General features: G+C 38.7%; 1 long non-coding RNA gene across 3 annotated transcripts; it reads left to right on the top strand.

Moving 5' to 3' along the window:
* The first annotated feature begins 18,891 nt into the window (after nt 1-18,891).
* Nucleotides 18,892-49,955, top strand: LOC122751569. Of its 3 annotated transcripts, none has more exons than XR_006355797.1 (3): nt 18,892-18,997; nt 48,740-48,842; nt 49,474-49,955. It is a non-coding gene; the product is annotated as an uncharacterized LOC122751569 (long non-coding RNA). The 3 variants fall into 3 exon arrangements; XR_006355795.1 differs by lacking the exon at nt 18,892-18,997 and adding an exon at nt 19,564-19,704; XR_006355796.1 differs by lacking the exon at nt 18,892-18,997 and adding an exon at nt 19,718-19,881.
* The last annotated feature ends 22,134 nt before the right edge of the window (nt 49,956-72,089 follow it).

Genomic DNA, 72,089 nt, shown 5'->3' with positions numbered 1-72,089 from the left:
TTATTCATCCCATGGGGATGGTTCCAACAACAGCTTTTAAATTGCTAACTCAGTACTTTGGTCATGACACAGCACATTCTCATTTTTCATTATAAAAGGGAAGATGGAAAAGTCCTGTTACATGAGATTGAAGTGTGGAAGAAATGTTATCATCATCTTCATAATTATTATTCTTGCCCACTTGAATTTCTCAATCTCTGGATGTTTCTTCATGCCAAAATCTCAGTTCTTGAAAAATGACCAAAACAAATGTCTACATGGTTTTTTGTTTTTTTTTTTTTTTGCAGGCAACGGGGGTAAAGTGACTTGCCCACGGTCACACAGCTAGTAAGTGTCAAGTGTCTGAGGCCGGATTTGAACTCAGGTACTCCTGAATCCAGGGCCGGTGCTTAACCACTGCGCCATCTAGCTGCCCCCTGTCTACATGGTTTTATGGGAAATTTGGAGACTAACCCATGAGGGGAATTGAAGTAAATATGCCAAGAAATACACACCCTGTCATTTGCAATAATTCTTGGAGTTCACTTCTGGGGGCTCCATTTTCTGTCCAAAAAGTAGCTCGTAGTATAGATTAAATTTGGGTTTCACCATGTCTAGGAGGTGATAACACCTATGTGGAATCCAGGGTCCAGACTAGATGCATCAGCAAACTGATAAACAGCAAATTCTTTGTGGCATTTATAATGAGTCTGATTGTGTGCTACAGTGATATGATGACTTTATGTTCATGGAACCCAGCTGCTCTCCTACCACTATAGAATGGAGCTGAGAGAGAAGAAAAGAGAGATGATACTCAATGAATAACTTAAATTTACTGATGGGTCATACTCACCAGGTTTTGATTGAAGAAAAGAAATAACAACTCACATTCTCTACCACCACTTAGACCTATCTTCTTGCCAATTTCTGCATAGATTTCAGGGAAGTTTAGGGTATTCAGATATTCAAACCCAGGTCACTGTCTCTAGTCCCCTACTAATGCCTCAAATAGATTGGAAATGAGTTCCAATCAAGGCTGAAACTCTAAAGACAGTTGTAACCCAGTGGATACAGCACAGGAGTCACAAAAAATGTAGGTGTTTTCTAGCTTGATGACCACAAGGCAAGTCACTAAAACTTTCTCTGCCTGAATTTCTTTCTCTATAAAATGGACATCTTAGCACCCACTTTGTGATGAAATGAAGCAACATGTATAATTTGCTCTGCAGAGCTCAAAGTGGCACATAAATGTTAATTTATTATTTCTCCAGGACTTTTAAAGTTAAAAAACTGTTTTTTAAAATAACAATATGGGGAGGCAGGGAGGATAGGTATTCCCATCTTCATTTTATGAGGAGAAAATTAAGAATCAGAAAGGTGTGTCATTCAGGCAGCCCACAACACCCCACAGTGGCCCAAACAGATTAAAATGTAATTGCGAAATAGTCAATCAAATCAATAAAAATACAATAAAACACAGATAACATTACATTTTAAAACTAAATCGATATGTACCCTAGAGGGATCCTCATATATGGGTTTACTGTTGTTCAGTCCTTTCATTCATTTCATTCAGTCATACTCAACCCTTCATTTAGGATTTTCTTGACAAAGATACTGGAGTGGTTTGCCATTTCTTTTGCCAGCTCATTGTACAGATGAGGAAACTGAGGTAAACAGGATTAAGGAATTTGCCCAGAGTCACACAGCTAAATGTCTGAGGCCAGATTTGAACTCAGGTTTTCCTAATGCCAGACCCTGCACTCTATCCACCATATCACCTAGTTGTCCCTATATATGATGTAGGGGGTTTCTATTTGAGTTTGACACCACTAGTTTAGATGACTTAGCTATGAACCCATGGCTTGTCCGTATCATAGACAGGACTTGAATCCAAGTTTGATACTCCTACTACAGTGGGTTTTCAACTATGCCTCTGCAATTTCCCTTAGAATTACAAACAATTAAAACCAACACGTAACAAAATCAAGAGGCTCCTACCTGGCTCTTGAGAGCAGATTGTTAAATTTTCTACCTCAGAAATGAACAAATGCTACAAATTAGGGCTTGATTTATTGCTTTTTTTGATTGTCTAGACTTAAGAAGATGATGAAAAAAATATTAGTAATGTGAATTGAGGGGCAGCTAGGTGGTGCAGTGGATAAAGCACCGGCACTGGATTCAGGAGTACCTGAGTTGAAATCCAACTTCAGACACTTGATACTTACTATCTGTGTGACCCTGGGCAAGTCACTTAACCCCCATTGCCCCGCCAAAAAAAAAAAAAAAACAGTAATGTGAATTGAATTTATAATTGTTTTGGCATACATGGTCACCTCCTTTCCTTGCTCCCACTCCCAGACACTTGTTAAACATTTACCAGCACACCACTGATCGGTGCTTTGCTCAGAAAATATTACACAGCAGGTCAAACACCGGAGGTTCATAGGACCATTGTATGTGGAACCAGTGCTTGACTTGCTGAGAAAAGCTAGAGACAGCTAATACTAAATATTTCACATTTATATGGCATTTAAAGGTTTAAAAATGACTTATACACATTATCTTGCATGATCCTCACATCCTATGAGGAATGTGTTATTATTATTCCCATTTTACAGTTGGGAAAACCAAGGTTCAGGGACTTGCCCAGGGTCCCAGGGATAATAAATGACTGAGACAGGATTGGAACCCAGATATTTTGGACTTCAAGTCCAAGACACTACAGCCTACACCAAACTGACTCCCACTGTATCCTTAGGAGCAGAGAAGTAGGGGTAGGAGAGTTCTAAAGAGCAAAGCTAAAGCCTAGAAAGGTAAGCTAAATGGCTCATCTAGGCCAAGAGGTCATCTAGTCCAGGGCTCCTTAAACTTTTTCCACTCATGACCCCTTTTTGCTGAATAAATTTTTATGTAACCCTGCATATGTGGGTATAAAAAATAGGTATACGGGGGCACCTAGGTGGCGCAGTGGATAATTCACCAGCCCTGGATTCAGGAGTACCTGAGTTCAAATGCGGCCTCAGACACTTGACACTTACTAGCTGCGTGACCCTGGGCAAGTCACTTAACCCCCATTGCCTCAGAAAAAAAAATAGGTATACATAACCTTTTATTGTTGCCAAATTTTTCACAACTCCCACACTGACCCAACCTACAGTTTCAGAAGCTTTTATCTAGTCAAACACTCATTTTCCGAAGAGGAAACTGTAGCCCAAAGTGAGTTGTCCCATATTATATACCTGGAGTCAGAATTTGAACCAGGTCCTTATGGACACCCTTATATTATCCTTAGTCAATCCAGATAGAAAAACAAAAGCCAAAACCAAAAATAAAATAAAAACCTGGAAGGAAACCCCATATCTAAGCAAAAGAACTCATTCTGAATGGGCTAGATTGATTTCAGTATAGATTTAAAATATGACAATTAGTCTGTATCCAGATGCCCATATTCATCATTCTGGGACAAATGATGAGTAGCTAAAGACCATGGATTTTAGGATTTACTGCTAGGAAGGACTGCAGGGATAATCTACTGAAAGAGATGGAGAAATTTAAATTTAAATTTAATTTAAATCTTCATTTAAAGAGATGGGGAAAGTTCCTAAATTGTATATAATTTGGGGGGGGGAGGAGGGAGCAGAGCAATGAGGGTTACCCAGGGTCACACAGCTAGTTAAGTGTCAAGCGTCTGAGGCTGGATTTGAACTCAGGTCTTCCTGAATCCAGGGATGGTGCTTTATCCATTGTGCCACCTAGCGGCCCCTAGTTGTATATACTTTTTGACCCAGTGATACCACTACTAGGAAAATACTCCAAAGAGATAGAAGGAAGAATAAAAGAACTCATATGCACAAAAATATTTCTAATTACTTTTTGTAGTGGAAAGAACTAAAACTAATGAAGTGTCCCATCAACTGGGGAATGGTTGAAAGTATATGAAAGTAATGGCATACTAACATACCACAAAAAATGACAAAAGGTATAGTTTCAGAGAAACATGTGAAGACTTGAATGAGGAGATGCAGAGTGAAGTGAGAAGAACTGAAACAGCTATTGTAAAGAAAAACAACTTTATAAATACTTCAGAGTTCAAATCCAGCTTCAGATACTTGACATTTACTAGATGTGTGACCCTGGGCAAGTCACTTAACCCTTATTGCCTGGCAAAAAACAAACGAATGAATGAATGAACGAATAAACAAAAAATAGATAGGCAAATAAATAAATAAACAGATAAATTAATTAATTAAAATACTTCAGAAATCTGATCAATGAATGACCCTGCACAATTCTAGAGGACCAATGAAGAAACATGCTACTCACCTCCTGACAGAGAGGGAATGGACCCAAGATACAAAATAAGAGATCCATTTTGCAATGTGGTCAAACAGGGGGATTTATTTTACTTGCCTATGTATAGTTATTATGAGGGTTTTGTTTTTGTTTTCTCTCCCTTCCCCCCTCCCCCCAATGTGGAGGATGAGAGAGCAGGAGAGAGAGAAAATAAATGCTTATTAATTGGGAAAAAATAGATAGGGAAATGGAAGCCAGAGAAAGGAAATGATTTCTCCGAGGCTAAATACAAGTAGAAGAGGAAGGGTGAGGAAAACTGGAGTAGAGTTGGAGAGATAAGGAAGGTATCAGGATAAGGGCAAAGATCTGAGTTGAGACATAAATGAAGGGGGGAGATAAGCAGGGCAAGAATTAGATCAAAAGTCAGGTAGGCAAATAGGAGTCAGGACACAGATACCAATTAGTAAGAGAGCCAAAGTAAAGTGGTAGAAGCAGGCGCATTGGATTCAAATATTAGAGCATTGAGTCTAAAATGAGAAAGACTTGAGTTCAAATCTGGCCTCAGATTGTTACTAGCTCTATGACCCAGTGCTTAGCACAGTGCCTGACATTAATAAATGTTTATTTAATTTACCCTGGGTAAGTCACTTAACTTCCATTTGCCTCAGTTTCCTCATCTGTAAAATGAGGATAACAATAGCACTTACCTCCCAGGGTTGTTGTGAGTACCAAAAGATCTTATATTTAAAAAGCACTTAGCACAGTACCTGGCACATAGTAGGTGTTATATAGATATTGTTGTTGTTGTTGTTGTTGTTATAGTCTAGCCCCGGTTTTAAATTCAAATCCTTTCAAATTTGGCAAGAACACAATCCTTTTCACACCTCATGAAGTTTTGAAGTTGGACTTTAGTGCAGAATCAACCAAAGGATGGTTATTAAATTGTTAAAACCTTACACAGTCTACATGTAGATACTTGAGACTTTGTTTTATTCATTGAGAAATGCTGCTGATGGGGAGCCTTGCTTCTTTACTTGCTTCTGGCAACAGTTGCCTCCCAATGATTTAGGAAATATCTGCATGGGTCAGAAAAAATATAGCCCTATGGAGATAGTAGGAGATTTAAAACTGTGTCCTAATTCCAGTTATGTCAGTACCAATCTATCAACTGACAAGCATTTATTAAGTTCCTCATGTGCCAAGCACTGTGCTAGACCCTGGGGACACAAGTACAAAGAATAAAATAATCCCTACTCAAAAAAGCTTACATTCAAATAGGAGTCACAACAGGGTCAAATACAAATATATACAACATTAATGTATGACTAGAATATAACTGGAATGTAGCTTTATACATTTGAAGCTCTGTTCAACCCTCACTCCCATTCCTTGAGCCAAGAGGAATTCCTCCCTCCTTAAATCTCTCATCTCCCTCTTTCACTTCCTCTGTATAATTAATCATGTAGTAGTTTGTTTTATGATTATTTGGCTACATCTTATTCCCCAGACCAGATTGTAAATTCCTTGATCTTCATCTTCATTTCCTAATGACCATTTTAGTGTTTTGATCATAGTAAGTGCTTAATAAATATTTGCTGAATTAAATTGGATCCTAAACATTACATTAGATTATTGACAACCTGTTGGGTGGCTGGGTAGTAGACTGGGAACATAGTCAAGATCAACCAGGTCACTCGCATGACTACTGACCTGACCTTGCTCTAGAGATCTGGTCAGATGCATCGAATTTTTCCACTTTCTTCTTTAAATTTCTATTGCAATATTTTCAGGTAAGAAAAGCAATTGGCATTTAATGTGAATGCATTTTAACTCTGTTGTATCCTTAAAATTCAAATGTTTTCTTTGAGTCTAAAAGGAGATAGGGGAAAATGACAGGAAAAACACATCAATTATGTTGTCAGGTCCATCAGTCATTTAACTGGAGTATCACCTTGCTGATGTGTTATTGTGGAAAACATATGGAGAGATAAACTGAATTGCTTCTCTAAGAAATAGTGTGTGAATTTTTAAAAAGTGTCCTCCTCCCCCAGCAGGCAGGGTCTAATAACCATTTGGAACTTCCACAAGGTGGGTCTAAACAGCATGAACTATAATGGCCTGGTCAGGCTTAAATGGACCATTCATATGGGGGAGGCTGGAGTGGGTTTGTCAAGAAGGGCAATTATGATTTTCATAATTAATTAGAAAATTGTCAAAGCAAGCTGCTGCTCCAGTTAAACAATTTTCCAGATCCTCAGATTGGTCACTGCTGAGGTTGGGTCCAGAGAACCCCTTGATATAATTATGTTTTCTTGAATGGTAGAAAGATCTCCGGCCTGGAAGTCAGGAGACTTGAGCTTGGGTCTTGGCTCTGCTTCTATCTTTCTGACACCTTGGACAATTCCCTTATCCTGTCTGGGCCACAGTTCCCTCACATGTATGTATCCTGTAATTTATATCACCATTAAAAAGCAATAGCTTTGGGCTTGCATAGATCTGAGTTCAATTATGAAGGCTCTTCATAATTAATGCTCTCTTCAGCTTATTTTTGTCTCCACCTGGAAGTCATTCGGGGAATAGTGAAATCCAGCTCACTTTGAGCTTTCTCATAGGTATCCAAGTTTTTTGCAAACAACTGAGATTACAAAGATATTAACATAGTAAAAATTTATCATACACAATGAAGAATATGGAAAAGACATGGCCCCAAGGCCATAGATAATCAAGAAAATCTTTTTCTTCTAGTGGCCCCTATGTTTTCCAGGGGCCACTATCACTTGAATTCTCAGTGTTACAGTGCTTCATGTGAACTCCCATGTAGGAAAAAGGAGTTTAGGTTGTGAAGGAGCCAAGAAATCTCCTCCTCTGGCAAGCCCTTCTTTCCCCAGGGACCCTTACAGTCACTCCAGACCAATGTCCCCCTAGGATTGAGGTTTTACTAAAGAGGGAAAGAACTCAGATTTGTTAGGGAGTCAATGCATCCTCTTTCCTCATCCTTGCATAGTCCACATGACTCACAGTACCAACAAGAGATATGACCCAGGTTTATTTGTCTACATTGTCCCTCTCTGTCTCATTGCTTTTTGGTTCTGGCCCCTCCTCTGGTTTTTGGATCTGTGATTTACTGCTGTGCTGACCTCTTTTCTACCTTTGTCACTCTGCTTCTACTTCTTCCAGGTCTGAGAAATACTGATCTCCTTTTGTGGACCATTGGGCAGTTGGCAAAGACTTCCTTACCTCAATCAATCAATATTTATTAAGTTCCCACTATGTGCCAAGCCTTGTGCTAATCACTAGAGATACAAAAAGAGGCAAAAGACAGTCCCTGCCCTTAAGGAACTAAGCTGGTGGCAGCTACTGGCCACTGCACTGCATTGCCAAAGGCTCGTGTTCCTGTTACATATAAAATGACAGAGTTGGTTTGGATGATTTCTCTTGCGCTTTTGATGTCTGAACACTGATCCCAAATCCAGGGGAATTGGAAGGCTGCATAGGCAGAGGAATTTGATTACCCGGGGAAAGCCACCCCCTACTAGTGGGATTTGGCTGCCCTTGAAGGAAGTTCAGACCCAGCTATGAGTAAGAGTTAAAGTTATATACCAACTCCTGGAGTAAGTGGTCCTGAGAGGAAGACCCTGAGAAGTCAGATTGGAGATAAGGCATAGTAGATAGGACACAGGTCTTGAGGTCAGGAAGGTTTGAATAATAGACTCATTCCACCTCAGACAATTACTAGCTGAGTCAACTTGATCAAGTCATTTAAATCTCTCTATGCTTCAGTTTCCTCACCTGTAATATGAGGGGGATTGTATTCTATGTCTTTCTAAATTCTCTTCTAGCTTTGAACCTATGATTCTATTATCCTTTTAAGCCCATGTTGATTTTATTTTAGGGGTGGAGTTGATGAGATGGATGTATACTAATGATCCTAAAAAGAACACTAAGACTTAGATTCAGAAGGCATAGGTTTGAAAGCTTTGAAAGTTTCTCCTGGGAACAGTGTCCATTCAACAAGCATCTATTAAGTGACTACTACATGCCAGACCATACAGTTGTTATACACTGAAGAAACAAAATTAAAAAAACAAAGCAATCCCTGGCCTGTTCTCTTTTGTGTGCGTGTACATGTGTGTGTGTGTGTGTGTGTGTGTGTGTGTGTGTGTGTGTGTGAGAGAGAGAGAGAGAGAGAGAGAGAGAGAGAGAGAGAGAGAGAGAGAAATGATACACAAAGAAAAATAAAGATGTGGAGTAATAAATAACTCAAGGAGAAAACACTAGCAACTAGAGTTCAGGAAAAGCTTCATGTAGGATGTGGCACTTGAGCTGAGTCTTGAAGGAAGCTACAGATTCTATAAGTTAGAGGTGAGGAATGAGTATATTGCAGGCATGGGACAGAGCCTGCATGAAGAGAAATGGAATATTGTGTACAGTAAGCAGGTCAGTTGTTTGTAATGTAGACTGGAGGAAAGAGAGTAATGGGCAGTTATCCTGGAAAATGTAGGCTGGAGTCAGATTATAAAGGATTTAAAGTGCTAGATTGTGGAGTTTATATATACACCTAGGGGCAAGAAGAAGACAATGGAACCTCTTGAACAGTTACATGATCAATCCTATGGTTTAGAAATATCCATCTGGCACTTGTGTGGACATAGATTAGAAAGATGAAGAGACTGGAGACAGGAAGAGATGACTGTAGTAGTGCAGGTGATAGATAATGAAGACCTATATTAGGGTGGTGGCTTTGCGATTGGAGGGAAGGGGCTAGCCAAGTGAATGAAAGATGCTATGCAGTTAGCTGAAGCAAGACTTGGGAAGCCATTGAATATCTAGGGTGAGGGTAAGATTTTGGAAAAGTCACTCAATATCCCTGGGTCTCAATTTACTATTCTTAGGAAGGATATTTATAAAAGATTAAGGCATTGGCCTTTTAGTAGTTTGAAAAATCTCTGGGAGCTTCACAACAATGGTCTAAGATGCTCATGCTAAAAATACTTTAATGCACCTTAAACCATAAATAATTGCCCAATTCTATTAGAAATATATTTTCCCACTGTGATAACAAACATATACACATTTGAAGCATTATAGGTTTCTTTGCGTAGCAATTCAAAATTATCATAATCATGGATGTTATTTTGTTGTTTGTGTATCACTTGGATCAAACTCTAGCCGGTTTGGATTAAGTGTAATGTGTTATTACTCTTTTTCAAATGTCATCAAATTGTTTCCAAGTATCCATAAATATTTGACATTTTAGTGGAAACTGATTCCCAAAGGATGATCAGATTCATGCATATACCTTTATTTGTGTTTTGTACACTGTACCTAAGGATTTCCCTTGTTTCCCTGTTACACTAAAATTGGACCACATCAGATTGTAATCACAAGATTAAGATGTTAGCACTATTTGCATTCTTGCAGTTCAAATATTAGGCTGTTTGTAAACCATGATAGCTGGGCCTGAACAATACAAGCCATCTTGAAACCATCATGGACCACCACAAACTTTCTGCAGAAACAAATATCACATTCCCTCTCCTTGCAGTTTAAAGACTGTTTTCTGATTTATATTTATCCTTCACTTATGTTGCCTTTCTTTTATTTGGTGGATTTTAAATGAAGTGGTTGGTAACACTGGTTAGTTGTTAGTAGAGTTTCTGTGAGTTTCTGTTGCTGATATGTCAGTAATAGAAGAGAAGAAAATTATGTCTGAAGGGATTCTTTCCTTACAAAGGCTAGATTTTAAGTAATCATTGTTTTAAAAATGAAGCAATATATAATTGCACTTAAGTGTATTTATTATTTAATAGAGCATTACTAGCTAGTAGAAAACTAAATATTTTATATCATAACTGGCTATTTATTTTCACTGATTGCTAAGGTGGTTTACCAGCTTCTTAAAATGGGCTAAAAGGGTGAGACAGTTAATGAGTTGTCTGGCTAATAGGGTATCTGGAAAATTCAGATAATATCACTTCCCTAGCAGGAGAATTATTGATGAATGGTGCTTCATCAAAAAGATACCACCATCAACAGTTTCCTCCCTCTTCAATTATAAAATTTGGGGGTTATTTTTTTAAAATGGGAACATAGTTATATGTTGGGAAATTATTATTCCCCCCCTCCCAGAAGAGGCGGAATCAGTATTGTAGTAGATAGTTAACCTTCTACTTAGGAAGAACTGGGTTCAAATTATATCTCTGACAGATTCTAGCTATATGACCCAAGGCAAATCATTTAACCTCTCAGAGTTCTAGGCATCTGTCTATGATAAGACAATACATTACAGAGAAGGGGTATTGGCAGAGGTAGTTTTAATATCTTGAAATTCTTTATTTGAGTGAAATTACAAGTCTAGTTCCTATCATTTCCCCGGCCCCCCCCCCTCCCCAGATGCACTTTTCTTTTAGAGTTGAAGCAGATGATGAATCACTAGGCTGCACAGTGAAATGGAAACATCATAGAACTGAGAGGCAGAAGACCTGATCTTTAATCCTTATTTTGCCATTGACTAGCTGGCTGGCTATGGACAAATCATCATACTTCTCTTTGCCTTAGTAGAATGACTTACCTAGCTCCCCATAGACTCAATTCCCCCAGCTATTATAAGTTAACATTTTTGACATCTTTGGGCCCACCCTAGACTGTGGAGCAACCTGACTGCTAGGCAATAGAAATATAATGACCCCTGTATTCATAACTCAGCTTATTGTTATATCAGCCTTGGTGCCAATCCTTAATTCCAGCACCTGGACATTTGACTTTGCTCTTTGTAGTTGAACAATATCCTTTCCTCAATATTTGGATTATCATCTCCCTAATTCTTCTACCTTAAATCTATCATGATTATCCAACAATTGCCCCCAGTTTCTTTGAGACTAGTGTCCTGACTTGTTTCTTGAAGACTCTCTTGAGAACCATAGTCCTGCTCTGCTCAGATCCAGTCATTGTGGTTTATTGTCACTTCTTTCTAGATCATCTCTGATGATCCACTTGTCTTCCTAGCTGTCCACCTATTGCCCAATATTGGCCTCCTCTGATGCCAACTATGTATGTCCTATCTTGGTGCTAGACTCCTTTGACACAATGTTCTACCCTTTGCTAGATCCCCAAACTGCCAAATACCCAACTGTCTGCACTGTCTTTTATTGTCTGTGGCTGGGACCTGCTTCCAGTAGCTGGTTAACTCTGGTAGGTCTCCAGGTCTTACTTGTTCTTGGTCTGGTCTGTCCTACCATTTCCCAGATTTCAGTTCATATGGACTTAGACCTGAAAGGGACCTTAGAGGACACTTAGTTCAACCCCCTTAATTATACTCATGAGGAAACTAAAACCCAAAGAGTTTGTCCAAGGTCATGCAGGTTATAAGTGGAAGAAGTTGGATTTGAACCCAAGTTCTGTGTCTCCAAACCCAGTCTTCCTTTTGTTTTTTTTTTTTAAATGAGAGAATTGGGTTAAAGGATCCTCTCTTTTTTCCAGCTCCAAAATTCTATTCTAAATACATTGAAGAATTAAACCTTCCTGAGACAAACTACATTCTATTATAGTAAACCTATTTTATTTGCCACTCAGGGATGCTATTCACCTCTTCTTCTATGCACTAACCATGTTAGAAATGGCATATATATAGTAAACTTAAATTAATCAAATTTGATTAGTTGAACAAAATCTCAAATCACCCAAATTTGTGTGTTTCATGGAAACTTCCATTTAGCCTTGCTTAAGGAGGATGGTAACAGTGAGATGTGATAAATGATTTACTATCCTGGAAAGTGACATTTTAGAATCTTTTTTTCATAAGTTTTGAAGAGTAGAAATTATTCATTTTTTGAAGTACAGTTCATGTCCTGCCTTCATTTTTAAATTAAATTCCCAATTTTACTTTGGGAAAAAATTAGTTTTAGTAAAGTAGTTAGGGGAAGGGATGCGGGATTTGGTGATTTTTTTTTTTTAATTTCAGAGATTCAGAATTTCTCGCCCTGTCTCGATTTTGTTCTACGTTTTACCACATTACTGCTAGCCAACCACAAAGGCAGAGTCTCTCGTCTGGAAGTGTCTGATGCACCCATCTGTCTGTCTACTCCTTCATAGATACAATTACTCTTTCACTTGCTTTCATAATTTATTCCACCTCAATCCACCTTTCCTTCATGGCTAATTTTATAGTTGCCTTGAACTCTATGTAAATGAATCCCTTTTTAAGTTTGTAAAAGATTCCACTGAGATCACTATGATCCTGGAGCTCTGTGACCCTGGACAAGTCATATAACTATTCTCAGTGCCCCCGGCAACTCTCTAAGATGATAAGTTATAGAGAAATTGCATATCTGCACCAGTGGAAGGACATTCCATACCAGGAGTTCTCCAAACATTAGAAATCACAAGTCTGGAACAACAATAAAAACAAATGTAAGAGATGGGAATTTCTGATTACCCCCATGACTGGTGAATAACTCTAGTGAGACATTTCCACCACTAATGCTGACAACAGACTTTTTTATTTCCATAGAACACTAGAGTAGAGATTATCCAACTACTCTGCATTAAGGATAAGGAAACTGAATCTCAGAAAAGTGAAGTAAGTTGGCCAAGACTGCACAGTGGCAGGGTAGGGACTAGAACTCAGTTCCCAGTTCAAGTGCTTCTTCTATTTGGCCATAATGTTGATTTTTTTTTTCAGGCAATGGGGGTTAAGTGAGTTGCCCAGGGTTACACAGCTAGTAAGTGTCAAGTGTCTGAGGCTGGATTTGAACTCAGGTACTCCTGAATCCAGGGCTGGTGCTCTATCTACTGTGCCACCTAGCCGCCCCCGGCCATAATGTTTTGAGGCAGATTTCCTAGGTAGGTACCCAGCATGATAAAGGGGAAGCTAAATAGCACAGCAGATAGAGTGCTGGGCCTGGATTCAGAAAGACTCATCTTCCTGAGTTCTAATCTGGTCTCAGACACTTACTAGCTGTGTGACCCTGGGCAAGTCACTTAATCTTGTTTGTCTCAGTTTCTTCATCTGTAAAATGAGCTAGAGAAGGAAATGGCAAACCACTCCAGTATTTTTGCCATGAAAACCCCAAATGGGGTCCTGAAAAGTAGGGCTTGACTGAAAACCACTGAAAAGCATGATAAAAGGAATGTTTGACCATCTGTAGAATTTACTAAATTCATGGCTTTCAAGATCTTAATAAGTTTTCAATATTTCTAATTGGAATAAAATAAGCTGTTTCCACACCTAGGAGGCAGAAATATCAATTTCAAATGGAAGAACATCATTACTTGTGAAAGACAGCAAACTTCCTAGCAAATCTATCATTGTAACGTCAATCCTAATTGAATATCACAAGACTCAGAATTCAGCTTTGATCCCTGGATCTCAAGAAAGCTCTGGAATCTCTGGGGTCTCCAAGGTATCCCTGGGAAACTAGGTTATCAGCACCAGAGTGGAACTTCAGAGTTGACCAGTGTCCTGGAGTGGGAGTAGGGAGAAAGGGAGGGAGGAAGGGAGGGAGGGAGGGAGGGAGGGAGAGAGAGAGAGAGAGAGAGAGAGAGAGAGAGAGAGAGAGAGAGAGAGAGAGAGAGAGAGGGGTCAACTAACTTTGGGCCAAACTTCGGGTTAGGGTATGATATGGGCTCCATTGGCCTTGCCAGTCAGATTCAGGTGTACATTCTATTATAAGCATATATCTAAAGCAAAAATATTCATTAAACATGTGGAGGCCAGAGTCAAATCAAGTAAATAAGCATTTATTAAGTGCTAGGCACTCTCCTAAATGAGGAGGATAGAAAGCAAATAAAAAACAATCCCTTTCCTTAAGGAGCTCACAGTCTAATGTGAGAAACAACATGAAAACAACTATGCACAAAGAGAATAGATTGAGGATGATCTCAGAGGGAAGGCACTAGACTAAGAATGGCTTCTTGCAAAAAAGTGGGAGATTTGAACAGTAGGTCTACCCCCCCAATCCCCCTTCATCCTCCTACCTTTTCCAACCTACTTTCATGTCTCAGTGCAAACCTGGAAATAACTCAGAGATTCTCAAACCTAAACAAAGCTTCAAAGACACTCAGTGGCCTGTTTAAGGCATAGAGAATCTAACTAGTCCATAGACATTTAGACACATAGTCATTTGACTATGTGTCTAGAGGTTCTGGGTATGGAGAGGTCATATTTTTATAATACCTACTGTTATTTCTTTTTTTTCTGATAAAAGTATTTTATTATTTTCCAGTTACATGTAGAGATAGTTTTAAACATTTGTTTATGTAAGATTTCAAATTTCAAATTTTTCTCCCTCCCTCCCCTCCCTCCCCCCCCCTCCCCTAGACAGCAGGTAATCTGATATAATCTGATATAGGTTTTATATATACATATATATATATATATACACACACACACACACACACACATATATATATATATATAACACATTAAACATATCTAACTCTTATTTCAATTGAATATAAATTTCTTGGGAACACAGACTATTTCATTTTTGTCTTTTTCTCCCCACATAGCACAGTGGCTAGCACATAGTAGTTCCTTAGTAAATTCTTACCCGATTGAATTAAATTTCCCATGGTTGGCACATTCAGTCTCTTAGATTGCACATAGGACTTAATTTTGGAGATCTTTCATGCACTTTCCATACAATATTGTGCTTTATAGCTATCTGTATTCTGCTAGATTATAAACTCATAGAAAGAAGAGACCCCATTTTACTTAAACCTTGGATCTCCTCTCAGTTTCTTGAGCAGAGATCTGCAAACAGTATGCACTGAATAGATGTATATCTTGTATTGTGAGACTGATCATTGGTAGACAAGAATTGTCCAATGTTTATTTACTTGAGCTCCTAGAGAACTTGGACTTTCTCATTTCCTAAGGGAGAGAGAAGGAGAGGGAGAGGAGGAGGGGAAGAAGAAGCCTTGCAATTGGTGACTGCATCTTATGGTGTGAGAACAGGATGGAAGATGAATGGTGAGAAGGCAAGAAGGCTGACTATCACACTTTACTGCTACTGCCTCCTCCCTGATTGTGAGCAAACTGACATAAGAGAAAGAATGCTGAGATGCTAAGGGAAAGATTATGATCTTTTCAGGAGGAAACTTCACAGAACAGGGGCAGAAGAGATATAGTTATTCCTGTTTCTGAGTACTAAACTGGTAACTTGTGACTTTCCTATCCCTTGCTTCCCTCTCACTCTGGCCCTCTCCTGAGGAAGCCTATATCTCCAATTGTTGTTGTTTTTTTAAAGTTTATTTGGCTTTCTGTTTTGCTATTGTTTTATGACTAATTTCTCAGATAACACGGTTTTTCATTGCATTGATGATTCATGTGTGCATGCTTTAGGTAAATGTAGCCAAAAGAAACCATGAAGTATATGTTAAAGTATGTGGGAGAGAAAAGTAGATTTTTTACTGTGATATCTATATCTCTAAATATCTATATGAACAGATACAAGAGAAACAGAGAAACAGAGAGAGAGAGAGAGAGAGAGAGAGAGAGAGAGAGAGAGAGAGAGAGAGAGAGAGAGAGAGAGAGAAAGCAGGCAGAAAAAAGAGAGAGACAAAGCAGAGATAGGGAGAAACACACAGAGACTGGTTCCCCATTTAATCACTGGGGCCTTCCTAAGTGGGTGCTTGGGATGAATAAAATATATTTTATTGATTTATACTTTATATCTTCCCAAAAATAAAGCAAAAGTGAATTCAGACCTATACCTGGAAACAAATGAATGAGTAAGCAGTCCTAGTGAGGGAAGATTTGTAAGTGAGCCTTTCTGAGGAAGTTGCCTTATTAGAGTCCTATTGTTTTTTCTTCAACAGTTTTAAAAGGAAAAGCATTTCCTCCACGGGAAGAGTTACAGACAGTGACTAGACAGAAAGGAACACCTGAAGGGAGAAGCTTATGGTCTTGCCCACAAGAGGGTGGGGGCTAGCCAAACTCCACTAGCCAAATTCTACAAGCACCTACCATCGCTAAAATTAAAACATACTATATTTTTTAAGCAAAACATGAATAACAAGATTTTAAGGTTTTCTGTGATGTTGAATTTCTTCCATATCCACAATTCAACAAACATTTATTGAACACAGTGCTTTGACTATAGTAAGATCTGAATACATGTTTGCAGAATTGAGTTGTGCTTAAGCATCTCCTCTGTACAAGTTATTATGCTAAGTGCTGGGAATATAAAGAAAAAAAATGGCACAAGCCCTGTGTGTAAGGAGCTTACAATTTACTGGGGGTGAAATAAAATGTAACACATTCACAGAGAAGTATAAAACAAGGTAATGTGGGATGGGGACAGAGATTCAAAGTATTATAGGAAAGTTTAAAGAGGGAGAGCACTTTAATTTGGGGGTCAGGAAAGGTGTCACATGGGAGGTGGCCCCTGAGTTGTGAAGGAAGAGCATGCTGAAAAGCGGATATGAGGAGGTATATATTCCAGGCATGGGAAATGGCCGGCAGGACCATAGTGAGCTCGTCTGTAGTCCAATTGGACTGAGTTGCCAGCATAGGTGTATGATGGGAGAAATATGAAATGCAACTGAGATAGGTGAAAGTCCTTAAATATCAAAGAGTTTGTATTTTTCCTCCAGTTAATTAGAAACCATCGAATATGGTTTTAAGCAGGGAAATTATATAAATCATTGCACTAGGAAGATTATTTTGATGGCTATGTAAAGGATGGAATGGAGAAGGGAGAGTCTGGAGGTAAGGAGATCACTTAGGATGTTATTATAGACTAATATGGTAATATTTTACATAATTGCACATGTATAACCTATACTGATTGCTTGCAACCTTGGGAAGCGGGGAGGGTAGGGAGGGAGGGAATGACAGAAGGATAGAATTTGGAACTCAAAACTTTAAATAAATAAATTTAAAGGATGTTATTACAATTTTCCAGATTATGAGTCTCTCAATGTAGAGTAGTGGCAGTATGAAATGGATGGATGGGATGGATGCTGTATGGGATGGAGAATCAAGAAGACTTAGAAACTCAGTGGAAATGATGATAAAGAAGAAAGAGTCAAGAATTATTTCAAGGTTTCAGAGCCTAGGTAAATGGGAAGACAATGGGACTGGCAAGAGAAGGGGCGAGTTTAATGGCAAAGATGGTGAATTCATTTTTGGTCATATTGATTTCCAGTTGGAGATATTTGGCTGGCAGTTTGAGAGGTGGTGCTGGAAAAAAATAGTTCATTGCCATGTGGGAAACTAGATGAGAAATGAAATTTAAGTCAATGATCTGCTTTTTAGAACTTGTTTCTATTGGAAGAGTACTTTGGAAAGGTCACTGAAGTGGTAAGTGGGAAACTTGAACTTGAACCCAGGCCTTTTGGCTATGAGTTTATCAATCAATCAATCAATCAATCAATCAATCAATCAATCAATCAATCAATCAATCAGTCAGTCAACAAGTATTTAGGGTCTTCTGTTTGTCAGGTGAAGTGCTGGGTATTAGGATAGAAATGCAAAGAATGAGACAACCTCTACTCACAGGGAGCTTCCATTCTAATGGGGGAGACAGTAAGTCCATATACATATACACACATACACACATGTGTGTATATATGCACACACACATATATATAATACATATATGCTTCTTGTTAATATAACAATTATAATTCACAGCAATATTATATATGTATTATATATACATTACAAACATAAACATATACACATATGCTTTTTGTTAATATAATGATAACAATTATAATTCATAGTAATATACATGTGCATGTCCATGTCCATATACACATGCACATACACACACACACACACACACACATATATATATATATATATATATATATATATATATATATATATATATATATATATATATATACATACACACAGACATATACATTTACTGTTTCCCCGATTAGAACAGAAGCTTAATGTGGGTAGAAATTCATTTCATGTATATACAGACACATATAAGTATATATAATATTATGTATGTATGTAAATATATTATATAATATTGAGTGAATAAATACAAATACAAAATGGTTGAATGGAAAGTCATTTAGGAGGAAGGGTATTAACAATTGGGTGGATCAAAAAAGGCTTTTTACTATGCAGTGCTAAAACATTTATGATCCTCTGTTATTTTATGTGTTTTCAGAAAAGATACAAATATATATGTTGTTTTATATTATATAAGTATAGGTAATTTACATAAAGATGATAAATATACAGCTGAATATAAAATTATAAATATTATAAAGAATTATATTCTTTATATTATATTACAGACCAAGTGACAATAATGATATCACATAACAATATGTTAAATATCAATAACGGACAAATATGTAAATAAATATATAATAAATCTAAAAATACAAAGGAGGGGGTATTTATGTAATACTTTTTCCTAGACGTGCTTGTTTTTACCTTTATATTAGCTGGAGTGACTGTCGATGAGGGGGCATAAGGAAGTAGACAGATGGAAGGGCACTCTGTTCCCCCTTCATCATGCATAGGATGCCTTCTGTAAGTTACTCAACATCAGAGCCTTGCAGGCCAGATACAAGTCGAGCAAACAACAATACTCGATAGATGTCAGTGGGTCGGTTTTCTGACTGCCCAGCTGCAGGATGGTCCCACTGAGAAGGGAAAGAAAGCTACCCTCCCTTCTTTCCTTGATCCAGGTGCAAGCCTAGAGGTGTGGAAAGGCACGTTTTTTCACCCTTCCCCCAGCGAGGGGTGAGTAGAGTCCTTTGGGGGCGGGTGTGAGTGTGTGTGTGTGTGTGTGTGGGTGCATTTCTTTCCAATGAAGAATTCTAATCACACAAACGTGGCTTCCCACCCTGCCGCTACCTGCTGATTGAGAAGAGGTCACTTCACTGCTCCTATTTCCACAGGCACATTTTAAGCAGAGCATTTCGGAAATTTCTGGTGGAGCTGATTATTGCGGACAGTCCACAATAGAGTTTCTGGAGCACTTCCCTTCCCCCATGTACCTAGATAATTATCTACTTTTCCTGGCATTTGCTGGTATAGACTTGTCCCGGACCCAGATGGCTTGAAAATCCCCGAGTTCACACATAGTCCGGTGTTCTCACAGCACAAGATTATTAAAGTGGCCCTTCCTGTGAAAAACAAAACTTTGCTAGAAAACGCTCTGAGCCGTGCAGGGAGTCGGATTGATTGGCCCTCTTGATTACTCATCTCTTCCTGTCTAGACGGCCCCTAGTTTGTCGCTTTTGCAGACCTGATGGGTGCAGAGCTGTCACATCAGGGGCTGGTTTCCCAGTCTTTGTGTCCACAGAAGTTGTCGTCGCTGTTTGCCGGCAAGATTGATTTTCTGGAGTTTTCAAAAGCTCTATGGAGATACCACACAGGGTGATTTCCATTTTCTTTCCAGCCACAGATGATGCCTCAATGGAGGATAGGTATCTCGAGGGGAGGAGGTAAGGAGGGAAATCACTGCGTGTTGAATACGGACTCGACCCTCTTTCCAAGTTTCATCCTGTGCACATTACAGGCCCATAGAAAACCGTTTCCGTTGAGTTTTTCTGTGGTGTCCCCCTTCCCCGCTGATTCAAGGCCTACTGTGAAGGGGATGTTCCCATAGGAGGGGATCAAAGGTAAGATTGAGGCTAAAATAAAGGAAGATGGGCCAAAGTAAAAGTGGCTTGGTTAGATCATACATTTCTGGGGCATGAGTTGCCAAGCCTAGAAAAGTGGTCTATAATCAATAGCACTGGCTCTGGGATCTGCGAATGTTTTAGGGGAAAATGTAGATAAGTATATTCCAACATAATTTATTTCCTTTGTAATCCTATGGATTTTATATTTTACATTTAAAGACATTATTCTGAGAAAGGGTCCACAGGTTTCACTAAACTGCCAAGGGGTGGGGGGTCCATGAAGCAAAAAAAAAATTGAGTTTCTGCTTCAAGGCCCAAGGAAAATTTCTTTTCAGTACCCCAAATACTCTTTACTTCAAGTGCCCAGTGAATGGTATTCTTGGCCTTTTGGGGCCTCAGTTTCCTCATCTGTAAAATAGAATAAAAATATTTCTACTCTTCAAAGACTAGGGGCAACTAGGTGGTTCAATAGATAAAGCACCAGCCCTGGATTCAGGAGGACCTGAGTTCAAATCCAGTCTCAGACACTTGACACTTACTAGCTGTGTGACCCTGGGCAAGTCACTAAATCTTCATTGCCCTGCCAAAAAAAACAAAAACAAAAACCAAAGACTGATGGAAGAGAAGTGTTATATAAACTTTAAAACAGCTCAAGGGTGATTTATGATGTTCAAAATCACTAATTCACACCAAAATATAAATGACTGATAAACATGACATGTACAGAATGGACCTCTTAGGGAGTATGTTTGCATATATGTGTATATACATATATTTTTTGGGGGGGGGCAGGACAATGAGGGTTAAGTGACTTGCCCAAGGTCATACAGCTAGTAAGTGTCAAGTGTCTGGACTTGAACTCAGGTCCTCCTGAATCCAGGGCCAGTGCTCTATCCACTGTGCCACCTAGCTGCCCCCAGTATGTTTGCATATTAATGAAGATCCAAAGCTTTAGCTGAAAGAGTGAAGCTTTTGATAAAGAGAGGAGATTTGGAGGCCTGTTAAGAATCACTGAAATTGGAGTGGCTAGGTGGCTCAGTGGATAAAGCACCGGCCCTGGAGTCAGGAGTACCTGAGTACAAATCCAGCCTCAGACACTTGACACTTACTAGCTGTGTGACCCTGGGCAAGTCACTTAACCCCCATTGCCCCGCAAAAAAACAAACAAAAAAAGAATCACTGAAATTATTTTAAAGGGAGGTTGCCTGCCCTGCTCTGGTGTCTGGCTAGACCTGTGTCTCAGTAAAGATTGAACTCTGAGAAAAGCCTGGAAAGTGAATGTATCAAAACCATGGGCCCTTGTATTTAATACTGATTACTTCTAGGACTTTTGTTATTTTTCAAAACACTTTAGGGTTCATAGTTTTTTAAACAAACAAATGTAGGATGGATCCCTTTTTTGCTTTTGACAATAGTAGCATATACTGTATTCTGAAATGCTCTTGTAACTCCTGGAAATCGGAAGGCTTTTCCATTTGAACCATAGTTTCATATATCGTTTTCTGTTTTGGGGGGTTTTGTTTCTTTTGGGGGGGGTGTATAGGCCAAATAAAATGAAACTTTCACAATCAGGTCAGTTCTTTCAACAGAATTTGGTTGTAGTAAGGACATTTTCCCTGTGCTGTGATAATTTGGGCTACTCGAGGTGTAATTCTGGATCATCTTTTGTTTGTAGGTGTGTGGGCAGGGAGAGGGGGTGTTTCCATTACCTCTGAAGCATGAGGGATATAATTGCCAGAGACAGGATAACAAGCAACAATTAACTTACACTCTCTCCTGGTATTCCTATGTTTCCTGGTATTCCCAGTGGAGAATGGAAATTTAGCTTGGAATTATGACTTTGGTCACAGGAAGGCCAGTGCAGATGCCATAATGCACAAAACAAAACAAAACAAAAAAATAAGAGGAGGAGGAGAAAAAGGAGGGAAAAAAAGGCAGAGGAGGAGGAAAAAGATAAGGAAAGAGAATGAAAACTTTGATTATTTTCCTCCAAGTACATTTATAAATAACATAGGGCACCATAACCTAATGAACATTTTTAGCAGATCAAAGGCACTTTGTGAACTGTTGATCTAGGCCTGGGGCAAAGTCTCTTAGTTCGGTGATAATTAAGGTATTTGGAAATCTTAAAGGGGCTCTGTCTCTCTCCTAACCCAAGATACTGGTCTGCAGGACACCAAGAATTTACTTTACATTATCCGATCTTTCTCTCAGAAGATACTTATGCTACAAAGAACATGGGGCAGAGAGGGGAATAAGAAAACAATAACCCCTTAGTTCTTGAATACTTGACACACTCCACCTCTTGAGAAATAAATGTTTGGATAAATAGAACAGGAAGGTTAAAGGGGTGTCTCATTGTGGTTTTCGAAAAAGTCCTGTTCCTTTAAGTGGGATATACAGAAATGTCATTCATTCAAAAGACATATCCAGAAATGAGTGAATACCTGCAAATTAGTCACACTATGATTTAATAGTGAAAACAAACATTGAACCCCAGTCAAAAGGAGTAGAAATTTAAAAAATGGCTTGTTAGAATGAGCATATCTGAGCAAAATCAGATTGTGTTATTTGTGACTTTTTCTCTCTCTTTTTTTTTTGACAAGAGGTGAATGGGACTGTTCCACTCATCACATTAAAAATACTTCTGAGGTTGGAATTTATCTCATGATCATTTTTGATTTAATTATGAAAGACTTGCCTCAGAATTATTTCTTGATCTATGTCAAAGAATAAACAGCACACTGAAAATATTTTGGGTGAGGGGCAGCTCTTTTCCAAAATTCCAATTAAGAGTTGGTCTATCTTGGAAGGGGCTCTCTTTTTATTTTTTGTCCCCTAAAGTTGGATACCATAATAACTCTGGAACTTGACTTGTGATCTTGGAGACTGGTTTAAGCTTAGATGAAGAATTTGTCCTTCTTCTTTGCCTTCATTTTTAATATCAAGGATATAAAAATAGTAATGTTACTTCAGTGCAATTTCATTGCCTCAAAAGGAACTTTCTCTGATTGTAATACTTGAAATGAACACCAAGGATAGGGTTTGGTTTCTCTGTAGTAATAGCTAGACTGTGATCTGCGACTATGGTCATTGTATGTCACTAAATTGCATTGGGCCTCAATTTCCTCACCTGTAAAATAAAATAAAAATGCTTATACTCTCAAAAAGCTGTTGTGAGAGAAATTTTATATAAACTTTAAAATAGCTTAAAGGTGACATGATGTTCAAAATCAATAATTCATACTAAAAGGCAAAAAACTGACAAAAATGAATGTACACAGAATGATACTTTTTTTTTTTTTTTTGCGGGGCAATGGGGGTTAAGTGACTTGCCCAGGGTCACACAGCTAGTAAGTGTCTGAGGCCGGATTTGAACTCAGGTACTCCTGAATCCAGGGCCGGTGCTTTATCCACTGCGCCACCTAGCCGCCCCCAGAATGATACTCTTAAAGGGTATATATACATTTAATGAAGATAAAAATTTTAAGCTAAAGGAAAGAAGCTTTTGGTAAAGATAGGCAATTAAGAATGGGAGGGGGGGGGGGGCAGCTAGATGGCGCAGTGGATAGAGCACAGGCCCTGGAGTCAGGAGTACCTGAGTTCAAATCCGGCCTCAGACACTTAACACTTACTAGCTGTGTGACCCTGGGCAAGTCACTTAACCCCAATTGCCTCACTAAAAAAAAAAAAAAAAAAAAAAGAATGGGAGGGGGAAACTAGCCCCCTCCCTCCAGGGATTTGAGTTTGACCAAAGATAGTTGAGTAAAGATATTTTGAGACTTCTTTCTTTTATGACTTATTCATTTAATTTTGCTTAAATCTTTCAATATTTGATGGACCTATGATCAGAGTGGATATTATCTCCAAAATAATTCAGATTATAACCCAACAATGATTGTGTTATTATCCTCTGTGACTTTTGTCCACATCAAACTGTGGCATGTAAACCTATTGTTCAAATCTGGCCTCAGCCACTTGACACTTATGAGCTGTGTGACTCTGGGCAAGTCACTTAACCCCCATTGCCCCGCCCAAAAAAACACCAAAAAACAAAACAAAACAAAACAAACAAAAAAACTATATGTGGTAGCCTTATTTCTGTCCTAAGTTTGGGGAAAATTAGCTGAGGTTGCTAATATATTTGTTACTTATAAATTAGAAGCTTTAGCACCAGTTTTGGGCATTAAACATTTATTAAGGGGAGGCTAGGTGACGAAGTGGATAAGCACAGGCCCTGGATTCAGGAGTTCCTGAGTTCAAATCTGGCCTCAGACACTTGACACTTACTAGCTGTGTGACCTTGGGCAAGTCACTTAACCCCCACTGCCCCACAACCCCCCCCACAAAAAAAAACCAAAAACATTTATTAAAACATATTAGATATTAGTAAAGAGAGAATACGTGGAGTTCAGAAAGTTTCGACGCCCTACATACCTAGGATAGAAGAATCAGAACAAGGTGCCTTCACCACCTCAGAGTCTCAGGCCAAAAAGAGGCAATTCCTGTGCCTATGAGAGTGGAAACTACCTCTGGGTCCAGAAGAGAGGCAGCCCCTACACACTGCTCCAAGATAATTGACTAATGTAAAGAATTAATTGTAATTTGAGGGTTTTATGACCTCATCTTTTGGCTAGAATTTAAAAAAGCCCTGGCATGCACACTGGCCAGGGTTCAGGCAATGTGCCATTGTCATGGTGCTAGCAGCTCACATCATCACCACGTGCCGATGCCTACATGGGCCTGGCAGAATTATGACTTGAAGCCCATTTAGGGCAGTCATGTGACTGTCAATCAGGGCTGCCAGGCATTTATCTTGGGGCTGTGTGTGGACAGCCCAGGGTTTGCTGGGAAAGAGAAGAGAGGAGATTCACCATTCTGGCATTTGAGCTGGAAAGAGGCGCAACACAGCTGTGTGCTCTGCTGAGCCCCCGGCAGTGGTGTAATCGTAGGTAGTATAATTTTCCTTTCCCCATTCCCTTTTTCCCTTTTCCTTAATTCTACTAATCTTACTTGTGTTTTTAAGTTTGTTCTTGTTAATAAACCCTGTTCTGTTTTTGAAAGAGGCTGTTAATCTCCTTCTTTGCCCCAATATTGTGGCAAGCTGCCTAACTAACATTTCCCAATTAAAATTTGGCCCCTACACTAGGATCACCCAAATCCATTGGTTCACTGGACTTGAGGGTGGTTCATGAGCAGAACATGATGAGGTCAGAGAACCCACCCCCTGAGGGCCAGGCTCTCAGGTAGGTGTGGTTTCAATCAAGTCAGCTTCGAGCAAGTCAATCAGCAAAGTCAAACCAATCAATCTTAATATAATCCCCTGGAAGGGGAGGGGGCAGGCTGTGGGCATTTAAAAACCTATTATTTCTCACATTACTGTAAATTTTCCATGGGGATCCACCCCATATGATAGGATCTTCCCTTTATTTCTCTAGACTCATTGCAAGGCTCTTCTAGGCAGCTGAATGGTGCAGTGGGTAGAATTCTGGACTTGTATTCAATGAATGCAAATCCTGCTTCCTATTCTTAATTAGATAGATTTATGACTCTGGCTAAGTTATTCAAAATTCCTTAGCCTCAGTCTCCTTCTCTGTAAAATAGGGATGATAATGGCACCTACCTCCCAGGGTAGTTGTGAAGATCAAAGGAGATAATGTGTGTAAAGTGCTTGGCAGACCTCATGGTCCTCTATACATGACAACAATTATTATCAGTGATTGTTATTACCAATAGAACCAACAAACTACCTGTTAGCTGCCAGTCTATCTACATGATTGGTTTAACTTCTTTACTCATTGTTGGTCATATGTTGTATTTTATTGAGTCTACCTCATACCTCCCCATTGACTTTAAGGTGATCCAGAACTTTAATTCTTTGGAGACCCGTATGCATCACTTCACTACCATGTGACATCTCTCAAAGAATACTGATGTGAAAAAGATGGACTATATTTTCAGGAAGAAACATAGGGCCGGCAAAATCATTGCACAATTTCCCAAACACAATCCAGACTGTTCTCCCTTAATTGAATTCCAAGCCAACTTAATTGCATGTCAGCAGTGTCTGTACAACGTATATAAACTGAGAGATGGGCTCTATAGGCTGTCCATTCCATTGTATTTTATGATCTAGATCAGGGCTTCTTAAACTTTTCCCACTTGTGACCCCTTTTCACCCAAGAAATTTCTATGGTACCCCAGGCATATAGGTATATAAAATAGGTATACAAATCAGACATTGACTGCCAAACTTTTAGTTATGGGACTCCCTGTGAGGTCATGACCCACAGTTTAAGAAGCTTTGGTCTAGATAATCATCATCCTGCATCCACTTTGTTTTTCCTGTGTTTCCAGAGAGGCTGAACTCTTTGGGGATTATGGATCCCATTGTGCTTCTTACTTTTTTCTTTGTATTTGCTTTCAAATTGTTTTAAATTCTGAACTTTAGATACCTCCCAAAAGAGCATTTTCATATACACAGAAGAACACAAAAGGATCATTTGTGAAATCATAAGTTTCCATTTCATACTATTTGCATTTCAAAAAAATGTGATAAATTTTGCGCATTACTTTCAAAACTCTTCTTATCTGTGCTTCCTTTTGAACTTCTTCTGATCTCTTTTGTGCATTAAAAATGTTTCAATGGTTCTTTTTTTTTATTTGGCATCACTATTGCTAACTACCCCTCTAACTGCATCATCTCTACTCCCCCAAAGCAGAGGAAAAACCTTGGTAACAAATAAATATAGTCAAGCAAAACAAATCCATACAGTGGCAATGTCAAAAAGGTTATGTCTCTTTTTGCACTTTGAGTCCATCAACTCTCTGTCAAGAGGTAAATAATATGCTTCTTCAGATAAAGCACCAGCCCTGGATTCAGGAGGACCTGAGTTCAAATCCAGCCTCAGACACTTGATACTTGCTATCTGTGTAACCCTGGGCAAGTCACTTAACGCTCATTACCCTGCCCCCCCATATATATGTATATATATATGTATATATATATATGTATATATATATGTATATATATATGTATATATACACACACACATATATATACATATATATATACACACACACACATATATATATGTATATATATATTACTTCATAGGTCTTCTAGACTTGTGGTTGGTCATTAGAAGAGAACTAAATGGTCAGAACAGTTGATTTTTTTGTCTTTCAGAGTAGTTTTTTCTTTACAAAACTGTTGTCATTGCATAAATTGTTCTCCTTATTTTGCTCACTTTACATCAGTTCATATTTCCCATGATTCTCTGAAAACCTCTTTTATTATTTCTTACAACACAATAATATCCATTGCATTTACATACCACAATTGTTCAGTCATTCTCCAATTGATGGGCACCTCCTTATATTCTAGCTTTTTTATGTTTTTGTTGTTGAGTATAAAAAGCATTTGATTCAGTAAAACAAAGCACTCTTAAAAGTCCTTCTCTCCCATGGCATCTCCCATGCAACCATACAGGATTATTGGAAACAAGACAAATAAACAAGAGATTTATTTGCCCACGCTCTGAGGACAACTATCAAGGGAGATATAATAGAAGGAGATAGATGCTTGTGAAAGATGTTTGGCCTCGCCTTAGAAGAGGTTAATCAAATGATTCAAAGTGTAAGTTGGACTCTAAATAAGTAAGGTCTCTCATATGCCTCTGTTTGTAGATTTCCATGATGACTATGTCCAGAAATGGGTCTCTTCTCTCTTCTCCTTTTCCCTTATTCTCTGAAAGCAGAATTATAGACACAGGAGTGGAAGAAATCTTGGAGGACATTTGGTCTGGTCCCTTTGTTTTATTTTTTACAGATAACAACAGCTAACATTTATATAGCACTTTAAAATTTACAGACCTAAAAACAACTCTATAAGGTAGATGTTAGCATTATCCCCACTTCACACGTGAAGAAACTGAGATAGACAGGGTAAGTAGCTTCCCTAGGGTCACTCAGCTGGTAAATTGTTGAGGCAGGATTCTGCTTCTTTTTTCCAGCTCTGGACTATTGCAGTCTCCTAAATAAAGTTCATAACCTCTTTAAAATATTTTTTAAAAGTCATTATAATTTTTTAAGAAGATACCAAATTCCATTTCTTTAGTTTCCCTACCTTTGGTGTCTGACATCCAAGTATTATGGGAAAGCATAGACCAGCTATGCAGAATTAATGTACTGAAACTTAGAATTTTATTTGAAAATTTCTTTCTTTTAGCAATTTTATAAAAATTCTTTTTAAACTTGAGGAAGCAATTTGTGGTTTTGTTGGGAGTCAGCACAAACTAAATCGTAATGAGCTCATTTTAAGAGAACAGAGTTTATTACCATTCCAGCTGTTGAAAATGTGCACAGCTGGATCCTGGCTGAAAGACAAAACTCTGATCTGTGGAGTGCTGCTAGTGTAAAAAAAATCAGGCTAGAAATAAAAAAAAAAAGTTCTTTCTAAATTCCACCCTGCTCTCCCCTCTTGGGAATATTCTCTACTGAAAATTTTATATGTGACCTTAAAATACTCAAACACATAAACACACATACATATGACATGGCCAACTCCACAACTTGATTCATTTGAATCCATTTATCTTTAAAAAGTTCTAGTGAGGGTTTCCTGGGAATACCAAATGTACAAGTCATTCTCCTGGTCGGCATGGTGGAAAGAGCTGGATAGAATTACTAAAGGTCTCTAAAGAATGAAATGGCATATTCAAGCCATATCCCAGGTTAGAGCAAGTGAGAGAGATCACTTTGGACTTGTCCTTTTTGGGACTTCCCTATACTAATACGCAGGGGCTGAGGCAGCTTCCAGCAAGGCCAAGAAAAGGCCTGGCCAGCTACCACTTTGGACCTGAGTATCATTGCAGAGTCATATTGCCTGAGCCTAGTCTCACCCTGCTTCAATCCATGCTCCACATAAGAGACAAAACAATCATTCTCTAATACAATTCTGACCATATCACGCCCTTCCCTCAGAACTTTTGGTGGCTCACTATTGGGGCAGCTAGGTGGTACAGTGGATAGAGTGCTAGGCTTGGAGTCAGGAAGACTCATTTTCGGGGGTTCAAATACCATCTCAGACACTAGCTGTCTGATCATGGACAAGTGACAACCCTGTTTGCCTCAGTTGTCTCATCTGTAAAATGAGCTGGAGAAGGAAATGGCAAACCACTCTAATATCTTTGCCAAGAAAACCCCAAATGGGGTCACAAAGAGCTGGACATGACTGAAAAACAAGAACAAAATTGCTTCTCAGGACAAAATGCTACCTCCTCAAGTAATTTTTTGAAAGACCTTCAAAATATCTTTCTGGGTTCCTTTTCCAGGTTTATTGTAGATTTCCCCCCTTTATGCACCCCATGTTCTTGCCAAACTTGTCTCCTTGTTGTGCCTCAAACTTGACTCTCCTTCTGGGTCTTTTCATGAGGTGTCCCATGCTGATGATACACTCCCTCTTCCCTCTTGTTTCTTAGGACCCTTAGCTTCCTCCCACGTTCAGGCCCTACCCCACAACCCCTGGAGATCTTCAAAGAAAGGCTGAATAATCACTAGGTTATAGCAGGAGTTCCTTTGAATAAAGGCTGGACAAGAAGACCTTCAAGGGTCTTTCAGAGTCTCAGATTCTGTGATTCATTTGCTATCTCCAGAAACTGCTTGATTCCCTTCATTCTTTGATCTTTCTTCCTTTTTCACAAATCAACAGAAGGATGTTGATTTCTTTATTTTAGTGTGTTTAATTCATGTGTTCTATCATACTACTAGAATGTAAAGCTTCTTGAGGTTAAAGTCTATTGTTGTTCGCTTGTTTTGTCTCTCATGCTCACCACCTCTAGCACATTCCCATACCCATAGTAGAGTCTTAATAAATGCTTATTGGATCAGGGCCACAAACTCCCTTTAGCATTTAAGCACTATCCCTTAACCTCTGTCTACCTCAGTTTCCTCATCTGTAAAGTGGGGATAATGATAGCACCTACTTCATAGAGTTGTTCTTAGGATCAAATGAGATAATATATGTAAAGTGCTTTATAAATGCTATTATCATTGATTTAAAAAAAGATTGGACCAGATACCCTTGAAGGGGGTATTTTCTCTTTCCTTGTCTATATTCTATGATGTTCTCAGAGAATAAAGGGAAAAAGGAGAAAGGGGAAGAGATACATTTTTCGACATGGCCATTGGGTGAATTTATTTTGCTTGACTATGTTTACTTGGTTTTTAAAAATTTTTTTATTTTTGTGGGATTTTTTGGTTGGGCAATGAGGGTTAAGTGACTTGCCCAAGGTCATACAGCTAGTAAGTATCAAGTGTCTGAGGCTGGATTTGAATGTAGGTCCTCCTGTGCTCTATCCATATCCACTGTGCCACCTAGCTGCCCCGACTATGTTTCTTTGTTACAAGGGTTTTCTTTCTTTCTTTTTTTTTTAATTGTGGGAGGGGAATTAGGAGCCCTTAAAGGAAGCTAGAAATAGTGATGCAAAAAAGAGAAAAGAACAAAAAAGAACATTAAAACATTTTTAAATGCACAGAAGGAAGTTCAGAAGAAAGCAGACAACAAAGACAGCGTTGAAAGCAACATCATTAATTTCTAATATCTTTTGAAAAATAGCAAGCTGTATTGACCAATTCATAGTTCTACAAAGAGTGCATTATCATCCCTGTTCCACTACATCCCTTCTGAGGACTAAATCAGGAAGTGAAGGGACCTGTCCATGATCACACAGCAATAGTGTCAGAAGTGGGACTCAAAGCTGATACTAACTCCAAGTCTAATATTCTATGTGCTAAACTACCTCCCTAAGTTCTTAGGAGCTATTCATTCAACAGAAAAGCCATCTCTGGTGAGTTCCCATGTGGTGGTGATTTTTAACTCCTTGTCTCCTACATCTGCTTTTTGAATCTCTGATGTACATAACACGCTTAACATTTATCTCATTAACTACAGAGATGAGAGTGGAGCTTGGTTAAGTTACCAGTCAAGCAACAGGTATTTCTTGAGTGTCTACCATGTGCTGAGCACAAATGCGCTGTGTTATGGAAGGTACCAAAATATCTGCTTTAGCAACCAAAAGGATTCAGATTTTTTTCCTTTTCCTTTTCCTTTTCCTTTTCCTTTTCCTTTTCCTTTTCCTTTTCCTTTTCCTTTTCCTTTTCCTTTTCCTTTTCCTTTTCCTTTTCCTTTTCCTTTTCCTTTTCCTTTTCCTTTTCCTTTTCCTTTTCCTTTTCCTTTTCCTTTCCTTTCCTTTCCTTTCCTTTCCTTTCCTTTCCTTTCCTTTCCTTTCCTTTCCTTTCCTTTCCTTTCCTTTCCTTTCCTTTCCTTTCCTTTCCTTTCCTTTCCTTTCCTTTCCTTTCCTTTCCTTTTTCTTTCCTTTTTCTTTCCTTCCTTCTTTCAGAGATGGCATATGAGTTGAGCTTTGAAAGAAGCTAGGGATTTAAAAGGCATCAGTGAGGAAGAAGTATATTCCAGGGAAGAAGGACTGCTTATGCCAAGGTATGGAATCAAGAGACAGATCTTTGCATTTGGGGACCACAGAGTAGGTCCCTTTGGCTGGGGAGTAATGGGTAATTAACCTAGAAAGGAGAGACTGGACTGAGTCTGGGAAGGGCTATAAATGCAAAGTTGAAGAGGTGGGGGTGTTTTTGTTGTTTTGTGTGTGTGTGTGTGTGTGTGTGTGTGTGTTTTAAATCATACACTAGGGAGTCACTGTAGGCTCTTAGGCAAGAGTAACATGGTTGCATGTGTTTTAAGAAGAGTAATTGTTTTCTAAAAATCATGCCATTGTGGCTATGAATGTGATAAAAGTTATTGCTTTCTTGAACTAAAGGAAATTGTTTCCAGCTACCCAGATGACATGCTGGTAAGAGTAATTTTGTAATTTTTATTTTAAAATTATTTTCTTTCTTCTGAGATTACATTGAGTTTACAAACACATCATATAATGAAAGTATGCATGATGACATAGAAATTGCTGCATTATTTGGATAAGGCATGTATGCCATTTGGTTTAACCCCCTCATTTTACAGGTGTAGAAACAGAGGCTCTAGAATGATGAAGTTATTTACCCAAGGTGTCACAGGGAGCAGATGGTAGAGCTCAGACCTGAATCCGGGTCTTTTGACTTTTTATCTAGCACTCTTTCTAGTCTATAAAATCAAGTGGTTTTAACTCCTACCCAATCTGCTCTTTCAATTAAAAAAAAACACAAAACACCAGACTATGTCAGCATAACCTTAACTTTAACAACCAAAGAATAAGAGTGTTCTTTCATTTCTGAATTATTTGCATGCTAAATGTCTCTAAGGTCCAAATCTAGGAAATGACCTTATTCCTTCATGGCTAGAACCCTAACTGTAGAGCTCCTAAGGCTTATTGGGAAAATGGCATGTCTTAACTAGATTAAAGGACATTTTTTTTTGGATCAGAATTACAGCACACTTGTAATATGCAGGAAGTATAGTACGAATGTCGGTAACACGTCTGGAATGTATGCATTACACTCAGATGGCAATTTGGCCTTCAGACTTTAGAGACTTATAAATCCCTGGTTTGTAGCTTTCATTTTTTTAAAGAAGCTGCTTTAATAGTTCTCTCGGGTTCTATGATTTCTACACACATACACACACAAAAGGAGTGATGAAGCATTTGAGGATTTGCATTGGGGGGGGAGGGCAGCGTGTGAGTGAGCATGCAGATGGTGGTGTGGTTGGTTAGTGGGCGAAGTAGATCATAGAAAAATGCAGAGATAAGATTTGTCCTGCTTGAGAAAGACTGTTAGAAGTTGGGGAACTCAGAAATTAGGCAACTGGCAATTGTGCCATAGGAGGTTCACACTGATAAGTTTTAACAGGGGATGTTTAAAAAATCACTCTATGGGATGGATTTTATTAGAGCCATAACTAAGGTGGGGTGACTGGATCTTTGATCCACTGTGCTGGAATTTAAAGGGCACTAACACTTATGCACTTTTAGTGTATGGAACAACTGAGCTTAGCATATAGTTAGCAAGAATAATTCATCAAATAAATAGCAACCATCCTTTCCCTGGAAGCCATGTCTCAGGTGAGGTCCTTCCTGCCCTGGCCCTTACCTACTCCTCCTAGGAGTAGCCTCTGCAGAAATTGTATTACTGTATCCTGAGAACTATACCCACAAGGGTAGGTCAATCTCCCCACTATGGGCAGGGGCTTGGAGATAACAGGCTTTTGTGTTTCAAGGCCCAAGTTTTGTCCCTAAGACTCTCTACCCACTACTTGCCCCAGGTGTATTCTATGTATTCTACTTGCCCTGGGTACCAGAATGTTTAATTTTGGCTCTGGATTACATTAACTATGGGCTTCCCTTCCTGTAATTTTGGAAGAGAATAAGCTTACATTGATATTTTATTTCCCATCCTTATATATGTGTTGGACTTTTAGCCACAGAGCATCACATAATTGCTAACTCAAACTTCCCCAAAATTCTCTGTGGGCAGAACAGCAGTAACAAAGAAGCAGAATGTAATCTACTTGTGGATAGGGGTTGTTTAATTTTTTTCTTTCTGTCCTCAGAGCCTAGAAAAGTGCTTGGCCCTTAGTTAAGTGCTTTATAAAATTTAGTTTCTTGAAAGGAGCAAAATCTACTTCCTCTTGGGTTAAAGAGCACTAAATTATATATTTCATTAGAATTTAGGGCAGCTAGGTGATGCAGTAGATGAAGCACAAGCCCTGGATTCAGGAGGACCTGAGTTCAAATCTGGCCTCAGACACTGGACACTTATTAGCTGTGTGACCCTGGGCAGATCACTTAATCCCAATTGCCTCATCAAAAAAATAAAATTAAAAAAAAAAAGAATGGGGGCAGCTAGGTGGCGCAGTGGATAAGCACTGGCCCTGGATTCAGGAGTACCTGAGTTCAAATCCAGCCTTAGACACTTAACCCTTACTAGCTATGTGACCCTGGGCAAGTCACTTAACCCCAATTGCCTGACCTAATAAAAAAAATTAAAAAAAAAAAAGAATGTCAGCCACCAATCCCCCACCATCTCTTCCTGAATCCCTTAATTTTCTTTTATTTCTCATAAGCATTAATAGAACCACCCTTTCAAATGTTCCTAATCATTTTGCTTGGGAGGACTGAGTAACAAGCTTTATACACATTTATGAAGTCTTTTCACAAACCTCCTTTCTTACAGATTAGGGAGTACATGATGTTCCCAATGAGTCCTAAAATCTCAGAGTTAGAAAGGACCACAGTAATTATCTAGTCCAACCCACATCTGTATAATAATACCTTATACAGAAACAAAACTGAAAATTGTTGGAGGACCTTGGTAACTGGTCGCTCAGACATCCCATGGTAACCCTTACCTCTTCTCATCTCTTGACTTAGAACTGTGGGAACAATGGCTAAATTGGGAGGGTTGTGTTTTATTTATTTGACCCTATTCAACCTGCCCTATAAGTGGTTATCTAAGCTTTGATTGACTGCATCCAGTGAAGGGAACCCATTACCACCTCCTGAGAGATTTTATTCCACTTTGGGCAAGATCTAATTGTAAATTTTTTTCCTTACCTCAGACCTGAATTTGCTCCTTTTCAATTTTCATTCATTGCTCCTCAAGCTACCCTCTAGGGCTAAGCACAACACTTCTAGTTATTGACTATTGATATGATTCTTCTATTAATTAGCACTGGAGATACTTGAAAAAAAAAACCTATTATGTATCCCCCTAAATCTTCTCTTTCTTCTACAGGTTAAACATCCCCAATTCTTCCAAGAGATCTTCATGTAGCATGATGTGAGACCTGATGCCATCCTGGTTGCTCTCTTCTGAAACGTCTCTCTCTCTCTCTCTCTCTCTCTCTCTCTCTCTCTCTCTCTCTCTGGGGCAGTGAGGGTTAAGTGACTTGCCCAGGGTCACACAGCTAGTAAGTGTCAAATGTATGAGGTCAGATTTGAACTCAGGTCCTCCTGAATCCAGGGCCAGTGCTTTATCCACTGTGCCACCTAGCTGCCCCTGAAGAGTCTCTAGCTTATGTTTCCTTCTTAGCAATGTCTATGGTTTTGATGATCTTTGTATTGGTTTGGTTTATAAATACAACATTTCAAGAAAAGCTATTGGTACAACAATGTAGTACAGTCCACCAAAATTGGTACAGTCAACAAGCATTTATTAAGTCACTATGTGTGCCAGGCACTGTGCTAAGTGACGGGGATGCAAAGAAACAGGGGCAAAACCAGTCCCTGTTATGTACTCAAAAGAGCTCATTAGTCTAATGGGGGAGGCAACATGCAAACAACTACATTCAAACAACATATAGACAGAATAATTCAGGGATTGTGAACAGAGAGAAGGCACTATCATTAGAGGGGATCAGAAAAGGCTGCTCATACATGGTGGGATCTTGAATATTCCAGGGATGCCAGGAGATAGAGATGAAAAGGTGGAAAATTCCAGCCATGGGAGACAGCCCATGAAAATGCCTAGGGTATCATGTGCAATGTTCCAATAATCTCCTTTTGGGAATTAACTTGCCCTTGGTTCCTTCATTAATTTTTTGAAAGTAATGGAAAACAAAATGATTTTGTGTATTAAATATCATGATTTCCAAAAGATCTGCCCATCTGCAACTTTGGCTCTATTTAAAGTAGAAAAAACTCATAAAACAAAGATGTGTGTGTGGGTGGGGGGGGTGCAGGTGATGTTGGGGAGAACTTGTCATTTAGGACAATATCATGGTTTTCCCCCCTTTCCTTTCTTCCCACTTTCAACTTGATTTTGAATGTATATAGCCATAATTTAAACTCTATAATTCTGGGTATGTACATAGACTTTTTAAAATCATAGTAATTTAGTTCAGTAATTATTTCCTTAGAAAGAAAGAGCCTCCATGGGGATATATTTGGGATTTTTCTATCATATATCATTTGTCTGCGGCAGTACTATTGATTTCAGGCAAGTGAGAAGTACTGTATATGTCAGGCTAATGATTTTTATTTCAGATGTGCAATCTCCATTTAAACCTCTCTTGCTTTGAAACATTGCCCTGTTTTTTCCATTATCAATCTATAGATTCAAATTGTTGAACAGAAGAATGGGTGCTACTTAAATACTGGGAAATTGCCTGGACTATTAATGTTAGTTTCTCTTCCTAAAATGGTTTGAAGTCTTCTGGTCTATAAAAGCAAAGATATACCTGTCTAATATTTATATGTCCATTATAGTAAATGAGTCTGCTTTTATGCTTGGCAGCAATTCCAATTAAGAGTGGTCAGAAACAATCTCTATTTCTGGATCACTGTCTACTTCAAAGTTGACCTTGTGGTTTACAGTTGTCTTATTTCCTGCAAGCACTGGTCCAGGCACTCATTTTTTTTTTTTTTTGGTGGGGCAATGGGGGTTAAGTGACTTGCCCAGGGTCACACAGCTGGTAAGTGTCAAATGTCTGAAGCCGGATTTGAACTCAGGTACTCCTGAATCCAGGGCCGGTTCTCTATCCACTATGTCATCTAGCCGCCCCAAGGCACTCATTTTTAATAAATAATGTATTTAAATATCAGTTAAGAAACTACAATCAAAAAAAGAAGTCAGTTGACCAAAGTCTGAAAATATGAAATGTTCTTTGGAGGGTTTGGGGTGTGGATTGAGAGGCACATGTTCGCAATATTTAGTATGTCATCATCAAGTAATGTTTACAAACCTCAAAACTCTGGGGAAACTTGCAGGCTTTAGCAAGCAGATGTTAGCAGTCCAGGAAGAATGATGACGGCCGCCTGAAAATATTCCCTCTTGAATATCAGAAACATGCAAGATGGACAAGATAACTTCATGGTGTTATGGACCATGGACCCATCTGACAATAGTGTCAGAAAGTCTTAGTAACTGCTCACCCAGACATCTCTTGGCACCCTTAGCTATCTTTGCATCTCGACTTAGAACCTGGGAGATACTGGTTAATTTGAGAGGGTTATATAAAATGGTTACCTTGAGAACAATTTAATATAACCTACTCTCACAATATCCTCTATATAGCCAATTTATTATCTGTATTAAACTTAAGAAAGTAGCTATAGGATATAGTGATATGATACTCCTAGAACTGATCAATTAGTTCTTTTTCAGGTAATAAATTTAGGGGTGGAAGGGAGCTCAGAATTAATCTAGTGTAAACCTGTTATTTTATAGATGAGGAAACTGAGCGCAAGAGAGGTTAAGTTATAAACTGTATTTTAAAAGTTAATTGCTATTGCTATATACATAAGTTTTGAGTAAACATATACTTAATTTAATAATATTATATCAGTAAAGGATTGACCATGTATCTCCCTAACTTCTCATGGTCTTAGGTCACATGGTAGAGAAAGCAGGGAGAGAACTTCAGCATTCTAGGTAGCACAAGCTGGAGAATGTGGTTTCAAGGAGACCCAAGAGAGCTAGCAAGAGAGACAGAGACCATGTGGTCTCAGAGAACCAAGAGAAGGTCACAAGATGCCCCAGAATACCCAGAAGACCTTGAAGACCTGAAAGCCCTTTCATGGTGACTTCCAAAGGCCATTTTATCCTCATTGGTTATCATCATTCAATTCCATTGGTTGACATGACTTGAAGGTGGTCTACATTAAAATGAACTGACAAAAGGGAAAAGAAGGCAAAATACATTCACTGAAGTTGCTCAGGGCAAAGTCTATTATCTAGTTATGGTTTAATCCCATCAGTCCTTCACTGATCTAGACACAAGAATCTATCTCCATTCTTTTTGTTCCCTTGGGTTTGTCCCAATGAGATATGATGAAGTTTCTCAAGGAAAACTCAACTTTCTGGAGTAGGGGAGAGAAACGACTGATCTCTGGACCCCCCCAAAAATCAATTATTAATAATTATTTTCTCACAGTACCCTAGGTCATACAGTTAATGTCAGGATCCTGTGACAGGGTATATGCAAGCATTACAACAATGACAGAAAAGAAAAGATCACTTAAAAGAAGCCAGATTCTGCATTATGAAACCATTGAAGATCTTAGAGAATAGATAATGAAATCAACCTTCACCCTTATGGCAGAGAGGTAGGGGATTATAAGGACTGAAGAGTATATATACATTGTGAGATATGGTCACTGTACCAGGATCTTTATATTTTGTGGGGGTAAGGGGTTGTTTGTTTTATGCATTATTATTTTTCTTTCACCCAGAGGAGGATTCAGTTTGGAAGGACGTTGAAATAATGTCCAACTGAGGACAAAATGCATCAATAAGTTGCGTTTTTAAAGGAATGGATTAATTTCTGATGTTTTAACCTATAGCTAAATTTGAATGTGACTGGCCTCAATCACATTAGTCTTCAAATGATGACCATCTTGCTTTTGGGAAAAAAAGGTAAATGATAAAAAACAAAACCAAAAAAACAACTAACGCAGTAGTAAGATTTTTTTTTTAATGTCCTGGAATCATTTTGAAACATTCATATATTGCCATATGTCTTTGTTTGCATCCCTGGTATTTAGCACATAATAGGCACTTAATAAATGCTTCCTAACTTGATTTTCTTTTCATATTGGTGTAGTAGAAAGAATGCTGACCTTGAAATATAAGGATCTGGTTTCAAATCCTGGTACTATCACTTATCTGTATGAATTTAGGGAAATCATATAGCTTCTTTGGGGACACTTCCATAATAGGTATTTCATAAATACTTGTTTAATTGAAATGAGTATTTATGATCATAGAAATGCCTACATACTGGCAACTAATACATCTTAGAGGGAGATTCTGAGATCAGAAAATCTCAGAGTCAAAAAGGATCAGAGGGAGGTCAGAGGTCATCTAGTCCAACTCCTCCTTGAAGAGGAATCCTCTTCATAGAATTCCTCAAAGGGAGTCATCTAATCTCTTCTAGAAGGCCTCCATTGTCAAGGGAGTCATTATTTCATAAAGCAGCTCATTCAATTTTTAGACAGTTCTATCATGAGTATTATATTTTAATAAGGGTTTTTTCCCATAATTTTTATTGAAGTGGGGAGTAAATATTCATTTTCCCATGGTTTGGTTCTACATACTTGGTCAGGGGTCCCGTGTGTAATTTTCCCATTGTGTAAACACTGATGTCCCTAAGAAACAGATTTGTTTTTTTCCATTCTACCAGTAGTAAAGAGCTCTGGAGATATGAGCTCAGTGAGTATGTATGTATGCACATGTACATGTGTGTGTATGTGTGTGTGTATACACACATACATATATACACACATGTATGTGTATCTACACATGTGTATATGTGTATGTATATGTATAGTCCATTACCTGAGAAATGCCCAGATAAAAGCACAGATACTTTGATAGATCTGTTACCCTTTTCATCAGTGTAGCTCTCTCCCATCTATACCTATCCTTTTGATCATACAGACTCTCTCTCTCTCTCTCTCTCTCTCTCTCTCTCTCTCTCTCTCACACACACACACACACACACACACACACAAAACCATATAGGGTGTCCCAAAAGTCTTAGTGTGGTTTTAAGCTATTAAAGATTATGTTTGTATATTCACATATGTGAGTGTGTGTGTATATATATGTGTATATATGTATACATATATATGTAGTTTTAAGCTATTTAACCTTACATATAATATATACTCTTTCTGTGGTGACCAAAAACTGGAAACTGAAGGAATACCCATTAATTGAGTAATGGCTGAATAATTTGTGGCATATGAATGTGAAGGAATGCTCTCCTGCTATAAGAAATGAGGAAATGGATGATTTCAAAGAGATATGGAGCATGGTTTTGCAAGTCAGAACCTTTCTATGAGGCCAGAATGGGAATTAAAATGGAGACTCCAGATGGAATTTACCAGTGGAGAAGGACGGGGGGGGGGGGGGGGGGGGGGGCGGGGAGATCTCATAGAAGGATATTCCAAGCAGAGGAGATCTATTCTAGTGCTGAGGGAAGTTCTAAGATGAAAAAACAACAGGGGCATTGCTTTGAAACCCAGAAGCTGGGAATAAGGAGCAGGAGGGGAATAAACACAAATTTCAAAAGCTGTAAGATCTGTGATCTATAAAATGACCATTCATGATTCCAAAGGACTGATGATGAAATGTGTTGTTTGTTGTTCATCCTTCATTCTTGAAGAGGACCAATGATATCAGGAGGGGGAATGTCTTGACTTGCAAGCCAATTGGATTTAAGTGAAGCGATGCTGTGCAAAGTTATCAGCTTCATACTCTCAGAGTCCAGTGATAAGACATATATCAGGATGACTGAAGAAAGCCCAAAATGCAGTGGGAGACCTAGCCTTTTTAAGCTAAGGTCTTGCTGAGGTCTTAGTTTGTTTGAGGCAACACCCATTTGGTGATTTAAGGCTAGGTAAGAATTAAGGCAAAATTGCCTACTCAAAAGGTCAATCTGGGAGGGGAAGACCCTCAGAGTTTCTGGCCAGAGCAGAAATAATTGCTATTTATACTCACTTTGAGCCATCAAACCCCAAACAATATGAAATGTGCCATTCATTACAGAGAGGTTATGGGATTAAGATAAAACATAAGACATGTATTTGTATACAGCCATTAAAGAAATTTGTTTTCCTTAACTTTGCATAAATGTTAGAAGGAACTTCTTTTTCTTCCTTTTTAATGGGATGGGAGTGGGAAGGAGAGAAAAGAGATTTTTATTAATTTTTTAAAAATAGATTTGTGTTGGGGGCTATAGATGTGATATGCTACATACACTTTCAGATGAGGTCACTGTATTTTTAGTTGTATTGAACTGTTTTACTTTGTTACAAGAAACCTCTCACTGAGTGGGGGTAATCTATAAATGTTTATTATGTAAAAAACAAAACACATCATAATATATACATATATTTATATATATGTGTATATATACACACGTATAAATATATACATATGTATTTAAAGAGAGAGAGAGATTCAGAGACAGAGAGAGGTGGAACAACAGTTATATACACACAGAGAAAGACAAAAAGATAGAGACAGAAATGAATCAACAAAGAGAAAGAGCAAAGACAGAGACAGAAAAAGATAAAGACACAGAGAGACAGAATGACAAAGAGAGACACAAAGAGAGAAAGAGACAGATGCATTCTTCCATCTTTCTATATGCTTCCTCTGAGGGTAATAAAAAATTCATGGAGATAGTACTGAATGGTGAGAACGTATAAGTTTAAGTGACATATATCCCTTCTAAAATAAACTTTTATAAGTTTAAGTTGGTTTACTCTTAGAAAAACATCATTTTTAAAAAAGGCATCTAAGAGTTTATAAACTTTTTTTGATCTTATGACTCATCATATTTTGATCTCCTAAGAGTAATGATACAAAATGGCTCCCAAAAGATGGATTAAATATCCGTAACATACTGGTAGGAAAGAAATCCATGTTGTCCTACAGCTTCTTGTCAAAAAATTTATGAATGTCATCTCTTATTTTATTATTTGGGGTCTCATGAAATCAAAACCTTTTCCTAATTAGCTTAAGATTTTTAGGGCATCCAGAACGCAGATGGGTCTGCCTAACCTTGTTGCCAATACTTAACTCTTTATCACTACTCACTTTGAATTACAAAAACAAAAACAAAACTTGCTCTATTTTTCTAGGAACTTAGATCAAGCATTGAATAAGAACTTACTATGTACCAGGCTTGATGCTAATAGGTGGAAATCCAAAGAAAAGTGAAAACACAAAAAACTGGCCCTGCCCTCTTGGAGCCTAATGTATGAATGAGGGAGGCAACATGCAAATAAAAAGGAACATATAAGATTCATAGAGAGTAGAAGGAAGGTCATCTTACCTTAGAGGGGAGAGCTAATGTGGCCAATGGGATTAAAGGCTTCTTATAGAAAGTGGGATCTGAACTGAGATTGGAAAGAAATTAGAAAAATCAAAGGGTAGAAGTGAGGGGGGAAAGCATTCTAAGCATGGGGAACAGCAGAGAGAGGAGATCCAGTGTCTATTCAGTGAAAATAACCTGTATGCTGGTATTGCTGGACCATAGAGTGAGTGGAGGAGGGTAAAGTATGAAAAGTCTGGAAAGATAGGAAGAGGTCAAGTTGTAAAGGGCTTTCAATGCCAAATAAAAGATTTCATATTGATCCTAGAGGTAACAGGGAACCCCTGCAGTTTTTTGAGAAGGGAATGTGATGTGGTCAGAATTATGCTGTAAGATAATCACTTTAACAGCTGTACAGAGGATGGATTGTGGTGAGAAAAGGCTTGAGGCATGGAGATCAATTATGGGTTATAGCTCAGGGAAGACGTGACGAGGGTCTGAACTAGAGAGGTGATTTTGTGAGAGGAAAGAATGGGATGTGTGCAATAGATGTTGTGAAGACACAAACAATAAGATGAATATTTAGAGATATATAAAAGAAAAGATTTCCCTCAAGTGGATCTTTTAAAAAAAAAATTTTTAACATGGCTTAGATTGAAAATGGTGAGGACCTTGATCTTTGGTTGCTTTTCAGGACTATGAAAAGTGTCCCCAGGAGCTGAATACAAGAATGTATAGAATGTGAATTCCTTGAGAGCAGAAGGATTTTTTGCTTTCTTTGTATCCTAGCACTTAGCATAGCGCCTGGCACATGGTAGATGATTAATAAATGCCTATTGACTAACTATGCCCTCTCCTCCACCATCGTGTAGATAAAACAGATTAAGTGTACCTTAATTTTGTGCATACCTTACCTCATATGCTTTGAAATGGCTCTGAAGTAAAAAGGACCAGCAAAGCAAACTAACTGGGGCCAACACTATGGTGGTAGAGGTTGTTGGGTTAAACATTCAAAGGAGTCAAGTTGTATGCCCACTGATGGTGATGTTATGGTGTCCACAAGATCAACTCAGTCTCCAATCTTGATATTTCAGGTAATAGTAGTCATAGCCCGCAGGACCATTTCCATCTGCTACTGGTCTTATTTTCTCTGATGTGGGCTGGGCCACAATTATCCATGTCTAGGTCACCTGATGATTACACTGTGGCGATATTCTAGGAGACCACCCTGGAGCCACAGCTGACTTGAGCATGTCACAAAGTACTGTGGAGTCACCACAAAGATTACATTTGGGGTGACGCCCATGTGCTCTTGGTTCCCGCTCTATAATTTGAAGGGTTGGTTCCAGTTCTGGAGAAAGGTGGGCAGGGCTGAGACCTAACGATGTGAGAAGCTGCTTTTTTCTCCAGTATCTTCCCTTAGGTCTGTGAGTTTGAACTTTGCTGTTTCTCGGTCCTGATGATGTCTTTGGCTGCACACCACCTTGTCTTTAAAACAGGTACCCATAAGCTTTTTGGTATCATAGACCCTTTTGGCATCTGCTGAAGCCTATAGGCCCCTTCTCAGAATAATGTTTTTTTTTAATGCCTAAAGCAAAATACATAGGATTACAAGGGATGACAATTATATTGTAATATATTTGTCAAAATATTTAAAAACAAAGCAAAAAAATGAAGTTCACAGACCCTTGGGTAAGAAGCCCTGGTTAGAAGTCTTTTCCTGCAATCTAAGATGAATATGTGGGCAAGGTTTGGAGACAAGTTTAATGGTATTTCAAAGAAAAGGTTAATCCTATGTGGTTCACCAGAGCAATGAGCACTCATGATTATTCAGCTAGGGTTTCATCAAACATTAATATGGTGATATTAGAATTCCCTAAAATGGACATTGGATGTATTGGTTTCTCTTACCCTTGTTGGAATTGGAGGGGGTTTCCTTTCTTCTACTCCCTGTTTGGGGTGTGGGTGGAAACACTCTTTAGAAGGAAAGCTTGATAGAAGAAAAACATTAGTCTTATTTCTGGGAAAAGAAAAGAAATGTGGTCAAGGAATCTTGGGAATAAGACAAGTAACATCTCTCATTCTCAGGCTTCTGTTCAAATGGATTAATTGCTGATGGAGAGCCCATTTTTGGCCTGTTATTCATATCAGCAAAGAACAACCCCACGATGATCCCATGTTAGAGATATTCCCTGGGTAATCTTTTTTAAAAATAAAATTGGCAAATTAGACAGATAATTTAGTTCTTCTCAAAATTAATGTGATTCATTTGGGTAGAACTTGTCCCAGAAGCTCCTGAGGGAAAATAGAAGTTTTTCTAAAATCTTCCCAGAGTAAATGTCAGATTGACTCTGGTTACCATAAAACTTGGTGACCAAAAGTACATAAACTCTATTGTCTTGAGACCAACCCAATTACTGACAAAGACTATTCCACCAATAGAAATTTATTTCTTCAACTTATGGATCTGAACCCTGTTAAATGTAGACATCATTGAGAAGAATGTCACTTTAAGATGCTACCAATTATTAAATTTCACATACAAACACACTCACATACAATCACTCACACAAACAAAAACACAAAACTGAATGTAATGCAATCCTTAATTCTTGTTCTCTGGACATTTTAGGCAGCCAGGCTGCACAGTGGATAGAATCCTAGGCCAGGAGTCAGGAAGACTTGAGCTCAACCCAGATTCAGACACTCCCTAGTTATTTGATCCTAGAGAAGACACTTAAACTCTGTTTTCCTTGGTTTCCTTATCTATAAAATGGGCATAATAATTGTATTCACATTATATTGTAATACATTCGTCAAAATATTTAAAAAACAAAACAAAAAATGAAATTCAGGATTGTTGAACTCAGGATTGTTGTGAGGATCAAATAAAATTACAGATGCAAGGGGCTTTGTAATCCTTAAAAGGCCATATAAATGCTAGCTATTATTGTTATTATATTGAAATACTTATGTTTGTCGATTGTTCCAAATAAAGAAAAAAGACCAAAAAAGATGTTGGTTATTTACCAACTATGTGCCAGATGTTTTGCTGGATGCTGGGAATGAAAAGAGAAATGAGTCTTTTCCTCAAAGATTTTATATATCTTAATAGAACAGAAAGCTCTGAAATCATGCTTTTCAGGGGAATGGACAGAGGGTATAAGGACACGAAGGAAGTGAGAACAGCTATCACATTAGGGAAAATCAATGCAATATTTATTAGGTACTTAACAGAAAGATACATAAGTCCACTGAGGACTGAGGCAGAAACAGGAGTGATAACAAAGCCAAGACTCATCAAAGATCTGGAAGTGGGTCCCTGAGATTGTTTTTGTTTGTATGTTTGGGGTTTTTTTTTTGCTTTTAAAAATATCAACTGTGTTCCTATGAACTGCTTATCCTGAGAATTCTGTCCACCCAGTTAAATGGAATGTTTGACCAAGAAAATGGAAAAGCTAAATCACAAGATGCTCAGTGAGTTGTCCAAGATCACAGGCAGAGTAACAGTAATAGCAGATTCAGGAATTAAATGCAAATCCCTCAGAACTCTGAGCATAGCTTTTGCAATTCCAATATTGAACGCTTTCCATTTTTTCTCAGGCAATTCAGGTATCAGTCTGATTAAGCCAAAAGGGGAAAGACACGGGAAGAATGTAGCAACCCTAAATTCCCTATTTTCTCTAGGTTTCAAATCAATTGAAATAAGCATTGTCTGAGTACCCACCATATGGCACAAGCTGGGTCTGGTAGTGCAGGCCTGTGGCCCCTGCTGCCGGGGAGGCTGAGGCTGTGGATTGCTTGACTTTGGGAGTTCCGAGCTGCAGGGCTAAAATGGATCTGATGTCTACACTAAATGCGACATCAATACGATGAGTAGCCAGGAGCAAAGGGCAGCTAGGTTTCCTAAAGACTGCTGAACTTTCCCATGTAGGGAAAAATGGAGATGGGTGAAGGTTCTGAGTTGGTCAGCAGTGGGGTCAGGCCCTAATTGCCTGCTATACTTCTGGCCATAAAAAATCCAAAGTATATAATATGGAACCTGTCTAGAGTAAAGGTTTGATTTTATTTCATTTTTAAAGGAAAGCAAGGGGGCAGCTAGGTGGCCCAGTGGATAAAGCACAGGCCCTGGATTCAGGAGGACCTGAGTTCAAATCTGACCTCAGACACTTGACACTTATTAGCTGTGTGACCGTGGGCAAGTCACTTAATCCCCATTGCGCCTCAAACAAAACAAAACAAAGACAACAACAACAACAGAAAATAATAAAGGAAAGCAACAGTCATTTTCCTCTCAGGATGCACAAAGAACTTACAAAGGTCTTTCTGATGACTTTTTTTTTTTTTTTTGCGGGGCAATGGGGGTTAAGTGACTTGCCCAGGGTCACACAGCTAGTGAGTGCCAAGTGTCTGAGACCGGATTTGAACTCAGGTACTCCTGAATCCAGGGCCAGTGCTTTATCCACTGCGCCACCTAGCCGCCCCCTCTGATGACTTTTTTTAAAGATCTACCTCCCCCCCAGGAAAACCTTTCTTGTATCAAAAAAGAACAATTAAACAAAACAAATCAATGCATTAGCCATTTTGGAGAACGGATCATTTATTTTGCACATGTCGCCCACTACTTCTCTACAGGGAGGAGGGAAATGCTGTCATTAACCTGACGTTATGATTGTTTCATGGCATATCAGGTCCTTGGGTCTTTGTGTCAAACATTGCATCAAGCATGGAGATTACTCTGGGCTTTATGTATGCTGTTAGGACACATGGAGACAATGTGCTTCAATACTGGGACAGTCGAAACCTTCATTGTGGTCAGGGCCCATGATAGGTGTTTGCTGCAGGAAGCCTTAGCTGCACTTTCAAATCCTTTCCCCCAAATGAACATTCACTCTGTGCCATGGTGCAATTAAATGCCCTTTGCTTTCATGCCAGGGAGCTGGTGAGATCAATTCCAGACCTGGCCTGGCTTTCTTTTCTCTTGCCCACACGCTACACATCAGAGAGTGTCTGAAGTGGCGGTGTTGCCTTGGTAGGGGTTCCTGAACAGCCTCTTTCTGGGGTGCCCAGGGGTCTCAGCTTTGCTTCTTCCGCTGGCAGGCTTCCTTTGGCTGCCTGTAGAGCCGAACACCCATGCCAGGCTTTTCCACATGTTGACACAGTTATGGTTCAAGTGACTTCTTAAAACAGATGCTGCCTTTCTGTGAGTGAGCCTTCTGGACACTGTTTTTCCAGGGAGAGCAGACTGTCTTCCTCCTGACCTTTACATTGAGGGAAACAGAATCCCACCCTGCTGAGGTTGGTTTTTCCTTAAGCTATACTTGGCAACAATGGCCGAAATCCTGTGCCCACCTCATTTCTCTTTGTTCTTCCCTGGAATCTTTTTTTTCCCAGATATTTTCTCATTCCAGACTGTTCTTCTAACTCTCCTCTCTTCTACCACTTAGTCTTTTGTGCTTTACATTGGGAAGAAACGCTCCTGAGAGGCTTGATCTTGAATGAAACATAATACCTGGAAATTAAGGCATTCTGAGCACTTAGCAGGTGAAATTGTGCTCATGATCTAGGGGCAGCTAGGTAGTGCAGGCATTCACTGGTGATGGTGTTAGTCTTAGAAGCAAGAAGATCTCAATTTGAATCCTGCTTCAAATACTTACTCAATGTCAGTGCCTTCCCTCTGAAATTATCTCCAATTAATCCTCAATATAGTTTGCACACTGTCCCACCCACTAGATTGTGAGTTCTTCAGAGGCAGGGGATGTTTTTGACTTTCTTTATGTCCCTAGACCCCTAGTACAATGCCTGGCACACAACAGGTGCTTAATATATGTTTGTTAATTGATTGACCCATCATTTCATTTTGGTGGATATTCCTCACTAACACTGGACAAGAGAAAAAAAGGCTTGATGAGTAGGGAGGGATGAGTGAAAGAGAGATTAGACTTTTTGTGTTTGACCTCAGAGTGAAGAAGTGGAAGGAATGGAAAAGATGTTAGGGAGAGGCATATTGGGCTTGATGTAAGGGAAAAGTCTCAACAAAACTCTCCCAGTGTGGAATGGGCTATCCTCAAGAGGTAGTGGATTCCCTTACAAGAGAGGGGAAACTGGAGGGTCTCTTGATTAGGTGGTAGGGCAGATTCTTCCTTTAAAATAAGTTTTTATTGATGTTTTTGGCTTTTAAAAAATATCACCATAATTTTCCCCAGTATCTTTTCCTTTGCTCTGCCCAAAGAGAGATTTCATATAAAAATGGGATTTTTAAAACCAAAAAAAAAGAAAAAAGGAAAAAAATGTAAAGAATCAGCATAATTGACTAATATACCCCCGAAGTCTGAAAAAATATATGTATGTGTATGTACACACATACACATACATATATAGATATACATACATATATACGTGATGTATTTATAGAGAGATATACATACATATATATGCAATATATTTATATATACACACAGACACCCATATATGCAATGTATAATATTTGTGAATCTCCAACTTCTGCAAAGGAGTGAGATGAAGGTATCTTCTCAAGTCAAAATAAGGCTGGATGAAGCATAATTTTTTTGATAGTTCTTTAATCTGAAGTTTTGTTTCTGTCTGTTTTCTTTCACAACTTGGCTAATGTGGAGATGTTTTGCATGACTACTCATGTATAACTTATATTGAATTGCTTGAGTTCTTGGGTTGGGGGATGGAGAGGGAGGGAGGAAGAGGAGTTGGAACACAAAGTTTTAAAACACTGATGTCAAAATTTGTTTTTACATGTAATTTGGAAAATAAAATTCTAAATAAAGAAAAAAATAATGAAATCAAACTTTAAAATAGATAATGTTAGAAAGAAAAGAAAATGTGTTGTTAATCCACATAAACTTGAGTGGACTAACCTTAAACAAAATAGCACTGGAGACAAAATATAAAGAAATATAATAGCTAAGCAAAAAAAATAAAAATAAGACTGGAAAGATTGATTGGAGTTAAATTGTGAAGGGCCTTAAATGTCAAGTTAAAGAGTTTATATTTTATTCCTAAAGGTAATAAGAAGTCACTGAAGGGTTTTCAATTGTTTGTTTTTTGCAGGGAATTCAGACCTGTTCTTCAGGAAGGTTATCTTAGCACCTGTGTGAAGAATGTATTGAAGAGGGGAGAGACAAATCAGGGAGTGACTGTTAAAATAATTTAGGTGAGAGCCCTGAGCTAAGGTGGTATCCATGAGATGAATCAAAGCAATATTGTGAAGGTAGAATCTCAAGAATTAACTAATCAGGGGCAGCTAGATGGCACAGTTGATAAAGCACTGGTCCTGGATTCAGGAAAACATGAATTCAAATCTGACCTCAGACACTTGACACTTACTAGCTGTGTGACCCTGGGCAAGTCACTTAACCCTCACTGCCCCGCCCCACCCCCCCAAAAAAGAAATGATCAACTAATTAGTTTTTAAGAGGGAGAGAGAAAAAGGCTGAAGATTACTTTGAGATTTCAAGTCTGTACAAATAGGAAAATGGTGCTGATGTAAACATAAATAGGAAAGTTAGGAGATGGGACAGTAACCCCTGCTTTGGTCTCTCTAGTATCTCTCATTGATCTGGTTCACATTCTTTACAAACTGGGTTCAAATTTTGCTTCAGACACTTGCTAGCTGTGTTACTTTGGGCAAGTCACTTAATATCTTGGTTTCTCAATTCCTTCATCTGTAAAAAGAGGAAACTGGACTTGTTGGCCTCTGAGGCCCCTTTTAGCTCTAAATTAATGCTCATGGGAGTCCTGTTAACAGCCCCTGGTGAGCTAACTTTGCTTGCCTTCTACTGTAGGTCTCTGAGATGATTTCAGTGAAGCCCAGACAAACCATCACCCAGCCTAGTGGAGAGGAGTTTCTATGAAGATGACTTCAGTGCCCCAGGACTTCATTATGGATAACTTATCTGTTAAAAGAGGCACTTTAGAAATGCTAGTAAAACTGAATTGAAATAAATGTTAGACAGTGATTTAGGGTTGCTTACTGTTTATAAATGTGACCTGCAAATGAAAGACCCAGCAGCTGAATGTGAATGTGATATCTGTAAGAGCTCCAAACTTCACACCTATGTGAACCAAGTCTCACACCAGCCTTTTGCAGACCACACATGTTCCAACCAACAGAAAAAGCAATATTTATGTATGTGGGTGAAACAGGGGACATATGATTTTTTTAATTTTGTTTTTTTTAAATAAAGCATTATATCTTTAATAAAATGTTCTTCAAGTACAAAATTACCTTTATGGTTGTATGTAAACCATTGGTAACCTTCATATTGGGGTGAACTGCAATATATTCTGTTGTAGGGAGAATAATTTCTGAATATTAACACCTCAGTAAACATCACAATGGGTAATGTGTGTATATAATATTACATAATGACTGTCAATATTGATATAATTCAGTGTTTTAAATTCATCCGTTGGTCATTAGACAAGGATCTTAAATTCAGAAAACTAAAATAATGTTTTCATGCAGTATAAAAGTTCCATGATTCTGAACACATTTGGTACCCTTTTCCACCATCCTACCACAATCACTATGGAAGTCAAAGAAAGTCACACAAAATTGAGACCTAGGTCCATGACCCTATGAACAAAATGAGATAGTGGGTTCACTGTGACTAGAAGTAGTGAGCTCCCTTATTGTTGGATATACCCAGGCAGAAACAGGATGATGATTTACCTAAATACCTTTTGGCAAGTCACTGTAATCTTTTTGTGTGATAGCTTCCTCTTGTATAAAATAAAGGAGTTAGACTAGAAGGCTGATAACTCTCTACAGCTATGACCCTACGATTTCTTAATAATGCTCTAGACAAATTGATGCATGGAATAAAAGGTTGGATTGGGTAGCCCCCAAGGCCTCTCCCAACTCTGAGATCCTGATTCTTTTCATCTACGATCTTTTAAAAAAATTTAAATGTTAATTTATGGAATAAAACAAGCATTTTCATAAGAGTACAATAAAAATGATGTTTATACATGAATCTGCAAATTTGCTACATGCAACTTTGTTCTCCTTTCAAATATACAACAAAATTATAATGTATTTTTTCTTTTTTTTCCCCTTTCCCCGACCTTCCCCCCTGCCCTAGAGATGGCTACCATTAGACACAAATAGATTACATAGATAGATTTATAGATAGATAGATGATAGATAGTGCCTCAGCACATGAATCTTCCTACCCCTTCTTTATTCTATAATATTCCCACATAAATCAGAAGTTCCTTAGCATAAGTTTACCTTAACCCCTCTCTACCCAGCAGACCTAGAATCCAATGTATTGTTCCAGATCATATTTCTTAGGCAAACCTAGCTCAGTGCATTAGGAATGAGAAAATGTGCTCAAAAGGACATTCAGGAAATGCTTCCATTTTACCACCCATGTTCTCAGGAAGTCTTTTATTGTGCCCATTTCTCAAAGCACTGGTGGTTGGTTTGGTGAGACTACCCCCAGTACACCCTAATCACTCTCCCTTTCTTTGTTGCAGCCACATGCATAAGAAAAACTGTGTATAAGAAAACTCCAGGTCATCAAGAAGATTCATGTCCTCATGGTTGGGTGTGAATAGGGGAAGCCAAATAGCTCTTTCCTAAACTTAGTGAATTACACAATAATTACCCAATAAAGACATGATGCCACAGTATGACTACGAATTCACTTCAGAACATAAAACAACCTTTGTGGTAGTCGGGGCTACTGATAAAAGTAACTCTGGACCCAAATAGGAAATGTTCTGATACAACTAACTTCATGTATAAACTAAATTAAATTTGAGGATAGTGTAATTTTTCATAGGCCCCTGGACTAGTTCATGTTTAGAAAGACGGGATCCTCTAAGATGTAACAGTAAATGCTTGTTAATGACTTCAAAATACAAATGGCCCACAGCTGCTAAAATTGCTTCTGACAATTCAGAAAAATGTACAAATTCCCAAATTCCTCAGGTCAGGGCAGAATGAAAGCTAACATTTTCTAGGCAATTCATGTGAAGGTGAATGCATAAAAGACTAGGAGATAATTTCCTCTTTCTTTGAAAATAACCTTCAAAGTCATGGTTTTTAACCTCAAGGGTAAAAAGTAAGAAATAATGTTTGGACATATAGAAGCACAAATCCACACTGTCAGGCTAATGATTCCCTCAAAGAAGAAAGCATTTCTTTTCCAAAATATATTACATTATTTCTTTTTATTTTTTATTAACCCCCCCCAAAACAAAACACACACACACACACACACACACACAGACACAGACACACACACACACATGCTGTTTTATTGGTGGCTCTTGTTTTCTCTCACTTTCCTACCACAATTGAATCCTCCCTTGAAACTAAGTTAAGCAAAAACACCTGACACTGTAACCATATCTGGCAACATGTACAACATTCTGCCCTTTCTGCAGAGAAGAATGTATGTATCATTTCTCTGCTCAGGGGCTATTATCGGCTTTTTGATTACTCAGAATTTGGTTTTCTTTTAGTGAACTTTTCAGTGACATAATTGAATATATTGTTCTTCTGCAGTTGCTGTATTCACTCTGGAGTGGTACACACATATCTTATTTTTTCTCTGAATCCCTTGTAGTCATCATTTATTAATGTAGAGCAACATTCTATTCCACACACGCATACATGTAGGGCATGATTGTAAATATTTAACAACTGGATCTCTGAAAATGCATGATACACTTTTTTTGTGTGTTTATTTTTTGTTGTTGCTGTTTTTGTGGGGCAATGAGGGTTAAGTGACTTGCCCAGCGTCACACAGCTAGTAAGTGTTAAGTGTCTGAGGCTGGATTTGAACTGAGGTCCTCCTGAATCCAGGGCCAGGGCTCTATCCACTGCACCACCTAGCTGCCACCATGATACAATTTTAAGTTAAATCTAAATTAGCAAATGCTTTCCTCTATCATTTTCTTAAGCTGAAATAATTAACAAAACATTAACTTAAGCACAGATTTATAGAATTTGCTGATTTCTGAGGTAGAAATGCTCAGGCAGAGAATTTAACAATCAGCCCTTGGGAGTCAGTATGAGTTTGTTCCAGCAAGTCCCTAAAGTGTAACCCTAACCCTAACCCTACATGTACCTGGATATTCATGTTTACATATGTGTATATGGATACATTGATATCAATATACCATAGTTCGTTCCATTATTCTCTAATCAATAGTCATACATCCTCTCTCTCTCTCTCTCTCCCTCTCTCTCTCTCTTTCTCTTTGCCTCCTTCCCTCTCTCTCCCTCTCTTCCTTTCTCTCTCCCTCTTTCCCCACTCTTGGCTTGTCCCTTCCTCTTAGGATAATGCAGGTCTAAAGGCCTGAGAAGGGGCGAAGGCAAGTCACTGGCACCTTAAAACCAGTCGCTTCGGGTAGGTGGGGCTTGTTAGCCCTGGCAGGCAACCCGCCTAGGGGAAGGATTCCCTGATTTTAAACCTCCTCTGCCTTGCGGCTATACCCATATATGGGAAAGGCTTCGGGAGTTAACCCCAGGAAAAATCAGGAGTCGGAGTCCCTTAGGCAGTTGGATGTTGGACATCACATCCCTCTGGCAACTCCTGGGCGGCACTGGTGCCAAACTGTATTGGCTCTGTCTCTCCTTTGGATCCACCAATGTCGTGGAGAGGGAAAACCTGCTGCATGGGCAACAGTGTGTTTTCCAATTGATCTGCCCAGGCCAGAGCCCTGGAGAGGACACTCCAGCTACTCCTCATGGGGTAGATACAACATGGTAGCATGCGGCAGTTACCGGTTATAAGTCACTCGGGAGCTGTGGCTCCCGTATCAGACTGCACAGCCACACTGTGGCCTGTGGCTCTTCAAGGCACTGATCCTTGGTCGTCTGTGATTGATGGAGGCCTACCATCATCCATTTTGTGCTTTTATGAATACTGTGGTATATATTGGGGTTGGTGCCCATTAGAGTGACTTCTGATTTGAAGAATATAAATAGTTCAGTGACTTTTGTACATATTTCCAAATTGATATCCCAGACTAGTTGAACCAGTTTACAGCTTTGTCAGGGGTTTATTGTTGTGCCTGCCTTTCCATAGCCCCTCCAAAATTGATTGGTAGAAAGAAATTTTGAGTACTTAGCTATTGTACATCAATCTTCAAGAATTAAAAATAAGGTCAACTAGAATGCAGCCTTTTAGGTCTGTGTGTATGTGTCTGTCTCAATGACTAGAATACTTACATAGGTCACTTATATTCAGGAGCCAGCATGGCAGAGTTGTCAGAGAGACAAGATGGAAGGCAGCATAACCTGATAGATGTTCAAATCTCACCTCTGACATATACTGTTTCTGTGTCCCTAGGTAAATCACACAATTTTTCAGTGCCCCCAGGCAACTTTCTCAGATTATGTTTCGAAACAGTTCCTAATCTGCATTAGTAGAGAGAAATTCCTCGGTGGGGAGCTACCTACCATAATGAAATCAGAGGTCTGGTCAAAAAACAAAGAAAAAACTCTAACCACATTATATGCATTTTTAATTATATAATGTTTTCATAGCTTTAATCAATAAGGAAAAATCCCATCAAATACCAAGTAATTTCCAATGTTATCCAGTTTCCCTAAATAGTAACATTACAAACTTGATCAACTTGGATGACAATGTGTAAATTTCCATGCCTGAAATCCCCTTGAATATATTCAAGGCAAAAAAAAAAAAAAAGAAAGAAAGAAAGAAAGAAAACAAGCTTACAATATGCTCTGCTCTGTTTTTATTTCTCAGGCCCTTTCAAACTGCTTAGAACAAGATAACAACACTTTCTTTTCTTTTTAAAAAAAATTCAGTTTTATTATATGTTCAGGTCCAAATTTTGTCTCTCCCTCCTCCCCCTCTTCTACCCTGATCGAAAAAGCAAGAAAAACAAAACTCATTAAAGACATATATATATATATATATACATACACATGCACACACATATAGATATATATAGTGAAGTAAAACAAATTCCCACATTGGCCATATCCAAAACAACCTACGATAAAGCAAAACATAAGCCTCGGAGGCAGCTAGGTGGTACAATGGATAAAGCACCAGCCCTGGATTCAGGAGGATTTAAGTTCAAATGCGGTCTCAGACATTTGACACTTACTAGCAGTGTGACCTTGGGCAAGTCACTTAACCCGCATTGCCCCATCAAAAAAAAAAAAACCCAAACATCAAAAAACCCATAAGCCTCAATCTGCACTCTGAGTTCATCACCTCTCTATCTGAGGTGGGTAGCATAATTCATCATGAGTCTTCTGGAATTGGTTGGTCATTGTGCTGATCCAGTGTTTCTAGGTCTTTCAAAGTTGTTTGTTTTTACAATATTGTTGTAATTATGTAAATCATTATCCTGGTTCTACTCACTTCACTCTATCAGGTTATATATCTTCACAGGGGGGGGCAGCTAGGTAGCACAGTGGATAGAGTACCGGCCCTGGAGTCAGGAGTACCTGGGTTCAAATCTGGCCTCAGACACTTAACACTTACTAGCTCTGTGACCCTGGGCAAGTCACTTAACCCCAATTGCCTCACTAAAAAATTATATATATATATATATATTTTCACAGGTTTCTCTGAAACTATCCCCTTCATTATTTCTTACAGCCCAATAATTCCATCACATTCATATACCACAACTTGTCCAGTCATTCCCCAATTGATCGGCATCCCTTCAGTTTCCAATTCTTTGCCACCACAAAAATAGCTGCTCTGATTATTTTTGTATATATGGGTCCTTTTTCTCTTTCCTCAATCTCTTTAGGATATAGACCTAGTATTGGTATCATGGGATGATAATTAGCACTTTTATAAATAGGTCTTTGGGGAGTTTCACTTTGTTCATCCTGAAGCCAGAGGTGACAAGGACCCCATCTAAATGGCTTTATTATTTGAAAATAGCTTCATAGTGTCAGTAAAAATTTTTTTAAAAATCAACGAGTGTTTTGTTATGATGATTTCCATTTGGCCACCATTGGCCAAATAAAGAGATACTGTGTAAATAGTCAATCCAGCAAAGTGTACTTGATTCATTTTGTTAATTTGGCAGGGCTTAAGAGTGGGGCAGCAAAGACCAACACTACCAGCACTTGGCAAATTGAAGTCTCTCAAGATGCAACCTGAGGATATGAAAATATTCTCTAGCAGTCAAGTGATTGTCCCACAGGAAGTAATTTCAGGCTATTGAAGAGCCAGAATTCCATTTGGTAAGTTACCAGTTCCTGGGATTGAATGTTCTAAAAAACTGAATTTGCCTCAAGACAATCAGTTGGTACTTCAAAGCCCCTGTTTTCTTTATTTTGCTCAAAATTCATCCCATGTCTCCTTACACAATTGGCCCTTTATCACTTACACACATATGTACTGTGTAACCCCTTCCTTTACTCTTTCTTTAGGGCAAAGACAACTCTTTGTGGACATCAGTCCACCCCGTTGTTTGGATAAAAGCTACCATGATTTAAATGTGTTCAGGAAAGGATAGTTAATCAATCAAGGGACATATTTTACTGATTTTTTAAAAATGATGATTGTTACCCAAGTCTCTTATGGTGAATTCTTATGTTATAAGGAAAGAAAGGGCAGCTTTGCAGATACCGTCTTGAAAATGGAAAACAGTCAAGAGTCACCAGTGAGCTAATAATAATCATTTGACAATTTGGTTTCCTTGAGTCATCTTCCACTGGGAAGTGTTTGACTTTCATTGGACTTACTCTCTAACTGCAGACTGATTTGTTATTTTTATTTGTATTTCCTCAGTGAGGTTGTCATGAAATTTCCCATTAAAACATCACTAATATGAAGAGTAAAGCACCAAATAAGCTATAATTTCCCAAGTGAGTTTAATGATGATTAAAAATATAATAATAACTAATGTAAAACTCTCCCAACTTTTTTAATCAACTGAACTCCAAGGTAGCATTTATATAATTAATTTGGAGTGTTTCTTCAATATCTTCCTACTTTATCTACTGATCTTTCTTATTCTGACTTGTCATAATTTCTATCCCCCTCAAAATAAATTCCTAATTTCATTCATGTTTCTAACATTGTAATTTTTTTTCTTGTAACTTCGTCATTGTAGTGATATTCCTTCCATCAACAAAGATCATTAACCCCTCAATAACTAGAGAGTTGGCCCTGGCCACTGAGAATTTAGGGGACTTGCCCATGACCATGCACGAGGTGCCAGAGGCAGGCCTTATCTCAGGTCTTTCTTATTCTAATTTTGGCCTTTTGTCCATAGTTCAATGATGCCTCTTAACATGGGGAAATTGGCTTAAAATCTTCTTTAAAATGCTGGGGAGGGTGGGGGCAGCTAGGTGGTGCAGTGGATAGAGCACCAGCCCTGCATTCAAGAGTACCTGAGTTCAAATCTGGCCTCAGACACTTGACACTTACTAGCTGTGTGACCCTGGGCAAGTCACATAACCCTCATTGCCCCACAAAAAAACAAAAACAAACCCAAAATGCTGAGGGTTTTTTCTGGTGTAATTTTCTTTTTGTGAGAGTGATACCTATGAAAACTTGGGCAAGTTTCTTCCATTCTTTGGGTCTCATTATTTTCCTTTGTAACATGAGGGTCAGGGATTGGAACAGATGGTTTCTGGGGTTCCTTCTAACTCTAAATCTATGATCCCAATGTCCTAAGATTAGAAGGCTATTACAAACAAGTAATGTATGGATGCTTACCAGAAACTTCGCAGACAATGTTTTCTGAGAGCTCTGGAAGGCACATTTTAAAGGCTTAATTCCTCAGATCTATGACTAACCCAGGAGAGTTTGAGCTCATCTGTGTACTTTGAATCTTTCATTTGCTGTCTATGAAGAGAACTAATAACTATTGCCTCTAGGATGAAAAGGAAAATCTTCTCTCAGCCTGAACTTCTGATTTCTGCCTACGTTTCTTGCCTTATTTCATACCATCACTCACAGGATCAGATTTAGAGCTGGGGAGAGACATTTAAAGACATCAAGTTCCAGTGGCTACAAAAGAAGGCTGAGGTTCAGAGAGGCTATGACTTGCTTAGAGTCACACAGCTACTAAGTATCTGTAATAACCCAAAGGGCCACCAAATGGAAAAATCCAAGGGAAGTTCAAAAACTCCTGACAAGGAAGCTGAGTTCCCCTGTGAAAGTAAGACCAGCAGTGATGACCTAAACCCCCTTTTCCCCAACTGGGAGTTTGATTATCAATTAGCCACCAATTCCTTAGGAGCCTTCCTTCTCCATACTAGTGTGAATCAGCATTAATTCCCAGGTTCAGTCTCCTCATTGTCTTCTTCCGATACCTGGTTCTCCTATCCCTACATAAGAATCCTATCAAAACCCACAAGACTTTACTGGTTTGGGAGAGAGTGTCCCATTGCGGGGTCTGAGTAGGGGACTGATCTGTTTCCATCATTTTCCCTGACTGCTCTTAATTTTGTGAGCATCTTTTCTCAATAAAGTTGATTTGCTTTACTGTTTTGCAGTAATCTTTGTTTCCTAGTATTAAACCTTTAGTATTTTAAACCTTCAAATGTCTGTTAAGACAATATCTGAGGCAAGATTCAAATCTGGGTCTTCTTGATTCCATGTTCAGGGCTTAATTCACCATAACAACTCTTCTCTCTTTCATGAATTTGGTAATCCAGCCAAAATGAACTATTAGCCATTCTCTGAACTCCTTACTCCATCTCACTGCTCCCAGCACTCATACTATCTCTTTCCCACATTCAGAAGGCACACTCAAATGCATGCCCTTCTTCATGTCCATCTCTTTGGCTTCCTTCAAAACTCAGCTTAGTGTCATCCTCCACCATGGAGTCTTCTCCACTCAGTTATTAACATCCTCTCTTTTCTCAATTTTCTTTGTTCTACATTAATCTATGTATATCTACTGTTTCCCAATTTAGAAAACGTGAGGTATTTTATTGAACACAGAAATTTAGAAAGAATTAAAGGGAAAACATTTTTGGGAATTTGAATTTCATTTCTGCAGCCATTATTTATGTGACTGCCTATTTAAGGTGTATGAGATTTTATTTTCCTTTATTAGTGTAGCTAGCACCAAGAGCTTTCTCTCCCCATCATAGACCAGCACTGAGAGAGTATGTGGTCTCTCCTTCCCCTAGATGTTTGGTGACAAAGTCATGGATAATTTGAATAATCATATCCAGCTGCTTCATGGGAAATTCAATGTACTGACAGATAACTGGAGAGATAAAAGTACATTCCTCTGAGCTGCAGACATAAGTGAAGTATTGAAACAGGTGGGAGGCACATTGTTTAGATGCTGAAGATGAGAGATTTGTTAAACTGTGATGTCACCATCATAGCCCACATCATAGGATTAGGGAGAGACACCAAACTGTAGTGGACAAGGGGAAATTGTTCCTCTAGACCTTTGCTGACCACATATGTGTCAGGCCAGGGGCAGTATAAACATATAAGACAGTATAAGAGCAGATTTTGGAAACATTTGTTGTTTTGATTGATGACACAGGCTGGCACAGTGCCTGGAGTAGAGCTGGCTTAAATTAATTGCTATTGCTATAGATACCAGTTTGGGGTAAGCATATTATTATTTATTAATATTATATGTCAGTAAAGAATTGACTGTGTGTCTCCTTAATTTCTCATGGTCTCAGGCCAAGTCATGGAGAAAGCAGGGAGAGCTTCAGCATGACAGTTAGCTTGAGCAGGAGAAAAGCCCCAGAAGACCCAAGAGAGTTCTGAAGACCTACCTCCACTGTCCTAAAATGAAGAGTCAACATAAAAAGCCCTAAAACCCAAAGGAAAAAAGGCTCTATAGAAGCAGGTCATTGTATATTGATCAAAGTTCATTAGTTAGCATCATTCAATTCCATTGCTTGGTAAGATCCAAAAGTGGTCCACATTAAAATGAACTCTACAGACGACAGGGAAAAGTATTTAAAAGACCCTCACTGAAGTTGCTTTAAGGCAAAGTCCATTATCTAGTCTTTCACTGAGCTAGAAAAAAGACCATCTCTATTTCTCGATATCTCTATTGTTCTCTTGGGTTTGTCCCAAATAAGATTTGCTGAAGTTTCTCAAGAACCAGACTTTCTGGAGTGGGGGGAGGGGGGATCCCTGGGTCCTCCAGGAAATCCATTATTAATCATTATTTTCTCACAATACAAAGAGGAAAACACATGACACAGGGTAGGGATCAACCACCATCAATATCTCCTGAGGGTGATTGAAGGGGAGAACTATAGTAAAAGTAACACTGCACAGAAATCAGAGGAGGAAATGAAAGGAGAACCAATGTGAAAAGTTGAGACACTAGGCATTCTCTCACTGACACCCCATCCGGAGCAAAATTGTAGTGACCAAGACTATGTGTACAGGCCTATGAAGCAGGATTGCAAACTGGGGGATTCTGTTCCTTTTCCTGTTCCTGTTCCTGTTCCTGTTCCTTTTCCTTTTCCTTTTCCTTTTCCTTTTCCTTTTCCTTTTCCTTTTCCTTTTCCTTTTCCTTTTCCTTTTCCTTTCCTTTCCTTTCCTTTCCTTTCCTTTCCTTTCCTTTCCTTTCCTTTCCTTTCCTTTCCTTTCCTTTCCTTTCCTTTCCTTTCCTTTCCTTTCCTTTCCTTTCCTTTCCTTTCCTTTCCTTTCCTTTCCTTTCCTTTGATAGTGCTATTTTCTATGCGCTGTTTTTTACATGAGGTTTCTTCCCTAACCAGTAAATAAATCTATTTGTGCCATTAGCTTTGTGAACCTCTTGGCTCGTAAAGAGAATTGATCCCTGGGAGGCACGTGTCAAATATGCATCAATTGCCACATCAGATTATCTGGGTAGAGGTGATATTCTAGGCTCCATGTACATGTGATAAGCTAGAGCTTCTAGCAAAAGAGTTTATTCCAATTTTTTTTTTAATCCTCTATAGAGGATTTATAGGAAGCTATGGAATAGAATCAGCCAAGATTGAGAATGCTTATGATCTGGACCAGTTGGGGAAGTACCTACACCAACGAGAATGTGGCTCCATAAAGAAATCAAATAGAGACTTCAGTTCTCTGGACAGTTTTCCAAAATAACCAATGCAACAAACATTTATTAAGGACCTACTAGGAAGAAGATACCATGATAGATCACATGAGTAGGAAGATAAAGTAAAACCAACCCCACCCCATCCTAAACAGCCTTTCATTTTACTGGAGGGATCAACACATACATAGATAAGTATAATCCAAAGTGATATGAAGAAGGAAAAAAGTACTAGCAACCAAATATATTCAAGCATATAGTTGACCTCTCCTGGGGAGGTAGCATTTGAGAAAGAAAGGAATTCTGACAGGCAGAGGTGAGAAAGGAGAACTTTCTGGGCATGAGGATGGCTCTGGGAAATGTAAAGTAAAAACAACTTACAATACAGGTTAGCTGGAATATAGAACACAGAGAGAGGAATAATAAGAAATAAAGGCAGCTAGGTGGTACAGTGGATAGAGTACTGGGTTGGTAGTCAGAAAGACTCAACCTTAATAAGACTCATAGTCTATTGGGGAAGATAATATGTAAACAACAAAGATACACACATGAGTCAATTGGAGGTAATGTCAGAGAGAAGGGACTAGCATTGAAGGGGATTGAGAAAATCTTGCAGAAGATGGGATTTAGCTGAAATTCAGAGGAAACCCGGGCCACTAGAAGGGGTAGTTAGGGAAAAGAAATAGAGTGCCATGTATGAGAAAGAGAAAGAAGACCAGCATCTCTAAATGGAGGGGAGTAAAGTGTGGAAAAAATATTAGAAAAATAAGAAGGGTCAAGGTATAAGGGCCAAAGAGGGTTTTATATTTTAACCTAAAGGCAATAGAGAAGCACTGAAATTTATTGAAGGGGCAGCTAAGTGCTACAATGGATAAAGTGCTAGGCCAGAGGGTCAAATTTGGCCTCAGACACTTGTTAGCTGTGTGACCACTAGAGTGGTTTACCATTTTCTTCTCCAGTTTACTTCACAGATGAGGAAACTGAGGTAAACAGGAATTTTGTTTGACTGAACAACAAAAAGTAAGTTTGTTGAATAGGGCAATAATGTGGTCAGACCTATACTTTAGGAGGACCAATTTGTTAGCTAAGTGGACAATGGACTAGAGTGGGGACTGACTGGAGGCCAGAAGACCAGTCAGAAAGTCATTGTAATAGTCCACATATGAACTGATGAGAATCCTCACCAGAGAGGTGGCAATGTCATAGGAGAAAAGGGTGATATAAAGATGTGAAATATACAAGTGAAGGTGGAATTGACATGGTTTGGCAACTTATTGGACATATAGGCAGTGAGAAAGAGTAAGAGATTGAGAACGATGGCTAGGTTTTGAGCCTGGGTAACTGGGAGAATGGTGATGTCATTAAAAGTAACAGAAAATTGGGAAGATAGGAAAGGTTTTGGAGAGAGAGAATTAATTCTGTTTTGGACTTGATGAGTTTAAAAAGTCTATAGACATTCAATTTGAGATTTCAAAGAGGCAGTTAGTGATGAGATATGCTCGGGAGAGAGATTGTTGTTGTTTGTTCAATTTCAGGAAAGTCAGACTCTTCATGATCCCATTTGGGGTTTTCTTGGCAGAGATACTGGAGTGGTTTGCCATTTCCTTCTCTAGTTCATTCTACAGATGAGGAAACTAAGGCAAATAAAGTGAAGTGACTTGCCCAGGGTCACATAGCTAGTAAGTGTCTGAGGTTGAATTTGAACTGGAGAAGGTGAGTCTTCCTGACTCCAGACCCCAGACTCTATCCACTATGCCACCTAGCTGACCCAAGGAGAGATATTAGGGACAAATAAATACATCTGGAAATCATCTGCATGGAGATGATAATTGAATCCATGGGTGCTGATGAGATCACTAAACCAAGTAGTATAAAAAGAGAAGAGAATAGGGCCCAGGTTGCAGCCTTTGGGAACACTCATTTAGTTAGTGAATTGCACCTGGATGAAGATTTGGTGAAGAAGCCTGAGAAGGAGAATTCAGACATGTAAGAGGAGAACCAGGAGAAAATATTTGTCATGGAAACCTAGAGAAATGAGAGTATTAAGAAAAAGCTGATCAACAGCATCAAAGACTACAGAGAGGTTGAGAAGGATGAGCATTGAGAAAAAAAATGTTCTATTTGGCAATGAAAAGATTATTGGTAACTTTTGAGAGAGCAGTTTCACAGAGGCAGCTGGGTGGTGCAGTGGATAGAGTACCAGCCCTGGACTCACAAGTACTTGAGTTCAAATCTGGCCTCAGACACTTAACACTTACTAGCTATGTGACCCTGGGCAAGTCACTTAACCCCAATTGCCTCACTAAAAAAAAAGAGAGAGAGAGAGTGTGAGCGCAAGCGAGCAGTTTCAGGTAAAGAAGATAATCAAAAACCATAGTGCAGAGAGTTTGGGAAGAGGAAGAGGAGAGAAAGTAGAGAGGCCAATTGTAAGTGGTCTTCTCAATAAATTTCAGTAGGAAGGGGAGGGGAGATATAGGATGTTAACTGGAAGAGATAACAAGATCAATGAGGGTATTTTAAGGAAGGAAAAGGCATGGATATATGTGTAGGGCAACAAGGAAGGAGCCACTCTATAGACTGGGGAGAAAGATCAAGATTTGAACTTGGTCTTCCTGACTCCGTACCCAATGCTCTATCCACTGCACTATCTAGCTATTAGATATCATCACATAATAGTGGCAAGTACTTAATGCATGTTTGGTGAATGCTTGTCAAATGAAACCCTATTCAGCTTTGTTAATCCCAGCTGGATGCCAGATTACACAAGGCAATAATATTGGGCAAGAACACAGGCATTATACTTCTTTCTTTTGCCCATGAACATCCCTTTCTGATTGTAAGCTCCCTTGACCTCCCAGGTGATGGCTTAACTAGCAATTAACATATTTGCCACTTTGGCACACAGAAATCTCTATGACAGCTGGTCCATAGGCTACCTATTTCCTTTCACTGTGTTTGCCCAACAGTTGTGCCTTTGTTCATATCTAATTTTTTGTCCCATTTAGCACTCAGCCAAATCTAATTCTCCTCATATTAGTCGTAGTATCAAATTCATTTGCTGGTGAGCAGTTTCCTTCCAATCTGGCATGTGCTTCTTATCTATTTGGGGTGTTTCAAGGCCCCCTAAGATGTTTTTTGAGATGATTATCCCATAATACAGTACCTCTTCTCATGGAATCATTAGATTTACAATTGGAACTGGCTTTATAGATCCTCTATGTAATTCTTCTCATTTTATGGAGGTGAAAATTAAGCCCCACAGAAGCTAACTGATTTGTTCAAGGTCACATGACTTGTGAGTGGCCAAACTGGCTTTCAAAACCCTCTGGGTCCAAATTCAGGGCTCTTTCCAGTACACTAGTTAGCTGCCATTGATCTATTTCCCTTTCAAAAAACCTTGTGTGGCCAGTGGTTCTTCTTATCTGAGCAGAAGGGATCATAGCTAATCTTACACTCAAATTTTACCAAATGAAAAAACTGAGGTCTAAGGTTAGTTAACTTGCTCAAGGTCACATGACTCATTAGTGGCAGAGTCAAAACTAAAGTCATCTTCTGATTTCCACATTAGGATTCTTATAGATAATAAAGAATTATAATATAGTAACTGGCTCTGGAATCAGTGTATCAGAGTTGAAATCCTATCTCTGATTATTATTACCTGGACAATCTAAGGTAAATCACTTAATAACCTCAGAGTTATATATCTTAAGTGCTGAATTTCAAACTTTTGGCTGGGGTACTCCCCTAATGTTGCAAAAAGCATTGTGAGGAAATATGCCCAATAGGGGCTAGACCAATGGTGCTTACTAATTCTAAATCACCATCTTTTGCCAAGAAATCAGTCCATAATATTGTGGGAAGGGGATCAAAAGTGAAAAGTCAAGAGGAGGAAGCATACCTAGCCAAGTTAGGGTCCAAGAGAAAGGAAAGTTAGGCGACACAGTGGAGAAAATGCTGGGTCTAGAGTCAAGAAGACTTGAATTCAAATATGTCCTCAGACACTAGCTGTGTGACCTTGGACTTAGTCACTTAAGCTCTGTCTGCCTCAGTTTCCTTAATTTGGTTTCCCTATAAAACAGGAATAATAATAGCACTTACCTTCCATGGTTGTGAAGTTCAAATGAGATGCTACTTCCAAATGGCTTAGTCTAGTGCCTGCCATATAGTTGGAGATGTGTATGACAGCTATTATGATTGTGATTATTATTATTATTATTACATGGAAATCCAGTGGGGCTAGGATGGGTTTCAAGGAGCTTTCAAGCACCCATGAGGCTCTTTTGTTTAGAGTTTTCTGCGAGTGGTCTCATTTCCAGCTGATTTTTTCCACCATCATTTCATAATGAACACCAGTGACTTTATCAAAATGATACTTTTTTCATAGGCATTTATCTTAGGCCTAGTATCTAAATCCAAATTAGCAAAGTCACAGCTAATGATTTGCTGCAGATGACATAGTTCTAGCTTTCTCCATCACACTCCTCTCTTAGACCACAGTGGAGGTAATGCTAAACTCAAGGCAGGTTGGAAACTTGATCCACCAATTGTTAGTCTAGGAAGCTTCCTTCAACTGAGTCACCACCACCAAAGATTTCATGTAATAAAAAACAAAAAAATTAAGGTGGCAAAAACAATTCTTACTTTGATACTGAAAACTGGCAGCCACACACACTGTTCTCTTCCTAGACCAAAGTAATTCTTTACTGAAGTATTCAGGCTACTTGAGTAATAGCAGACTTATTTCAGATTCCATTTATGTTCAAGAGGGTCTCTTCTGAATAGTTTACCAGAATAAAAACTGACTGCTATTTCTTCTCGTAGCAACTGAGTAGAATTTTTTGAATGGTCTCCACTTACCAACTGTTCCTCTGAATATCTGTCAGCATGTTCGGGGAAACGAAATTGGTTTGGTAAATACATTTGTGCTTTAACACGATTTCATCCATGACCAAAGATTGAAGCCAACAGATTAGAAATGTAAGTCATATGACTACTTCCAGTACATGGCAAGGAACATAAATGGTATAACAACAGTTTGAATTCAAGTAAGAAATTGAAAAAGCAAACCAACAAAGAACAAAGCATTACATTTTTATTTTTCTTAACCAGGTGGACAAATAACTTAAACATGGCACAAAGAGAGGTGGACCAATGGCAAGGATCTGATTCTTTTAATTACACATCCATTCTGCATAAAGCTAGTACCAAAGGAAATAGGGCAGATGCTTAAAGAAATTATCCAGATTATCTATCTGTGTATGGGTTTAAAATCAAGAAAGATGCTCACAAATGAGAGATGATGAGAGTTCAGAGACTTTTACTAAGACTTACAAGCCTAGGAAGATCAAAAAATTATAAACATCACAGCAATATTAAAAGTGTAAAGCAGTTTACATAAAACAGGAAATTGCTAAAAGGGGTAGAAGCAGCACCTAGAAAGGCTAGTTGGTTTCAGAATTCCCAAATTAAAATACACATCAAAATCTTGGGAATGCAAGCAATGCTAAATCATGTAAAACAAATTGTTGGTGCAAAAAGGGGATAATTCATGTAAAAAGTTGTTTTTGTAAAGATGCAAAAATCTCTAGTTTACTGTATGTCAAAACAATTATTTTACTTTACCCCAGTTAATGTGAATATCCTAATTTCCCTGGGCTTCCTTTAGTTTCCTCATTTGTAAAGTGAAGGGAGTATATTACATAGACTTTGAAGTCCCTTCCCTTCCAGCTCTGAATCTATGATGCAAAACATAGTTCCTTGCTACTCAGGAGAGGTGAGGGACTATGGGTATGGAATTTTGCAAATGAATTCTTATGTGGTGTCTTTATTGATAAGTTTTGCTTAACTCTTTAGCTGTGTTAAAATGGAAGGCTCAGTGTTGGTGTGTGAAATAGTTGACTAGGGAAATACTTGTAGTATAAAACAAAGGCATCAACGCAATTTACAAGAAACAAATTAATTGGGCTGAGATGAGTGAAAAATCAGTCATGAGAGTAGGTGTTCCAGTGGGGAGTTCTGTGTGAAATCTGGAGGCAAGATGCAGGGTATCCTGGGATCTGAATGACTTAACTCTCTATAGTAACTGTTTATGTTTCCTCCTTCCCCACTCCTGATGTGTTAATATGGTCCCAGAACAGGTCCCCCATGCACCTCTAGGAAGAGCCATCTGTTGGGACTCATATCTCTGTTTGTACCTCACTTCAAATGATCATACGTTCCAGGAACTTTAATTCCTTCTGTCTATTTGGCATCCCTCTAACTTATCAAAAAGATGGTGTGGGCATTGGAGAAAATTTTGCACCAGTTTCTTTACAGATTAGGGCTAAAATGGCATCTAAGCCAATACTGCAGTTTGGCCAGTCTTGAAAGCCACAGTTCATGAAACCCTGGAAAACCAAGAGAGACTGGGCATTATACACCCTGAATGTCATAGGTCACTCTTTTCTTTCACAAATCCAGATGATGTTGTTGGCTGCCTTTCAGGTTCAATTTAGCAAAAAGGAAGGGCTGGTGTAGGTGGTCCAGTGGGTCAAAGATCAGGAACAGAGAGTATTGCTCTACAGTTGAGATAATAATGAGGGCCTTATACTTTGGGCAGATTTCATTACCTCATTCTTTTTCATGAAGAGATCAGTTTCTGGGCAGGAGAAATGGAAGGCTGGATGAGCCAAGATTTTGGGGAGGTTCTTTCCTAAGAACTACTGTTTCAAGCTCTTTCTCCAGACAATAGATTTGATTCACCCCAACTGAGTCAAAGTAGTGGCTACAAATGAGTCCTTTCCATCTCAGACATGATTTCCACCTGTTGGTCTACATGTTGGCTGCCAGTCAGTTTACCTGGTTGCTAATTTCCCAGTGCCCCAGGACTAAGCTCTGACATATCTGTCAAAATTATTAAAGTCATTTCTGGCATCTGGTGTCCTTTCTTCCAGCTTTCAAAAGCTGGTAGAATTCCAAGTCAATCCTAAAACTCTGGGTCTAGATTAGTGTACAACCTGATTTGATTTCTGATCATCTTTAATCTGAAGATCAGATCCCATTGACTATCTCCCTCAAGAATGAGCTCTGCTTTTCTACAGCCATGGTTTAGCCAATAAACTTGCTTGGAACATATTTAAAGACCTCCAAGACCTAGGAACTCTCAATATTCATAGTTTCATAAGCCTGAGTCCCAACTTGTGGTAAAGGAAATTTTTCAAAATTTGTTTCCCAAGTGTCCCTGAGGTGTAAACTTGGATAGTAGAGTAGCAGTTCTTTTGGCTCCCACAGAACACAGATTTACTTGAATTTCTGGGGAGAGGAATGACTCACCTAATGAATTATTGTGGGCCCAACTGGAAATGTGATATAGATTCTGTGATGATCATAAGAACCAGGATGAGGAGGAAAATGGAAGAGGAATTCAGGCAGAAAAACGCATTTCCTTGACCCCCCCACTGGACATAATTGGGAATATCTCCCTGGTCCTGCAAGCAATCTCAAAGAAGAAAGGATTGTGAGAAAGTTAAGAGAACTGGAACCTTGGTGTCTAGTGACTCCAGAGGGTTTTATTTTGTAATGAATCTTACTGCCATCCTAGCATAGGGACTGTTTACTGCATTGCACATCTGGGTTTTCCTTAGAGTGGATGGATACTGGAGTAGCCCTATCGAAGCAAACTCTCAGGAATTCTCTACACCTGCAGTAATCTAGGACTAAAACTGTTATTAAACCAGCCTTTGGACATGGAAAAAGCCACAAAACTCCACTACTAATGCAGAGCTTTCCGAAATGTCTGATTGATTTCTTCGAGGGAAATTCCAATGTACAAAAAATATTTCTTCTATAATTACTACATCATTCATAGCCCAACTTAAATTGCCCCAAGAAAAACATACATTTAGGGAAAGGGTTTTTCTCTGCTCTTTAAAAGTTACCTTTTGCTTAACTGATATGTCTGTTTCTGGAATTGTTGACTGGTTTATTCTTTTTCACTGCTTTCCTTACAAACTCATTCAAAGGTTGAAAAGGGGGACTGTTGATTTATCCAGACACCAAATTTCAGGGTAAGGTGTATATTGTTCAACTGGAATTAAGCTTTATTCAGACCTAGCTATATCTCCAAGAAAACAAGGTATTTATTCTTTTTTCTATGCACTTGAACCTTGGGAAGTCTAATCCTTTCCCTGCCCTGGGGGCATTTGGAAGATTGAATATGTTATTCAAATTTATTGCCCATTGTGTTTGGTTGTTAATTTACATTGTCCATCAGTGTACTTCCTTGTGAAGTAATGCTCAGAATCAATTGCAAACTGGTGGTTTAGTGTGAGCAGGAGATATTTATTATTGTTATTAGATGATGCACAAACCATTTGGAAGAACATTTATGTAGACCCTGGCAAGCTTCTGTCTGAAGATTTTATCTTTTAAAGGGCACATAAAGCTTCAGATTTGCTTTGTTCTCCGTGAGTACCTGTGAGGATATGTGGAATAATACAAGATGGATGTCTTGGGTTTCTTTCAATTCAGACATCCTAGGAACTAAATCTTACATATTCTGTATGTGCTTGTGTGCTTGTATCAATTTCAGCCACAACACAATGCCCAACTGCCTGATGTTACAATGTAAAGGAAATGAAAAGCAAGAAGAAAAGGAGTAGGAATTACATAGGTCTGGTGTAAAAGGGAGAACTGGATTTGGAGTCAGAAGCCCTGAGTTTTTTTGTTTTTTTTTTGTTGTTGTTTTGTTTTTGGTGAGGCAATTGGGGTCAAGTGACTTGCCCAGGGTCACACAGCTAGTAAGTGTTAAGTGTCTGAGGCCAGATTTGAACTCAGGTACTCCTGAATCCAGGGCCAGTGCTTTATCCACTGTGTCATCTAGCTGCCCCCTGAGTTTGAATGAAGATTATGTTTTTTAATATCTGTGTGACCCTGCGGAAGTCTCTTTGAGCCTCAGTTTCCTGATTTATAAAAATGAAAATAATCTATAAAATAGGACACCTATCTCCCAGGGTTATTAGGAGGATGAAAGGAAGTAACATATTTAAGTGCTTATAGCTCTCTAGAAATGCTACCTATTGCATTTAATTGAATGACATTTTAAAAAGATATTTCAGATCTTTATAAAGATGGTGGAGTATAGGAAACAACTCTACTCAACCCTTTGTTCCTCTCCAAACAACTTGAAAAAAATACCTCAAATCAAATTTTGGAGCACCAGAGCCAACAAAAGGTTGGCGTGGGATATGTTTTCAGCATAAGACAACTTAGGATATAGGCAGAAAAGGTCTGTGACACTGGCATGGGGGGCCTGTCCAGACTGAATGCCACACTAGTAGTGGGCTTTGGAGGCAGCAGTTTTGGGAGCTCTCAGCCCAGAGATAGTAAGCGTGTCAGACAACTGGCCAGAAAGAAAGACAGGCAACCCTTTGCTGGCACTGATTGCAGCCAGTGCTGATTGGCAACTCTATTGACCATAACCAGTTCTGAGTTATAGTTCTAGGTCATAGTTCCAGGGTGGAGACAAGTGTTTGTGGTCAGACACAAGGGAGTAGGGGCTCTGGTCACAGTTCCAAGGCAGAGAAGAACACTAGTACTTGTGGCTGTAGGGGGAGGAAGGGCCCTTCCTAGGCAAAGATCAGAGCACAGACCAGGAAAGCAATGACCATAGCTCTTCTGGAGTCATAGCATCTTGGAAGCATGGAAAACTTGCAGACTCCTAGAACTATCTCTGAAAACAGCAGCATGAAAAAAACTGAAGCTTGGGACAGCGCCTCCGCACCTCCAGAGTCTAACTAACACATAAAATTCAAAGTCAAGAAATGGCCTGGGTGGCAGCTAGGTGGTGCAGTGGATAGAGCACCGGCCCTGGAGTCAGGAGTACCTGAGTTCAAATCCGGCCTCAGACACTTACTAGCTGTGTGACGCTGGGCAAATCCCTTAACCCCAATTGCCTCACTTGAAAAAAGAAAAAAGAAGAAAAGAAATAGCCTGGGAAAATGACCAAACAGGAAAAACAAAAACAAACAAATAAAAAAGCCTTGACTATAAACAGCTACTTTAAAGACAAAGATAAACATGATAGAGGAAAAATTGCAAAAAAAATGAGCGATGCAAAAAAAAAAAAAACATGAAAAGAGAATTAACAGCTTGATAAGAGGCACAAAAATTCACTGAAGAAAAAAAAAGTTCCTTAAAAAGCAGAATTGGCCAAATGGAAAAAGAGGTATAAAAGCTCACTGAAGAAATCATTACCTAAAATTTGAATTGGGCAACAAAGTTAATGAGTCCATGAGACATCAAGAAACAATAAAACAAAGTCAAAAGAGGAAAAAAAAATAAAAGAAAATGTGAAATGCCTAATTGGAAAAACAACTGACCTAGAAAATAGATTCAGGAGAGATAATTTAAGAATTATTGGGCAACCTGAAAGTCACAATTTTACAAAGAGCCTGGACATCATATTTTAAGGAATTATGGAAAACTACTCATATATCTTCAATCCAGAGGGTAAAATAGAAGTTGAAAGAATCCACTAATCACCTCCTGAAAAATATCCTAAAATGAAAAGTTGCAGAAATATTTTAATTAAATTTCAGACCTCCTGATCTGAAAAAGAAAATATTGTAAGCAATCAGAAATAATTCAAATGTCATGAAGCCATAGTCAGGTGACATAAAATCTGGCAGCTTCTATTTTAAAGGAGCAGATAGCTTGGAATATGATATTCTGGAAAGCAAAGGAGCTAGGATACAACCAAGAACAACATATACAGTAAAACCCATTATAATCCTTCAAAGAAAAAAATGGGTTTTTAGTGAAATAGAGGATTTCCAAGTATTCCTGATGAGAAGACCAGAGCTAAATAGAAAGTGTGACATGCAAACACAAGACTCAAGAGAAGCAAAAAAAGATAAACTTAAAAGAGAAATCATAAGAGACTTAATAGGTTTAAATTGTTTACATTCCTACATGGGAAGATGATACTTATAACTCCTAAGAACTTTATTGTTATTAGGGGTCTACATAAATAGAAAGCATGTAGGGATGATGGGGGGGGGGGGAAATGAAAGAATAAGAAAAAGGAATGCACCAGGAGAAGGAGGGAGAAGTAGAATGGGGAAATTTTTCTCACATGAAAGAGGCATGCAAGGAAGAGCTTTTATAATGGAGGGGAAAATGAAGGTGATGGTGTGTGGAGGGCAATGCTTGAATCTCACTCTCATCAGAATTGGTTCAAAGAGGGAAAAGTACACATACACACTCAGGTGAATATAGAAATCTTTTGGACTCAATAAGGAAACAGGAGGGGAAAAGGATAAGAAATGTTGGGGGGAATGATAAAAGGAAGGGGAGATTAAGGGAGGCAATCATTAGAAGCAAAACAATTTTTTGAGGTGGGATAGGATAAAAAGAGGGGGGAAGACAGAAATAAGGATAA

The sequence above is a fragment of the Dromiciops gliroides genome, chromosome 3 (genome assembly GCF_019393635.1).
Source record: "Dromiciops gliroides isolate mDroGli1 chromosome 3, mDroGli1.pri, whole genome shotgun sequence".
NCBI classification, from domain to species: Eukaryota; Metazoa; Chordata; class Mammalia; order Microbiotheria; family Microbiotheriidae; genus Dromiciops; species Dromiciops gliroides.
The sequence above is the reverse complement of the archived record's forward strand: the minus strand, read 5'-3'. Positions and strand labels throughout refer to the sequence as shown.